The 72,089-nt window shown below is 35.8% G+C and overlaps 2 protein-coding genes across 3 annotated transcripts; one reads left to right on the top strand and one right to left on the bottom strand.

Moving 5' to 3' along the window:
• The first annotated feature begins 24,707 nt into the window (after window positions 1–24,707).
• LOC129874577 (uncharacterized) lies at window positions 24,708–34,924 on the top strand. 2 transcript variants are annotated; one of them, XM_055949881.1, is made up of 10 exons: window positions 24,708–24,891; window positions 26,073–26,123; window positions 26,397–29,352; window positions 29,466–29,546; window positions 30,679–30,831; window positions 31,842–32,005; window positions 32,104–32,251; window positions 32,813–32,935; window positions 33,518–33,605; window positions 34,433–34,924. In XM_055949881.1, the coding sequence occupies exons 3-10, from the start codon at window positions 26,413–26,415 to the stop codon at window positions 34,633–34,635; spliced, it is 3,900 nt and encodes a 1,299-aa protein (XP_055805856.1). In that variant the 5' UTR covers window positions 24,708–24,891; window positions 26,073–26,123; window positions 26,397–26,412; the 3' UTR covers window positions 34,636–34,924. The 2 variants fall into 2 exon arrangements, with proteins under 2 accessions (XP_055805856.1, XP_055805855.1); XM_055949880.1 differs by lacking the exons at window positions 24,708–24,891; window positions 26,073–26,123 and having other exon boundaries at window positions 26,130–29,352.
• Window positions 34,925–35,801: 877 nt separating this feature from the next.
• Window positions 35,802–47,010, bottom strand: LOC129872114 (potassium transporter 11). The gene is made up of 8 exons (XM_055946991.1): window positions 46,358–47,010; window positions 45,485–45,710; window positions 42,311–42,556; window positions 39,384–39,434; window positions 38,997–39,257; window positions 38,695–38,862; window positions 37,506–37,760; window positions 35,802–36,870 (listed from the first exon to the last, which is right to left on the bottom strand). Exons 1-8 carry the CDS (start codon window positions 46,472–46,474, stop codon window positions 35,840–35,842), a joined length of 2,355 nt encoding a protein of 784 aa, XP_055802966.1. The 5' UTR covers window positions 46,475–47,010; the 3' UTR covers window positions 35,802–35,839.
• Window positions 47,011–72,089: the final 25,079 nt, after the last annotated feature.

The following is a 72,089-nucleotide window of genomic DNA, read 5'->3' as shown; positions in this document are numbered from 1 at the left end:
AACAAATATAAAAATCTTGAGGATTGTTATATGTTAGGAAAGACATCTTATTCAAGCATAACTTAGTTTGTTAGTGCAGTAAGAAGATACAATATGAGAGAAGAAGATAGCGAGAAGGATCATATGATGTGTTTTCTAACAGGATATTAGGGGTGGCAAAGTCAATCTCAAATCCGTTTAAGTTTGGGTTAGTTATTGACCCGCTCATTCATTAGCTCAACTCATTTCAACACAAACCATTTCAACCCATTAAAAATTGGGTTGATATGTAACCTGAATTGACTAGTAAGAAATCTTGTTAAAATATTGTTTTTTTTTTCAATTTGATATTTTATATATAGCCATAATAAAGTAAAACTATTTTATTAGATACTAAAATAGTTTAAATAACAAAAACAATAATTAAACTTAATAAAAATTGGGTTGGGTTGGGTCTTGACTCCTTATATAACTCATTACCTAACCCATTTTAACCCAAACAAATTTGGATTGAGTTGGGTCTTGACCCAATTATTGTCTTAACTCATTATGACCCGCCCGAACTTGACCCAACACTCCCAATTGCCACCCTTACAGGATATTGATCAAGCAATGACTTTTCAAGTCTAAGAAATACAAGGTTTGTTTATAAGGACTCAGAGCAAGCTTAAAGTTGTATCATCGCCAACATTCACTTTAGTTGTTAGTGTCAACCAAAATAGTTATGGTCATGACACAACCTTCAAAACAGATGAAAAGATAATACATCACATATCTTCTACAAAAAAAATAGGTGACATGCGCTTCTATACAAACCTCATAAAATTGTAATAAGTAATAATAATATATCTAATTAACCTTGACAAACAAGTTACGATATGATAATGTACATTGTGTGTTATATGATCTTATATGCACGTGCAGCGCACGTGTCTAGAGACTAGTTTCTATGATAAGCTCGAGGAATTTACTCTGGGGCAGTCCGCTAACTAAATTTCGGGTTATGGTTTCACTTGCTGACGAGTTTGGGGTATCCTTTCGGGCAACTCAAGAGTTCTCCGGGCTTTTACTTTTAAAGCATTTCTCCAATTTGCATTGCATTCTCTTGTCCTATTGTGGTTGTAACTCTTGTGTATTTGGATGTTACTTGTTTGTTAGTATGTGGCCTTCTCTATCCTCGGTGTTGTTTACTATTCATTAAACTGCTAGACTGTAGCACTATCATACTCCATTAATTATATATATGATCTTTTTGAGCCCTGTCGCTCTATGATGCATACTGAGTACCTCGTGTTTTGGTACTCATACTTTATTTCTGCATCTTTTTCTAATGCAGCTCCTAGTACGAGCCACCTCAATGAGCGTTGGATCTACTGTAATTTCACTGACTTGGACCGTGGTGAGCTCCTGGTGTCTAGAGACTTGCTTTTCCTCTTTTGTACTAACTTGTATTTTGTATTTTGAATAGTCAGTATAGGTGACACCAAGTTCAAGGTTAAGACTTGTGTAGTTTTCATCTTGGTCACTTTTAGGCCTTCTTTGTATTTTTTTTATCGTACTACAGATCTATGTTATGGCCAATTCCTATATTTTATTCATGTTTCAGTTTATTTCTTATTAATATTATTAAATTGTTATCTTTCACAACTTTTGATTTGGGTTTTGACTTGCCTACTCGGGAGTTATAGTAGGTGTCATCATGACCCAATTCGGATCGTGACATTCAATAACGAGAATCTTCCACCAAAAAGCTAAAGGTTATCTTCAAGGATTTAAGTATTTGTACTCAGATATTCTCATGTTCTTTTAAGTCATTTAAATTGTGTTACTTAAAGAATATTTTATGTTAGAAGTTCACTTGCATTTTTCCTAATGAATTAATTATGATAAGAGATGAAAACATTAAGGTCAACATTATGATTTGAATTGTTATGCTTTCCACGCTTATTTATGATTTTTTGGCTATCTTTTTATTTCATGTACTTTTACTATGTTTCATTCTGCCATACTATTACATACAATACAATTTCATATGTACTTCAATCTCTTTTGTTGGGGACGCTGCAATTTTAATAATGCAGATTCAAATATTCAAGACGATCGAGCAACACCTTAAGTTCCTACATTCAATTATTGGTGAGCCCCACTTGGTTTATGAGTGTTCTTTTATTTTATCTATTCTAGCTACTTATAGGTATGTCAATGGGCCATGTTTCAATAAAAAAGTTAATTCATGTTATGTTAATGGCTTCATAAATTAGATTAGTCTAATATGTTCAAGGATGCAAATTTTATAAATCTTTCTATTTTATTATATATTACAATTTTTATTTAATGAAAGCTTATGAATGAAAATATTTCTTTTTAAAAGGAGTTGTTTATGATATGAATCTATTTTGTTCTTTCACATATGTTATGAGTTAAAGACATTGAGTGTCGGTCTCGCATAGGTCAGGATCGGGATGTGACACTATGATTCTTATGTTCGTTCATGCACGTTGGCATGAGTTTGTGATGAGTGCAACTATGGTTCTTTCTAGGACTGTTGCATGATTTATGGAGGCGTGGCTATTTCTGATGTATGTTGCAAAGAGTGTACTCAATAGGAGAAAGACATGAATAGTTTTCCTAAGATTGTTAATCTTGAAAGGGCAAAGGCTAATCAATTTTATGGACGTAAAAGATAGGTTTCAAAAAAGATATTGTATTACATATAAATTTGCTAGTTTTGTCTATTGGCATAATATTTGCTTTCAATAGACACGCAAGTGTACATGATTGTGTTAGTAATATACTGACTTAAAAAAGCATATATCAAGCCCACATGAACTTGTAATTTAGCCATAATCTAGCTGCTCTAATACCGTAAATTAAGCAATTATTTAAGTAACCAAGAGATGACTATGGTTATTATAATCTACTTTAAATTAAAGACCAAAATCAAGTAAAATTAGTTAAAATCACTATTTGAGAGAAATTGTATGGTTATGATTTTGCTAAGCAATCATGTAAAGTATCTTATTTTATTTACTTAGTTTATTTGTCTAGTTATTAATTGACGGGGTTAATAATATGATTATGATCTCTCGAGCCTCTAATCGTCTATCCACATTGACTTCACAACTACATCATTAAGTGGGAATGTGATAACTTAACATGGACATATATAGTTATCTTCCCATTTTGTAATAGGTAAGGCTTTCTAGGAATAATCATATCCTAGAAGCAAATCAATTTTTTATTTTGCTTAAGTAGAGATTCTACTTTATAGAATCTTCATTCTATCTCAATGATTTGTCTTCTAAGTTCATATTATTTAATTTAGTGATAGTTAAGCATTAAAATAGTAAGCAAATGAATATAAAAACAACTAATATTAATAAATAAACTTTGTCAGGTTAATTGTTTAAACAATCATACTATGACTGTAATCCCAAAACAAGGACGGGCAGCCTGTCTTTCTCTTCTTAAAACTACAAGATAATGTATTGTTCATAAAAAATATTCCTAAGAAAATTAAGTAAAAGAGAAACCTAATAATGGAATCTCCCTTCCACGTTATGCTTGCTAAAAAACTGATCTACCCTTTAAAAAATGTTTAATAGTTCTAGTAGGACAAAATAAACCCCAATCCTTATTGGGATTGGTCTTGAACTTTGCAAAAATTTCATTCGAAATAGTATTGGCGCTACGTGCCAACCAATGCCCTAGTTAGGGTTAGGGCTGTTCAAAATCGTCCGCTATCGACAACCCAACCGCAAAATTGGCTTATTGGCTTATTGGTATTGAGTTATCGGATTAGCGGGTGGAGAATGGATTTAAATTTTATAATTAACGGCTTATCGGTGTGGGGAACGGATTACTCAATTTTGTTATTGGGTAAATCGTTAATCCGTTAAGAATTTATTATATTTCAATATATTTTATCCCTAAACATATAAAATATGTATTATATTGATAATTTTTATTTGTAAACCTAAAATAAGGGTCAAGCCCATTTAATTAAACAGGCCTAACCAATTTAATTAAATAGGCAGACCCATAATCCATTTAAACTTTTAAAGTAGAAGCCCTACTTACTAGTTACTACTTCAACTCTTCTACAAACTTCTTCCGCCTACTTTAGGTTTAGAAACTTCCGCCTACTTTAGGTTTAGGAACTTCTCTTCATTGTGGCTTGTGGGTACTAGCAGCTTTACTCCTTTCTTGGGGTAAAATAATGTTTATCTTAATTGTGATATTTTCATGTATTTCAGGTGGAGGATGCTACTAAAGCTCTTGAAGCAACAAATGGGATAACTTTAGAGAAGAATGGGCAGATTCTTAGAGTTGCGTATGCAAAAAGTATCCTAGGACCAGGATCTAGTGCTTTTCAGGCTAGCAGCCTTGCTGCTGCTGCTATTGAAGCAGCAACTTTTTCTCAACAGGTTTTCTTCCCCTTTAACTTGGCTATAGCTTTGTTCATCAGAGTGTATCTTTCAAATAAATTAAGATATCCCACCATTCTCCAAATTTATAAACATCCTTCATCCATTTCTCAAATGTATTGTATTCATTTTTTTAATACGTTCTCCATATCAGTAGATTTACTGTGCTTTTAATTAATTTCACTTCATTAAGCTGACATTAGGTTGTGCTTCCTCCTTTGTGTGGGTGTGGGGGGGATATTGTTTGGAATGTATGGAAGTAAAAGCTGCCTACTCTTGTTTTATCCATAAATACAACGGTTCTTGTTTTTAGTTTGTTCTTTTCAGCAGCAAGGTGGGGTTGAGACAGGTTGGATGTAGACAGTTGCTCATCTTTCAGTATCCATATCTTAGCTTATTTTTGGGTTGTTGATTTAAATACAGGGACGCAAAGTCTTAAACTATCAATCTTCTTGCATGACTGAACAAAGTGATAAGGTGATAGGTGAAAGTGAGGCTTCAAATGCAGCAAGTCATGCTGAGACAACTCTGTCAGCTAGTGCTAAAAGAAAGAGAAAAAGGTCAGCTGCTTGGGATCATTTTATAGAAGTTGAAACTTCCGAAGGTACGAAAGCAAAATGTAGTCATTTCTATAAGTTGTACTATTTTAAGTCAAGAGATGGTACGTCGACTCTTCTTGGTCATTTGTTGACATGTCCTAAACTTCCTACTCCTCTTGTTGATAAAAAACAATCAACCATAGGCTTTAAATTTATTCTGGGGGTAGTCAAGGTGATGTAGCTGTTGTCTCTTAGAAATTTGACCAAGAAGAGTGTAGGAAGGCTTTATGTTGTATGGTAATAGTTGATGAGCTTCCTTTTAGCTTTGTCGAAAAAGAAGGGTTTAAAGAATTTATGAAAATGGCTCAACCTCATTTTTGGATCCCTTCCCGTAGTACTGTAACTAGGGATTGTTTTAATCTGTTTAATGAAGAAAAATAAAAGTTGAGGAGGTATTTTATAGAAAATAAAACAGAGAATTTGTATTACCACTGACACATGGACTTCTATACAAAGGATCAATTACATGTGTATCACTGCCCATTGGATCGATAGTGATTGAAATATGTGCAAGAAAATACTTAATTTTTGTCCTATTATTAGCCATAAAGGTGAAGATATGGCAAATGGTATTAGTAGGTGCTTACGTGAGTGGGGGATAAATAAGATCTTTACTTTCACAGTTGATGATGCAAGCTCAAATAATGTGACAGTGAAAAAATTGTCTAAGCAATTAACAAAAAAATGAACTAATTTGATGAACAGTAATCACCTTCACATGATGTGTATGGCTCATATCATGAATCTTGTTGTTCAGGATGGTTTAAAAGAATTCTCTTTGTCTATAGAACGTGTTAGACATGCAGTTAGATATGTTAGGCAGTCTCCTGCGAGGTTGAAAAGATTTCAAGAAAGTTGTGATGATGAACAACTCAGTTACAAAAAATCTTTATGCTTAGACGTTCCAACTAGGTGGAATTCCACCTATCTAATATTGAGTAGGGCTGTTGAATTTGAGAATGCATTTTCAAATTATGCTTTCCGTGAAATTGGCCTGAGACATTATCTTGAAAATTCTTATGTTTAAAGTGGAATCACTGCCGGTGAACTTTTAAGTAGTGATTGGGTCCATGTGAAAAGAATTACTAGATTTCTTAAGATATTTTATCTTCTTACTTTGAAAATATTCCGATCATGTTATGTTACGTCAAATATTCATTTTCTTGAAATTTGTGGTGTTGCTGTTTATTTGAATCAATTGATGGCAAGCGAAGACACTGGTTTAAGCGATATGACAAAAAAGATGCAAGAAAAATTTAATAAGTATTGAGGAGATCCAGCAAAAATGAACAAGATAATTTTCATTTTGTGTATTTTGATCCTCGTTACAGTTTCATCACAGAGACAACGGGAGAAGAATCATCGTCATCATTACTTCCATTGCATGAAGGCCCTATCAAATCTCTCTCTTAAGAAGTGGACACTTGTGATGTGAAGTTCACATTCGCTAATGATGATCTTTTGTTGGGTGAAATGTTGCATAGTCGTCCTTTATATATGGTAGGCTTTGTGAGTAGATATATAGTAAATAAAATTATGGTGGATGATGGATCTGGGGTCAATATTCTCCCTATTCGCACTATGAAAGAACTTGGAATCCTAATAACTAAACTATCTGAAAGTCATCTGATGATTCAGGGATTTAACCAAGGGGATAGAGAGCCATTGGCGCTATCAAATTAGATATAATGATGGGAGATATATGTTTGAGTGCATGGATTCATGTTATTGATTCAAAGACCTTGTATTATATTTCGTTAGAATGACCATGGATACATGAGAATAAAGTGGTATCGTCCACCTACCATCAATGTTTTAAATACTTTGAAGATGGGGTTCAAAAGAAGGTAGTTGTTGATGACGAACCTTTCATCGAGACAGATGCGAACTTTGTAGATGCAAATTTCTACTTAAATAATCATGTATCAAAAGAAGTCAAAGTTGATAACGCGATACCAATTAGAAAGATTGATATTGCAAAGAAGGTTGATATAGCATCTGAGAAGGCAGGGGTTATGATTGTAAAGGATAAAGGGATTTCAGATATGAGGAAAGTACCTAAGCCTAACAGAGTGATTCTTCTTCTTCACTATGTTCCAAAGGCAAACAGGGTCGAAATCCCACCTTCTGCATTATAGAGTAGAGGATTGACATTTCCTATCAAACAATTAATGCAATTAAATCACCTTCAAAAATGATTGAAGGATTTGTCAAGCCATCAAACTACGATTCATATGAATTAGTTTCTAAAAAGTGTACAAATGAGGGTTTTGACCCAAATACTTATAAGTTGTTGGTGAAACAGGAATACAATCCCGATGAAGCTTTTAAATTAGGAAAGCTCCCGCATGAAGTTATTAAAAAGGCAAATCATGGCTTAAATCCTACTCAAAGGATGATGATAGAGAAAGGGTATGTTGTCAAGCAATCGCGTGAAGGTTTGGGTTACAAATAACTGTCACCATTCTGAATCTCTATAAAAAGGATGAGCATCAACTACATTATCCCTGTGGAAGAACCTATGACGTGCAACAAGAATCCTTTTGTGTTTAATCGACTTAGTGGCCTGACTATTATTGTTTCTGCATTTGATCGGTTTGTTGATTCGACTCCAAAAACTTTAGTATTTGATCGGTTGGGACCCATGAAGAAGAAAAGAAGCACGCTCCTTAAGGTATGATCATAAACTGCATGTTACTTCTGGCCCGCAAGAGTATAAACTATGCACGATATCCGAAAAAAATAATGTTCGCTAGGTTAAAATTTTCGAAAGAGGTGGCCTAGGCAAAAGTTAGGACCAAAAAAATAATTAAAAAATCACTCTTTCAAAACTATGTTATGACTTGATTCTCTTCACTAAGGTACGTAGGCGCTTGAAATTACATTATGAGTTCAGCCGCATGAGTGTCTAAAAAATACATAGTCTTACTTGACCCTCTTCACCGAGGTCTGTGGTGTTTAGAGTTACGTCCTAAGTTATCTCATAAGCTCAAAGAAAAGGGGCACGCCATTATTTGAGCATCACAATATTTTTATAGAGTATCATACATAATGTGTGAGTTAGAGAGGGCCAATCATGGCAGAATCTGAGTCGTCTTTCAAGGAATATCTGTACAAATCCATAACGCTTTTAGCCATGATTTTTGTACATGCTATAGTTCTAAAGTTACTCTTTCTATTGGAATAAAAAAATCTTGTCATTTCAGCTTTTCTATGCTGATGATATGATTTTTTTTAAGATCGTGCAAATCTGAAACTATCAGTGTTTCAACATGTGAACTTCATTTCTGAAATTTATTTAAAACAATCCTGAGGGATTTGAACCATGAATTTTGAATATATTTTAGATTATGAAGTTTGGTTTTTGACAAATTCTCTCATGACCTTGGTGCTTTCACATAATGATACACCTCTTGCACTATCAAAATACAAAAGGTGACAAACAACGACGTTGAGCGAAAAGTTAAAAAAAATACAACGTCAATACATCAATATGAGTAAATAACTCTTGAAGAATGCAAAAAAAATGAATGTGCAATATAATGCAATCAAAAAGTTTCTAAAAGAATGTCGACTAATCAATCAGAATACTAGAAAAAAAGCAAGAAAGTTTAAAAAAAATTGTCCATAATAAGCTAGTCTAAACATAGCATATAATTAGCTAAGTCTTGAAGAGAAATCTCTAAAACCTTTTTATTCTCTTCCACATCATGCGAGGAAGTTGTGGTCACTAGGAAAACATCAGTGCATTTATTGTACTCTCGTTCAGCTGCTGAGACTTTAGGTTCGACATCTTTGACTTCTTTCTTGGAGGCATCTCGGAAGGCTTTTAACTCCTTCACTTTTTTCCTCGCCTCCTTAAGGAATTGATAGATATCAGACAATTCTTCGAATTTCTCATTCTTTTCATCTAAGATAAGATCAAGGTGTTCCTTGGCTTTTAAAAATGGCTCAGATTTTTTAATTTTCAAGGCTTTATTAGCGAGGGATGATCGTGCTTGGTCATAGGACGTGGCAAAATCAAAGATAGACACTAATAAGTTTTTAAAAGGAGAATTATCCACCCCCATTCTATCTACATCCTCAATAATTACTTTGATATCATCCTTAAGAGAAGAAACACGTTCTGCAGTGAGATCGACTAATTTAGAATAAATCTTATTCCAAGCTCCCTCGACAAATTCATTCAAAGTTCAGAGATGACCTTCTTTCCATCGAAGATAGACATGGACATTGTTGGTTTGTTGTGGGATGAGATTCTACATTTGATGTAATTCTTACATAAGAGATATAAGTAGCCTTTCGCTCGGATTTGGGTATCAAAATTAATTTCCTTGAAGTCGGACCCTCTACAGATTCACTACTATCTTGTGGCTTATTTTGGTAAGAAGCCTCCAATAGGCTAACATTGTTTGCCTAAAAATAATATTAAATAAATATATAAATAGCTGGAAATTACAATCGTTACCTCTTTAATAGTTGTCAAAATCCTTGAATAACTAATATTGTTATAAGAAATCTCCATTGAATGCAAACTAGTATCTTTTGATGTGTCAGAAGGTAATTTCAATTGCTTCCAACAAAGATCACTACGGCTGCTAGTACTTTCATCTTGAGATGGCCGCTTGTGAGAGGTCTGTTGAATTTGAATTGAACATTTTTCTTTTTGAACTTTTTCATATGAAGGTCCTTTGATCTTATCTGAAACAACAACTTTAGACTCAAAAGTAGGAGGTTTGTTCACAATTAATACCTCCTCATCATGCTTTTAAAGAGCATCGTTATTTGAACCAACAACATTCACCAAGGACTGTATATAATTTTAAAGAAAATTCCCATGCACCTTTTCCTACCGGGACTTATAATTGAGCGAAATGAATTTCTTCAAGTTGAACCCACTAGGAGAAAATGTTGCACTTGCCCTAGATTTTGTCAGCACACAAATCCATCGAGCCTTAATTCCTCAGCTAATGAAGCTTTAAGAAAATCTCAATTTAATTGATTCGAAACATCTTGAAAAAGCCAAATTGATGATTGAATCTATAGGGACTATAATGCTCCACAGTAAAAATATTTTCGTTCCTTAAAGTGAGATAGATTGAGCAAAAACTCATAAACAAATTCGAGTGAAATTCCTTTTCAGTGTTGTCGTCGCAGTAGTGGTGAGCATTAGACCTTTTGATCAATGTTGCATCTCAGGCAATGGTTCCCCCTCTATTTATATGCTTCCTTGCATCCTCTTTTTCAAAATACCTGGCATCACCTTCGTTAGAAAAGGAAGCCATAAGAGGATTAGCCGGTCCATCTACTAATGGGTTATGAGTCTTGAAGTAATAAACTAACCAACCATACGCAAAATGAATTGGAAAACAAGTTTGGACGAGATCAAATTGTAAACATCTTGAAATTGTGTTTAGACTTTTATAAATGTTGGCTAAGATTGGAACTGTAAGACTAATCTTCATCCACATGCCAAATGACAGGCGATTATAAAGACGCCTGAACGAATAAAGTCATTCTCCTTCGTAGGAAGCATAAATACACACAACCAGAAAGATAAAAAGGCTGCCAAGTATGTTTCATTTTTCTTGTAACTCTTAACTTCTAACTTGCAAAACAAAGCTTCTTCAGCAGGAGACCAATTAACAGACTCACCAATTATGCTAGTTGGGTTATGTGATGACTTGAGACATGTGGACTTATTTTCTCTTGTTAGCGGGGGTTGTCCATATTTTGTATCTTTCTTACATCAATACTCTACCCATCTTTCCACAGAAATATTCGAGTCATCATTATTCTCTACTCGTATTTGGTGAAAGACATCAAATAAATGCTCACAGAGTGAGGGAGAAATCTTTTTGCCTTATCAAATGTGTCTAAAAGTTCTGCAATGTTTGGCACGACCTCCTCATAAAGACTTCTTGTTATGGGTAGACCACCAATCACATGTAAATCCCAAAGTGATATAAATAGTTTTTCGATTGAGGTAAGTAGTGTATTTGTAATAGAAGATCAAGTTTTCCAGAAGGGTTGCAAGATGTTAGTGTTACAATCATAAGTAAAAAATGAACCATACACAACATCATATATTTTTGCGTCCTTCAAAGCCTGGCGATTCCTACTAAGGATATCTTCAGCCCACTCCCAATAGCCTGAAATGCAGTGAAACTCTCCATCAAATTTGAAAGTGTCATCCCATTGATCCTCTCCATTTATGATTCATTATCCCAAATATGGTAAAAAAGTTGTAATATTTTTGATACGATGATTATATTCAAGAGTCCAATCGTCTAAATCAGGAAGGTCCCCCAAAGATGGCCATGGAGCAGCATATTGGCCGTCTAATGGTGTACCTAGAAGAAATTTGGGCTCCCCCTTACTATCTTTGATCTGATATCACAAGGTATCGCGACTCGGAAGAAGGGGACGTCAAATTTCTAAAGTAAACCATGATTCAATCTGAAAAGAAAAAGATGTGTTTTATTAGCGCTTAAATTAGTAATTCTATAATCATGGTTATGAATCTCAATAATGAACGATTATATTCTTTGAGCGCGAACTATGCCTAATCTAGATGGTGTAAAGTCTTTGTTGATCAGGTAAAGTCTTTGCTTTAGACGGTGTAAAGTCTTTAGCTCAAATGATGTGATGCCTTAAGTTTTTAATCATGCAAGATCTTTATCTTAAATGGTGTAAAGTTTTGGATCGAACGACGTGATACCTTCGACTCAAATCATGTAAGGTCTTTGCCTTAGATGGTGTAAAGTCTTTGGCTCAGACGGCGTGATACCTACAATTCAAATCATATAAAGTCTTTGCCTTAGATGGTGTAAAGTCTTTAGCTTGGACTATGTGATGCCTTTGACTCAAAATGTGTAAAGTCTTTGCCTCAGACGGTGTAAAGTCTTTGGCTTGAACTATGTGATGCCTTTGACTCAAAATGTGTCAAGTCTTTGTCATAAACCATGTAAAGTCTTTGCCTCAGACAGTGTAAAGTCCTTGACTTAGACTATGTGATGCCTTTGATTCAAGTGATGTAAAGTTTTTGTCAAGGATAATGTAAAATTATTTGCTCAAACAAAGCAACATTTGGGTTCAAATAATATAAAATTTCATCATATGTGAAGTAATGTTTTCACCTGCAAGATCCAAAGAAAAGGAAAAGAAATAAAAATCAAGGAAAAAAAGATATTTGTTATAAATTAACTAACTTGACAATTTTATAAAGGAAGAAGAACAAGAGAATATGTATATAGAAAGTATTAATAGAGAGAGTAGTAATATAGAGAGAGTAATAGTAATTCTTTCTTTTATGTGTTTGTGTGTTTTTACATTGAAGTTTAAGGCTATATTTATAGCCATATTTACAAGTGGAGGAAAATATTAATGGGCATTTTACCCACTTAAAAAGTAAATGGACTATCCACCATTTTAAGTGGACAACCATTTTACTTGGTTGATATTACTTGGTTGATAATACTCCCCCTTGGATGTCCACGAGAAATGTGCCTCGTTAAAACCTTATTAGGAAAAACCCAGTGGGAAAAAGCCTAATGAAGGAAAAAGAGTACACATATCTGATAATACGCCTTGAGTGCTGCCTCATTAAAAACCTTATCAGGAAAACCCAGTGGGACAAAACCTTGACTAAGGGAAAAAGAGTACAGCGCGTATTTTGCTCCCCCTGATCAAAATATCACTTAATATCTCGAAGACGACGCATTCCAATTTTGTATCTCATTTTCTCAAAGGTTGATATTGGCAATGCTTTGGTGAACATATCCGCCAAATTGTCACTTGAACGAATTTGTTGGACATCTATTTCACCCTTCTTTTGAAGATCATGAGTGAAAAAGAATTTTGGTGAAATATGTTTTGTTCTGTCTCCTTTGATGTATCCTCCCTTCAGTTGAGCTATACATGCAGCATTGTCTTCATACAATATTGTTGGAGCGTCTTTTGTCAAAGAAAGACCACATGTTTCTTGAATGTGTTCAGTTATTGATCTTAACCAAACACATTCTCGACTTGCTTCATGAATGGCTATTATCTCTGCATGATTTGAGGAAGTGGCAACCATAGTTTGCTTTGTTGAACGCCATGATATAGCTGTACCACCACATGTAAATAAATAGCCTGTTTGCGATCGACCTTTATGGGGATCAGATAAATATCCCGCATCTGCATAACCAATCAATTGTGACATGGAATCATTTGAGTAAAACAATCCCATATCAATGGTACCTCGAAGGTATCTGAATATATGCTTAATTCCATTCCAGTGTCTGCGTGTTGGTGAAGAACTAAATCTTGCTAACAAGTTTACTGAGAAAGCTATATCTGGTCTAGAATTGTTGGCAAGATACATTAATGCACCAATTGCACTAAGGTATGGTATTTCAGCACCAATAAGTTCTTCATCATTTTCATAAGGCCGAAACGGATCTGTATTAATATCAAGAGATCTCACAACCATTGGAGTACTCAATGGGTGTGCTTTATCCATATAAAATCTCTTTAAAATATTTTCAGTATATGTTGACTGATGGACAAATATCCCATTTGTAAAATGTTCAATTTGTAGACCAAGACAAAATTTTGTCTTTCCAAGGTCTTTCATTTCAAACTCCTTTTTCAGGCATTTTACTGCCTTTGAAAGTTCTTCTGGAGTTCCAATAATATTTAAATCATCAACATATACTGCTATTATGACAAATTCAGATCCAGACCTTCTCATAAATACACAAGGGCAAATTGGATCATTTTTATATCCTTCTTTTAGCAAATATTCGCTAAGACGATTGTACCACATTCGCCCTGATTGTTTCAACCCGTACAAGGATTTTTGAAGTTTTATTGAGCAATTTTCTCGAGAATCCTTGTATGCTTCAGGCACTTTGAACCCTTCGGGAATTTTCATAAAAATGTCGTGGTCCAATGAGCCATATAAATAGGCAGTGACCACGTCCATTAACTGCATTTCAAGCTTTTCATGAACTGCCAAATTCATTAGATACCTGAAAGTAATTGCATCCACCACAGGGGAATATGTTTCCATATAGTCAATGCCAGGTCTTTGCGAAAAACCTTGGGCTACAAGTCGTGCTTTATATCTTACGACTTCACCCTTTTCATTTCGTTTACGCACAAAAACCCATTTGTGCCCTACTGGCTTGACACCTTCAGGTGTTCGAACTATTGATCCGAAAACTTCACGTTTTTCAAGTGAAGTTAACTCTACTTGAATTGCATCCTTCCATCTTGGCCAATCATTTCTCTGTCTGCATTCATCGACAAATTTTGGTTCAAGATCCTTATCTTGTTGCATTATTTCAATGACAACATTATAAGCAAAAATATTATCGACCACAATATTATTTCGGCTCCACCGTTTTCCTGTCGAGACATAACTTATTGAGATTTCTTCATTCTCGTTATTTTTAGGTACTTGGACCTCCTCGGTGGTATCACCATTTGTTGTGTCTCTGGGCTCTTCTTGAGCACTCGCCTCCAAATTATGATCTTCTTGATCATTTATTCCTTTCCTTTTCCGAGGATTTTTATCTTTGGAACCAAATGGTCTTCCACGTTTTAAGCGTGGTCTAGACTCATTTGCCTGAACAAGTTGTCCTACCGGGACATCAACTCGAACTTGAGCATTAGCAGCTGGGATATGCGATTTAGTAACCCGTGGAAGGTTAGTAAATGCATCCGGCAGTTGATTTGCAATATTCTGCAAATAAATCATCTTTTGAACTTCTTGCTCACATTGATTTGTTCGAGGATCTAAATGAGATAGTGACAATGAATTCCAATCTATCTCATTTTTCATCTGCTTATGTTCTCCCCCTAATGTTGGGTATACTGATTCATCAAAATGACAATCAGCGAATCTTGTCGTAAATAAATCTCCAGTCATAGGTTCCAGATACTTTATAATAGAAGGAGATTCATACCCAACATATATTCCCAACCTTCTTTGGGGACCCATCTTTGTGCGATGTGGTGGAGCAATTGGGACATATACCGCACACCCAAATATTCTAAGATGGGATATATTTGGCTCCCTTCCAAACGCCAACTGTAATAGGGAAAATTCATGATAATTTGTTGGCCTTACGCGCACAAGTGCTGCTGCATGCAAAATAGCATGCCCCCATACTGAAATAGGAAGTTTTGTCCTCATTAGCAATGGTCTAGCTATCCATTGGAGGCGTTTAATCAATGATTCCGCTAGACCATTTTGTGTATGTACATGAGCGACCGGATGCTCAACTTTTATTCCAATCAACATACAATAATCATTTAAATGATTGAGATGTGAATTCACCAGCATTATCAAGACGAATTGTCTTTATTGCATAATCTGGAAATTGTGCTCTTAACCTTATAATTTGAGCTAACAATCTCGCAAAAGCCATGTTGCGAGTTGATAATAAGCACACATGTGACCATCTTGTAGATGCATCTATCAAGATCATATAATATTTAAATGGTCCACATGAAGGGTGAATTGGCCCACATATATCACCCTGTATACGTTCTAGAAACGCAGGGGATTCAATCCCAACCTTAGTTGCTGATGGTTTGATAATCAGTTTTCCTTGGGAACAAGCAACACAATAGAATTCCTTAGATTGAAGAATTTTCTGATTCTTCAAAGTATGCCCATGTGAATTCTCAATAATTCTGCGCATCATATTATAACCGGGATGGCCCAACCGGTCATGCCAAATGATAAAATCATCAGAATCAGTAAACCTTTTGTTTACAATGGCATGTGATTCAACAGTACCAATATTTGTATGGTACAACCCAGAAGAAAGTGCAAGTAATTTTTCGTGCACAATTTTCTTCTCCATATTTATTGTAGTAATATAAAGGTATTCAACCTTTCCTTCATTTGCAGTCTCAATATGATAGCCATTTTGGCGAATAACCTTGAAACTTAATAAGTTTCTTTGAGACTTACTACAATATAATGCATTATCAATTACCAATATCGTTCCTCCAGGTAGTAATAAGATTGCTTTTCCAGAGCCTTCAATTAATTTTGTACTACCAGATATTGTATTGACATAGTCCTTTTTCATAATCAAATGACAAAAATATTTCTTTTCTTTTAATATCGTATGAGTTGTGGCACTATCCAAAATGCACATATCTCCATTATTCATCTTGAATCCAATTGAAGACTGATAAATTTATTTATCTTCATAAAATAAAAATGCATTGTAAGAAATAAAATAAGTAACAATTTTGCTAGAAAAACATAAGTCCTTTTTTTTTTTAAAAGTTAAATTATGGTAATTTAGAATTTAAAAAATTATATGATTCAATTATGATGAATGTTACAATAATTTAGTTTATGGAATTGTATACTTATTAACCTTAAATAAATATTATACACAAGTATTAAAAACAAATATAAAATATTATAAAACGTTAATATAATATTATTCATCATGTATAGATAATTTGTTTATTGACAAAAATAATACAATCATTATATATTATTAATGTCTAAAACATTAACAAGAATAAACAGTTAGTATAATGACATTAAATAAGGCGAATATTATTTTTAGTAACAATATGATATTAAGATTAAATAATAGCACACTAATAGTAATTAATTACAACATTGTAAAATAGCACAATGTAATAAACAATATACAATTATCATAAAAATGTGACCTTGATTATTATTTTTTTTTCTTCAAATACATAAACATAAAAATACAATAATTCGAAATACATGATAACATATTGAAAAACATGAAATTAAACATCAATTAAGATCCTTAAAAAAATCTTCAACCTCCAAATGAGTAATATCATTGAGGTCATTAAAATCATCATCCCTTAAGGCCAGATTTGTTTCAATATTATCATTATTCAAAGGCCTTGCCTCAACATTATTTTCGAACGCCAAGTGTGACTCTATCCGAGCATTAGAAGAAGAGGCACCACCTCTATTTGCCTTTCTTTTAAAAGAATTTTGATAAAGTCTTACAAAATGCTCAGGCGTCCGACATTCATTTTTCCAGTGGTCTTTCATGCCACAACGATGACAGTTACTTTTTGAAGGGCCATTTTGAGAACTGATATTGTTCTCCCTTTTATGTTGACCACCACCACGACGATTATTATATCGTCCTCTGCCATTGCCACGCCCACGCACATTATTATGACCTTGATATTTATTATGTCTTCTTTCAGACTGGCCATGTGCTTTTACCATATTTGCCTCCGGTAACGGAGCAGTTCCAGTGGGACGGGCTTCATGATTTTTCATTAAAAGGGCATTATGTTGTTCAGCCACCAGAAGACATGATATCAATTCAGAGTATTTTTTAAAACCCTTTTCACGGTATTGCTGCTGTAATATTACATTAGAGGCATGAAAAGTAGTTAGTGTCTTTTCTAACATGTCCTCGTCATTTATATTTTCCCCACATAATTTTAATTGGGAAGTTATTCTAAATACAGCAGAATTATACTCAATTACGGTTTTAAAATCTTGAAACCGTAAGTGCATCCACTCATAACGAGCCCTTGGCAATACCGTTGCCCTGAGGTGGTCATACCTCCCTTTTAAGTCTTTCCACAATTCAAGTGGATCTTTCACTGTCAAGTATTCCATTTTTAGGCTTTCATCTAGATGATGACGAAGGAAAATCATAGCCTTTGCTTTATCCTGACTTGATGCTGTATTTCCTTCAACTATAGCATCACCAAGACCCTTAGCGGTAAGGTGAATTTCAGCATCAAGTACCCATGACAAATAATTTTTACCAGAAATATCAAGTGCCACAAATTCCAATTTTGACAAGTTTGACATGATGAAAATTAATTTGAAAGTAACAAAGATAACTTAAAAATTAAATTTCTTTAGTAGATATACCTGATATAGAAGTTAATTTTCTGAAAAATTAGAGCTTCGTGCTGATAACGTGTTATAAATTAACTAACTTGATAATTTTATAAAGGAAGAAGAACAAGAGAATATGTATATAGAAAGTATTAATAGAGAGAGTAGTAATATAGAGAGAGTAATAGTAATTCTTTCTTTTATGTGTTTGTGTGTTTTTACATTGAAGTTTAAGGCTATATTTATAGCCATATTTACAAGTGGAGGAAAATATTAATGGGCATTTTACCCACTTAAAAAGTAAATGGACTATCCACCATTTTAAGTGGACAACCATTTTACTTGGTTGATATTATTTGGTTGATAATAATATTTACCTTGATATCTTGGTTGTCAAAAATAGATTGAGCTTCTCTCTTAAATTCGTGTGCTAGCTAAACAAATAAGTAATTGAGAAAATTCTCCACAATCAAGAATTTTAATGAACGCTCAATATGATAAGCTGTTATTTATAGAGTGGCAAAAGAAAAATTAGTATCCTAATCCAAAACAAATTCAATATTTGATAAGTTAAATATTTTTGGAATAAGAAAGGGATAAAGTGGCTCATATCTTGCAATTGCTCAAAAAAAAGAAACAATTCAAGGCACATATGAGGTGGTCTTTGAAAAATATCAAGGATAACCAAATATGCAGAGAACAAAGCTAATTCAATATGTAGTGAAAATAATTTTTTCATGTGATCTTATTTTTATAATAATAGAGTTGCACAAAAAGACAAAAGAACAAAAGGACAAAGGATATAAATGCAATCATAAAGCTCTTGTACATGCTCTTAGAATTCATTGTCACATGCTCATCACTCCCCCCCCCCCCCAAAAAAAAATTTGGTTTAAAAAATCAAACTCCCCCAACTTTCAATAATAATCATTTCCCCCCATTTACCCCATGAAATATCTATTTTGCCCTTGATTTTCTATCTTCTATCACCTATTTATACAAATAAAAATAATAGGTAATATAATAGCTTTTAAATATATTTCAAAAATAATACTCTATTTGTATTGTAAGTAATTTTTTATTTTTTAATTTAAAAAATACTTCATTATTGACAAACAAAAATCGTTTATCTATTCAAACATTTAAGAATGAGAATTGAAACATGCATTTATATACATGAACATATTAAATGCATGTAGTATTAAAATAATAATCATAAATAATAACATAAATTTTAATGACAAATTGATAAAAAAAATTATTCTACTTATAATTTTAATGTGCTTAAATAAAAATCTATAAATACTTAGATTAAGAAAGATAAATAGTATACATTAGAGTTTTAATTATTATTAAAATATTCACTTTTTACTCTACTCATTTATTTCATTATAGAACGTCAATAATTTATATGTTCAATTAGGATTTTTTTATTTTAGTTTTTTCGAATAGAAAAAAAATAATTTTTATTTTTAATAGAAAATTTGTTACCTAGAATAAAAAATTAAAAACTCATGATTTTAAAGAAGTAAAAAAAAATACAAAGGTTGATAATACAAAGGGTAAAATAGGCATTTTGAAAAATTAATTAGGATAAATGGGGAAAATAATTATTGTTGAAAGTTTTTTTTTTTTTTTTTTGGGGGGGGGGGAGAGTTTGATTTTTAAACCACACTTCGGAGGGTGGGGGGGGGGGAGTTTGACCCCTTGAAATTTAAAAAATAGTACATCTAAGTATAATCAAGAGGAAGATGACATCACCTTAAATCTTCACTCCATGAAAAACAAAAAACACTTGCTTTGTGGAAAAAGAAATTGAACTCTACTAAATTGAAGGTAGGTTTACATCAAATTATACTCCTTTTAAAGGCATAGAAAATTAGTATCATTATCACATACAAACTCAAAGACTTGATAAGTGAGATATTTTCAATTTTAGTTGGACTAAAAATTTTTTTAGTCCAATTTAAAATTGAATTAATTGGAAGATTCTTCCAGTGGTTGAAGTTTCCTCAATTTAAGGATCATTGTATAATTATTTATTTTTCACGCATGACAAATATGTAAAAATATTTGAAAAAAATAATAATAAATACACCAGACGCAAAATTAACTTGCAAATCAAGTATAATTATGTGATATCTTCAAAACATTCACGTGAAAAAAATGTATTACTTGGAAATTAGAATTAATAATGATAATATTCTAATTTCTTTTGCATTTTATGGGTACTTCGAGCCTAGTCTCGAAACTATAATTCTTTGTGTCTTGATTAGCCTTGAAGTAGAGGATATTTGTAAACATTAAAATTATTGAATTTAAATCCGTAAATTAATTTGAGACTATATTAAATTCAAGAAAATGGTCCAAACAATGTGACAATTCAAGTCAAATAAATGAGCCACTAAAATTATGTCATGTGCCGAAGTTATGTGACAATCTAAGTCAAATTAAATAAGCCACTAAAATCATGTCACGTATCAAAGTTATGTGGCAAAGTCAAATTAAATAAGCCACTTGTCACGACCCAAGCCTAGAGCCTAAATGTGACACGACGAATGAGCCACCCGAAAGTATCTCACCCAAGCCTCTTAGCATTCATTAAATTTTTTATTGGTATTGATATTCAATACCAAGCGGAAATATAAGGGATAACGAGACTAAGGAATTTCACATAGAATAAGAGCCAAAGTCATCTCAAACATTCAAACATTTTGTCCAACAATATCTTCTACTTTAAGGACTTGGTGGGGGCTAAGACATGTCCCTAGCTCACCCTCAAGATATAAGTCAAAAGTACCAAAAATAACTTAATAGTCTATACATGACATAAGCTGGATAGGTAGGAGTGTTGTTCCCGAAACATGGAAACTCACCAAATAGTGGTAGCCTTTAACAATCTAACTTAGCCACGGGGAGGAGAGTGTGGAGCAACGTCGGTCCCTACATGGTGATATCATGTAGGCAAAAATATGCGTTAGTACTTTGAATGTATTAAGTATGTGAGTATGCTATACAATAAAAAACATAAGAGACCTTTATAAGCAATATACATAAGTGAATGCATGCATGAGAAATCATCATAAGTAACCTTAAATCATTCATTTTGTGGGAAGATGATCGTAACCGACATTTAAGACCATACGAGCTATTATATGAAATCCAACATAACCCCCTGCGTTGGCACAGGGAGATTACTTGCGGGTAGAACTCCATTAACTTTAATCATTTTTTAAACTTTAACTTTAATGGCTAATCATGGAATATCCACTAGCCTAAAAGCCTACAAGGGCTCCTATGTTAGCGCATAGTTAATGCAACATGAGACTTTACTTAAGGACCCTTTAGGTCGAGTCACCATCTACATGCTACACTCAATTCTAGGTTAATCCCACGGAATAACGTTTAAACATCATAATAACATAAGCATTTATATAACTTTAGACATCAAATCATCATTCGGTGGATTAGCTCATTAAAACCTTTCATTTGATTCAAAGATGTGAAAATTGTCCTTTCACATTGAATCCTTTCTTTGGCTAAGACGCCTTTTCATCATCATTCAAACATTTAATAAGACTCCTTTAACATACACATTTATCATAAACTTTCATTTGGAGTCAATTTTTCATTTCAACTTTACTTTAACATAATAAAAATTAGGTGGATTCATTTCATGAGATCTTCAAATGCATTTGAAGAATTCTTTCATACGTGAGAGTGATGGAAAATGCATCAAATTACACCTCTTAAAATAACCCACCATATACACTTTAAAGCCACCTTCAAGCCTTCAAATATGCACCCTAGCAAATCATTCATTTCATGAAATTGAAAGTCAATATATATCAATATAAGTAAATAAACTTCAAATATATCAAAATCTATACATTTAGAGTCATCATGTAAAAGTCCATAAGAATTCATCATTTAGAATTTGAAATATTAAGTTCAAAAATTTTTGGGCTCCATGGGTGGAAGGACCCATGGATGAAACTCAATTACCTTGGGGAAATAAAATTCCTATGAAAGTTTTGAGGAGGAAAGGAGACTTGAAGATGCCTCGGAAGAAACCCTAGCTTGCCTTGAAGTTCTTGGGAGAGTTTAAGAAGAGAGGATTTGAGGGTTTTGAGTCTAAGTATGAAGAATGAGGTCTTGGAAGGGTTTAGGGTCTTTAGATGAGAGAATTCAGCCCTCAAAATGACACCATTTAGATTTAAAATGCAGAAAAAGATCAAAATGTCCCTTTTTAAAATCTGGTCGGAGTAGGATTCACGAGAACCCTTCACGGTCAGTGGTGCTCACCACCGTCCGTAATGGGGTCCCGTAGTAAGGAACTTGGAAAATACTTTGGAAAAGCATGTAGGGGAAGTCTCCGAAGTTTCACCACAAAACACCTTCACGGTTTGTGAAGGGAATGTCGGCTCGTGGAATGTCGCTGTGATGCAAGCCCTGTAGGAGGCCTACAGAGTAACCACCATGGAAACACACCACGATCCGTGGAGGGTTCCACGATTCGTGGTGGTCGTCTGTGGCCTTGGCTTGGGAAGTTTCTTGAGGGCCTTGGGGAGGGGTCACCACGGAGGGCTTCACGGCCCGTGGTGCTCACCACAATCTGTGGTACTCATCGTGGTCCCATCCCTGTAGGTCTGAGCCTCTGAATCTTTACCACGGTCCATAGTGCTTACCACGGCCCGTGATGGCTTCCGTGATCAGCTCCTGGTGCCAATTTTCTGTACTTTCTGAGAATTCATCCTTTGATCCTTGGTTTAGGACCTTCCATATTTTTTGGGGTCTTACACCACTAGAATCATGCTATGTGCTAAAATTAGGTGGCAATCCAAGTCAAATTAAAAAAATCACTAAAATCATGTCACATGTCAAAGTTATGTGGCAATTCTAGTCAAATTAAATGAGCCACTAGAATAATGTCACATGTATATGTGACATGTTCTGACGAACCAAATTAAAGTTCTTCACCAAAGAAATCTGATTGGTCAGTTCAAATCGACCAATCAAATCACACAGGCATATCACTCTCTATAACTATAAATATGGGTTCTCATTATTCTCAGAAGGGGGAGTTTTGAAGAATAAGAAGTAAGAAGACAACTCATGGATCAAAGGCCGCAGATTCTCTACAAAGCTACAAAGTTCAAGCAATCAAATTCAAGTTCAAGATCAAGATTAAAAATAAAGGCAAATAACAAGACATTCAAAATCAAGATACTTGTTCATATTTATAATTCGTCATAATCATACAAGTGTTCTTGACGAATAATTCAAATCCAAGTTTGAAGACGAAGATTCAAGATCAAGCTATTCAAACCTTTGAATCTAAATCAAATTCAAGTTCAACATATTCCATATTATTTGAAGAATCAGAGAATTATTATAGAGATTGTAACATCCACTTCATTTTGAAATCAAATATTGTACTTTGTTACTTCAATTTTTCGATCTTGATTAATTATTTTCTTTGGCTCGAAAATTTGTTGTTTATCGTTTGAAAAAATTAACCAACATGCACAGAGTAATAGAGATGGGAAAAAAATAGAAATAAAAAGCCATAGATGTTGAAGTGGAAAGTTGAGGAATATAGTAGTACTAGTGTGTATGTATGTTTTTCATGTTCAATGATCCAATAATTTTGAGGAAAACATGAATCCAAGGGTTGTTGATGCTTCTTTTGTGAAAAAATCATTGGCTCAAGAGAGGGGAACCACCCCTGTAAAGAAAATCTCAAAATTCTCTATTTTGCCTTATTTTTTTAGTGGGCTAACCTTTTCTTTGCCGGAAAAGTAGTTTTCCACCTTTAACATTTGGTCTTTTCTTGTTATAAATATATACACAAATTGTGGTATGAAGAATCTACAGGGATTATGTGGAAGGTTTTTGAGGAAGAAAATATCTTGGTTGTATTTATTAAAATTTGGGATTGTTGCGGGGTGATTTTGAATTGATCGAGATTAAATAGTTAGTATATATTTTATGTATACAACAGCAACAACAACAACAAGTGAAATCCCACAACGTGGGGTCTGGGGAGGGTAAAGTGTACGCAGACCTTACTCCTATCAAGGTAGGACCGCTGTTTCCGAGAAACCCTTGGCTCAAAAGAAGCATAAAAAGAGATCAAATAAGACTAAGAAGTTCAAAGCGTTATGAAAAAGCAAATAACGAATAACGCAAATAACGAAAGCGTTATGTATAGTTAAACTATATTCAACTTTTTGAGTGCATAATAATGTATAGTCAATGTATAACATATATGTAGATAAATTATATTATATATTCAGTGTATATTTTTTATGACTTTTGATAAACTATATTTTATGATTAATTTAAAGAACATTAACCACCACTTCGACTGATGCGGACGCGGTTCTCTCGTCGTGAAAGAAGTAATGAAAAAGCAAATAACGAATAACGCAAATAACGAAAGCGTTATGTATAGTTAAACTATATTCAACTTTTTGAGTGCATAATAATGTCTAGTCAATGTATAACATATATGTAGATAAATTATATTATATATTCAGTGTATATTTTTTATGACTTTTGATAAACTATATTTTATGATTAATGTATATTTTCTATGATTTTTGACTATTTTTTATGTAAATAAAATTTAATTAATTATAAATTAATTACATTATTATATATATTTGAAATAACCCAATAAAAATTGGCTATTTAATTTGTTTTTTTCTCTGAATCCATTTTTACTCAGTAAACACCCCTCCAAAAGAATAGTTTTGTCCAAAACGTACTAGATCTAAGGCAAAAAGTACCATTCATTAAGCGTACTTTAGGAAATTGTTCATCAGTCCCCATACCACTAACAAGTCGACATTTGACTCTTTTTAACTATGGCAGAAGTGTAGAGATGTCCCAATATCTTTCAGTTCCGTACGCCGATTTGCTTCCTCCGCTGCTCACTTCTGCTCCGGCGCCGGCGATTTAATCTAGGGTCCACGGATGTTTGCGGTGACAACTTCCATCTATTACGGTATACTGTTTTGTCGCAATTTCATTTGGTTGAGAATAATTTTCTTTTTGGTTTGAAATTTGAAGTTTGGATTTATTTTTATTTTTGGCTTGATTCAACTGAAAATTTGGGTTTCGGATATCTGTTGTTGATTTTTGAGCATCTTATTGCGGAGCTTGATCATTTAATCAACTACGTCGGTGTCAATGTTGAACTGGTTGAGATCGTTTACATGAAACTTACATTATTGTTCTTCTCTACTCGGACTTACTTATTTTAGTGCATAATAATTGTTTTATTGAGTTTGAGGCGGACCTTGATGTTAAGTCTTACACAGTTGAGTTGAAATGAGCTTGCAAAGGTTTTGATTTGGCTTACCTCATAATAAATAACCTGAAAGTGTTGATGGAAGTAAATCTTGTGCTAAAGATTTTATAGCTCAGCATTATAGAAAGACACTAACGAGACCTCCTTTTTACTTTCTTCAAAGATTATTCTTTCAAACTTTAGTAATCATTAAACAAATGGAATTACTTGTTGTGAAGGTTATAAGAGTGAGGAAAGTAAAAGAAGGGAATGAAAGGCCACATTGGATTGAATGCTCTTTAAAACTTCTTCTCCAGAGAGTTTTCTTGGTCATCAAGTGTATTGTCTCCTGCTAGGAGTTGAAATCCAGCTTGTTAGAACAAAGGGTCCAGAAAAGTGTGGCTGATATGTTATTTTACAATGTCAGCTATATACTCTTCATCTAGTCGATCATGATAGGCAAATGATAACTCCTTTTTGAGAGAGAACTAAAATTCATGATGATTTTTGGGCGGAAATATTTTATCAGCACAAGATGTTTGCACCCACCATAAATGAACATGTGTATCTTGACCCTTTTTTTTTTATCATCAATTAAGAATATAGTTCATTAATTCTTATGTATTCTCTCCTTGGTTTGTATTTGATGCTTCTCTTAGAGTATTTTTAACTTGTCTTGATACAAGCTGGATTATGTGACGTGACTCTTTTTGAAGACATTTATATGGAATGCAATAAAGTTTTGACCTTGAGGTTGAGTTTTAGGAAGGTAGATATATTTTGAACGATATCTTAATGTGCGTTACCTTGCTTAGGACATGTAACATGTCAAGCCTTAACTTTATCTGGTTAATAATATTCTGATGATTGACTAAATGTTTGTGTGCATTGTGCAGGTTGTAGCTCTTTGCAAGGATCAACTTTTACCTAAAAAAGGAAAGATCAAGGTACACCATTAGAAGTTCTCAGTTAGGATAACTAAAAATAAAGATCAGCTAAAGCACATCTGTCCCATTGACAAGGGTCTTCTGCTATCTAACTGCTCGATCAATGTTCACCTACAAAAATCTAAATAAAATCAGTTATTACTCATTTCTTTTTAAAACATCCTACTGAGAATAAAGTGTGCCGGTGCGATTGAAAGTGCTTACTTGGTTTCTGTTTCATGAATATTAAGTCTCCTTATGATGTGAATGTTAAGGATTGTTTACAATGGATAGGGATTTTGGAGTAGGAATGACGGGACAGCAAAATAACTTTGAACAAGCTCGTTATAGTTCTATAGACACTACAACAGAGGTCATTGGTTCTTCAAACCAGAGATTTTTCCAGGATGCATCCAGTTCTATCAATACAGACATAAGACCACCTGATTTCACTATACCAGTCAGAGCTAGACCTGTAATGAACTATTCCATTCAGACTGGTGAGGAGTTTGCTCTGGAATTCATGCGTGAAAGAGTTAACCCAAAGCAGAACCTCATTCCTCATGCTTCTGGGGGGACTGCTGGTGCAACTTCTTGTATGGACATGAAGGACAGACGTGGAATATCGCATACAGGTTCTGAAAGTGGATCAGATATCGCCATGATCACCTCAGTTGGGAACACTCTAGTTCAACATCACGAGAGGTCTACTTCTGTAAATGAAGGGATAAGCAACCACCAATCTGAGCACACTGAAACTAGAGCCGTATCAAGAAATAACAACATCCATGGAATTCAAAGCTATATGTCTTCTAGATCTAGTACATTAACAAAGTTGAAGTTCCTCTGCAGTTTTGGTGGTAGAATTATGCCTCGTCCAAGTGATGGGAAACTTAGATATATTGGAGGTGATACGCATCTCGTCCGTTTAAGAAATGATGTTTCATGGGAGGAATTCAGGCAAAAGATGTTGACTATATTTAACAATTGTCACACAATAAAATATCAGCTTCCTGGCGAGGATCTTGATGGATTAGTGTCAGTTTCTTGTGATGAAGACTTGCAAAATATGATAGAGGAATGTAATGTATTAGAAGGTGATGGATCACAAAAGTTGAGGATATTTCTCTTTTCTTACAGTGACTTGGACGATTCTCTGGTTGGTCTGGAGAATATTGAAGGAGATTCAGAAATGCAGTATGTTATTGCTGTCAATAGCATGGACTTTGGTTCAAGAAAAAACTCCATTGCTCTGGCAAGCACTTCAGACAAAAACCTGGATGAGTTTCTGAGTGCAACAATTGCTGGGGAGAATGGTCAAGTTGCTAGACATGTAGCAGGGGCTGATACTTCTGATCCAGTCATTGGCATGCCTCTAACAAGTCAATCTTCTCATGAAGGGGTATCAATTTCATCACACACTTTTGACTCCAATCAACTAGGATACTTGGGTCAATCTGTACATCATGGTGGTGCTGAATGGCAACCTTTACCCTCTTCCATACCAGTTGACAACTTTCCAGGTGTAGGTGGCAAAAACCTTGTTCTTCCATCTATGCAAGTGCAGTATAACCATGGTTATCATCCACCCAACTCTTCACAACTTACAAATAACGTTCTTGTAAGTTCGGGCCATGGTTATGTGAATTGGAAAGGAGGCGTGGATCCCGAGCAGTCTTACCAGAGCTCACATATGAATGACCAAGAAACACATGCTACAGTAGTGAATCTGAAAAGAGATAACTATCCCCGGGAAATGTTTGAACTTAATAAAGCAAAACCTCGAGAGAAGGAAGTGCCTGAGGAGGGAAATATAAAGATAGAGAGCTCTTTCCAGAAAATAAATGAGCCTGAAAAAATGTGGCCTTTGGAATGCAAAAAAGTTGTTTCCTCAAACCCACTGAATGATTCCGCCTCAAGTCACGTTTCTAGAGTTGAATTACCAAACTTCACTGCTGTGGCAGTTGCTGGAAATGATGTTATACAATCTAAAACTAATGACAAGAGTCAGGAGCAAGTGCTGAGTTCAGCGTCTCCCGAAGCTGTTCAGGAAGAAAAACTTGACAGGTTCACTGAAGATGGCTTCTCTGGATCTGGTAGAACATCAAATTCTGGCTATGGAGACTCGGGGGCAAACCCACATGACATTCGCTACGAACAATCATCATTTCCTCCACGGACTTTTCGCTCTGAATGGATACCCAGGGAACAGCCTGGCCTCAATCGTTTATCCAAATCTGATGATTCTGCTGCCTCGCAGTTCATAATGACCCATGCATATTCTGAAGGCTCACAGAAGATCATAGAATCAGTTAATAAATTGAACGATGGGAATGTGGCTCCCCAGACTGAGCATTTTATACCTTCTGGAAGATCTTTGTCTGCTAATCAGCATGCTACTGCAGATAAAGGGGTAAAACTTCAGGAATCTCAAGAGTTAAGTGTTAGTGCCAGAGAAGTTTATACCAAAGATGGTGGAGAAGTTTCTGAAGCAAACTATAAGCCTGAGCTGAAAGCTGCAACTTATGCAGAGAAAGTGAAATCTGGACTAGGTGAACCTATATTAAGCAATAATATCCAGGCTGCGTCTGCTTCCGGGCAGACAGAGCTTCATTGGGGTGATGCATCTGCAAATAGAGCCGAGGGAAATAAAGAAGCAGCGCAAATACACTCTTTGCCTGAGAAAGAGTGTCAGGTTGGAGCAGCAGTTTCCACAGGGAGACCCCCTGTTGCTGTTGGCACACTTGAGCATGGAAGCATACTTTTTGACATTAATGACCGCTTTCCCCGTGATTTTCTCGCTGATATATTTTCCAAAGCCAAGCTCATGGATGCCTCACCAGCACCTGCCCCACTACACACTGATGGAACTGGTTTGAGCTTGAATATGGAGAACCATGAACCAAAGCACTGGTCCTTTTTTCAAAAGATAGCTCAAGGTGATTTTGTTAGAAGAAATGTCTCTTTGATGGATCAGGATCATCTTAGTCTGTCTTCTACCTGTGCAACTGTTGATGATGGGGTGTCTATGGATTATGGCTATCCTCCTTTCAAGGGTGATGGACCAATGATAGATCATATGGACGCTCAACTCAATATTGAAGCTGAGTTCCAGCAACCATCACCTGAAATTGTTGTCCCAGACACCATTGATTTGCCTTCAGAGTACAACCCTTCTCAAACCACTGATGTTCAAAGTATGCAGTATGATGTTGAATTTAGTTCCAAAGTACCTGAATCGGGTTATCAGGTATTTTTTAGTAGTTCAATTTCTTGCAGCATTATTTTGCTTCAATTTGAAATTGTTGTATTTTCCAGTAACGTGCTAATATGGAGAAGTAAATCCTTTTATGTAACATGAAGGATGAGAACCAAGGAGCTCAGAATGCTGGCTTTCCGCTTTCCATTCTCTCGCTTGGAGACTTTGATCCCAGCTCCTTGCAGGTACTGTGGACTTTAGCTAGTAAATTGTTTATATCTTTGGTTTCACAATGAAATATGTATTTTTATTGCTGGTTGGATATGTTATGAAAGATGCCTGATAATTAGAAAGAGAACTAAGGCTACTTTTGGAAAGAAGTACTTGGAAGGAAGTGAGGAGACGAATGATGCTACTCCATTAATTATTTACTTATAGTAGATCAACCTTTCTTAACGCTGAGTTTCTGAAAAAAAAATTGCTCTCAGGCACTTTTCCCGAGACTGACCTTCTTTAGTCTTTAAACTCAACTGGATCTACTACTCAGGGGGATATTCCGGTAGTTTTGACCAGAATCATTTTAAGGTTCCATTATTTTACATCATGGGTGAAAGGAGGATCTATTACAATGCTGATTTTAAGTCCTATGACATCCAATTAAAAAAAAAGTTCTATTATATTACAAGAAACAACTCGGGGGCAGAAATATGGTTTGACTGGGTCGAACATAGCAGAGGTTTAATGAAGCAGGTAACTATTAGCCTTTGGCAGTGAGTAGTATATGTATTTAAGACGGTTTCCAAATAACAAAGAACGGCAGTAAATTGGTGGAAAGTGAAGGACCACTTTCTTTTGCACTCTTAAATACAACGAACATGGTAGGTACATCAGTTGTATTGCTGTACAAAGGAACAATAAATTAGTAATTATCACATCAGAGGTCTCTTTGAAGGAAGGTTGAGGAAACATAACTCAGAAAATTGCAAACTTCATAAGCATCCCAAGAAAATAAAGGAGCCAGCGATCTTCAGAGGCCATCAAAATGATATCTCATATGAGAAGGCCTTCAGAAGTAGCAGATTGTTTTCTCATTTTGAATATGTGTGCTGTGGGAGGTGGGGAGGTTGGTTGGGGAGGATAGGACTTGTCATTCTTATTGCTTTTTGTTTCTGCATCTGGATTGTATATATAGAGTGTTTCCTACATTTTATTAGTCTTTTTTTCTCATACATTCATTATAGTCACTTTTTTTTTTTTGGATGAAGTACATTCATTATAGTCAATTAAAAATCTCTTCTATTAATTAGGGCTTAAATGGGTATTTGCAGCAATTCTTTCTGTCAATCTTGTTGTTAACTTGCTTTCATTCCATTATAGATTATCAGTGATGAAGATCTTGAAGAGTTAAAGGAATTGGGTTCTGGAACATTTGGGACCGTATATCATGGAAAATGGAAAGGGACTGACGTTGCCATCAAGAGAATTAAAAAAAGCTGTTTCACAGGTCGGTCATCAGAGCAGGAGAGATTGGTGAGTCTCATCTCAAACTGCAATTGTAAAGATTAAACTGAAAAGAAGGTAAAAAGTTATAAAATATCAGTCCAATCATCCCTAGTTGAGGAAATGATGAGGCAATCCCTTTGCCCAAAACCCCCAAAATATTCATGTATAGGTCAGCCAACGCCGGCTATACCCATGACTTTCCACCACTCAAACACTTCAGTAATGATGGTGTAGATCATGCCTCAAAAATCCCCGAAAACAATGTTGCGTTGCTCTCGGGAGAAAAACCATGTAGTTTGCACCAGTGTTGTCAAAGGCTCACTTAAAGCGCGCTTAAGCCCTGAAGCGAGGCTCAAAACGTGTTGAACGCTTCGCCTCGCTTTATGTGCACTTCAGTGTCATCATCAAGGTTCTAAGGCATATTTTTCCTTGCCAATGAGCCTCTTCTGAAGAGGTGACACTAAAGAATTGATATTTCATTTTATCTTAATCTTTTTCCAATTTCTTTCTTCGTAAATTTGTCATCCATGTTTATAATTATTAGTCTTGGACGAAACATATATATATTTATATTTTTCTCCCTTTGCGCCTTTTTCCATTAAAGCCCTCACTTTATTTGCACTTTGCGCTTAAAGCTCCAATGGACGTTGGAGCTTTTTTGTGCTTTTCACCTTTGATAACACTGGTTTGCACTGTCTATATCTTGGTAGAGTCTGTGAAGTATTTTCATTTCAACTCTTGGTTTATGAGATTAAGCATAAATTGTACACCTAATTGATACTTTATATCATTCCAAGTTACTATATACATACTTGAAATGGCTTTTGTCGCAGTTTAGAAAGAGACAGGTAGAGAGCTTCATTGCAATCTAGAATTTTGTAAAAAGAAAAACTTATAGAAGCTTTTGAATACATACATTTTTTTTGGTAAAGAATACATCTGTAACTGGTAACTAAGCTTTTAAGTACATACATTGGTCATGTTTCCGCTTTCTTTGCACTAGCTATTTCGTGACAAAACTTGGGAACTATTTCCAGACTGTGGAGTTTTGGCGTGAAGCTGAAATTCTTTCAAAACTTCATCATCCCAATGTGGTGGCATTTTATGGTGTAGTGCAAGATGGGCCAGGAGGGACTCTTGCCACAGTAGCAGAATTCATGGTGAATGGTTCTCTTAGACATGTTTTACTTTGCAAGGACAGGTGTGATAATACTGGATAGTACACTTCTTAAACTATTATTTTTGTTTTCTCTTTTTCTCATGAAAACGTATTACGTTCTCCCTACTTGAACTGTCCAGACACCTTGATCGTCGGAAGAGGCTCATAATTGCAATGGATGCTGCATTTGGAATGGAATATTTGCACTCGAAGAATATTGTGCATTTTGATCTAAAATGTGACAATTTGCTTGTTAACTTAAAGGATCCTTCTCGACCTATTTGTAAGGTGACCTTCAAGAATGTGCTGCTTTTGAGTTTTTTCAATGGATTCTTCATTTGCAAGAATGTGCTGGTTTTGATTTGAAATTCTATAGCATACAAGTCTGATGATCATAATCAGCGTATTAACCAATATATTAGTAATACCCTTCGAAAGTAGTACATCCAAAACATATAAAATGCGGTTAATCCTGCCATGGTTTGAGCTATTATTGCCAGAATTCATGATATAACAATCCATCATTAAGAATTTCATCTGTAGACCAAAATCAAGCAACAAGTGGAATACCACAAAAAGACTCATACCTAATAGTGTGTGATTTTTGTAATTGGTGCATGCTTTCTATATCTAAGGTTGGCTTTTTACTCCTTTCTGGATTACTAACTTAATAATGCATAAACGGAGTTCCTTATCCCAAACTGTAAATAGCTTCTTCAGTCACTTTGATAACCACTCATCATACTTGGTAGACGTTTATTATGACAGTTAAATCTTCATCAAGTAAAGGACAACAAAGATACCATGTAGGGATCAGTCGAAAGCTAATGGAAATTGTGTTCTGTGTAGGTGGCTGATTTTGGACTGTCAAAAATTAAGAGAAATACCTTGGTTACTGGTGGTGTCAGGGGAACGCTTCCATGGATGGCTCCAGAGCTATTGAATGGTGGTAGTAATAAGGTTTCTGAGAAGGTAAGCTTTCAATTCCTATTTTTATGTTAAACTCTTCTAATGTGAACGCGGAACTTATAGTCTATTTTAGATGTCATTTTTTTCACTTCATGTGGGGGATATCGGTACTTAATGCTTATCAACTCAACATGCTGTTATAAAATTCTTGCCAACTTCAAAAATCCGATGAATTATGTGGTCTCTCTTTTTGTTTTTGGAAATGGACATATGATATTTATCAGCGCCCTAAAAAGGCCTGGCTTTAAATATCTACAAGTACAAAACCCATGTAATTCTTGCATTATGTGGTTTCTCTTGTTCATTAGTTTTGCGCCTAAACTTTTGTGTTCAATAGCTTCTGCATTTTCTTGCAACACTTCTAGTTTCCCTTTGAAATATAGCTTCTGCATTTTCTTGCAACACTTCTAGTTTCCCTTTGAAATATAGCTTCTGCATTTTCTTGCAACACTTCTAGTTTCCCTTTGAAATGTTGTTTCACCATATCATCAGCAGGAGTTTCACTTTAAGATAGAATGAATCATGAAATAATTTTAATCCTTGCTGCCTAGTTGCCTTTCATAGTAACAATTTTGAATTTTGCAGGTCGATGTCTTTTCCTTTGGGATTGTGCTCTGGGAAATCCTCACTGGCGAAGAACCTTATGCAAATATGCATTATGGAGCAATTATAGGTTTATTTTACTCTATCCCTTCCAACGTTTTTCTCTTGATATTGCCCATTGCAGTGTGTGCTGCCATTGCTGTCTGCATCTGACAAGAAGTTACTTGTTATATCCTATGTTTCCTGCTAAGTGCTGGCTTAATGAAGGATTGAGGCCGGAGTGTTAGAGTCCATCCTAGAAGTAAGGAACAGAAGGTTGCTTTTTCACTGGAAAGTGAAAACACAGACATATTAAGTCAATATATGCGCTTCAGTTTTATCCTCTGATTTCTGAAGCAGCTACATTCTTACAAAAAATAATAATAATCAATATCTAGAAATTAATGATCAATGGGTCTTCTAAAGCCACTAAGATGTTAATTGATGTTATACTATATCTGCAAGGGCATTCCATAAGTGCCAATATTAATAAAAGACATTGAAGCTCGATATGGTTCAACTATTTTCAGTGCTAGTTCCTATTCCTGCTTATCTTTTATTTAGTAAACTACTTAAAGAGTGTCAGGTGCAGCTTGAACATACAAGAAAAATACTTGGTATGTGGAATTGAGAATTGAAATGGGCCGGAAAGACAAATTATATGGTATTGGTGTGAATGGGCTCGAATAGAGCAAATATATATAGAGGATTTTGATAGCTGAGCTCAACTATGTTGGGAATTGAAGTGTAGTTGATTGATTGATGGAATCTAGAATAGAACACGACTCCCCTCCACCCCACTTCTTTATTCCGTTTAATTCTCTCTTTGCTTTTTTTCATTGTGTTCCACTCTTCATTCTCATGCAATATCCCACTTTGGAAATTAATGCAGTCTTGAATCCTTTGTATTATATGCAGGTGGTATTGTCAACAACACCTTGAGACCGCCTGTGCCAAGCTTCTGTGACACTGAGTGGAGAATGCTCATGGAACAGTGTTGGGCTCCAGATCCTCCCATCCGCCCATCTTTCACTGAAATTGCCAGACGCTTACGTTCCATGGCTGCTGCCTGTCCAACAAGACCACACGCTCATCCAGCACAAAATCAGCAATCCAAGTGATGGCATGGTATCCCTTCTTTCTCGATATCCACACGAGAGTTTCTTTTAGGAGTATAGGATACTCTGTTCATTCTGGATTATTCCGAGAGGGGACAGTGATCTCTTTTAGACTGTGAAACAACATTGTCCAATATTAATGAGTGGCATTATATATATTCCGGGAAAACATGAAAATCTTTATGTATATTACAATTTGTAAAGCATCGTTTGTATCTATGATAAATGAATGTAGCTTTGACCTCAGAAATTCTTGGTGATATTATAAGTTCTAAGTGATCATTTCCGTCTTTATTTGGAGTTTGCTGAGGAAATGGGGTAAGAAAAAAATTGTTCATTTTTTTTTGTTAAACAAAATGCAAAAGAAACTCAGAAACGGAAAGGAGCAAATAGATCTCCTCACTTTTTCTTCATTATCTTAAGAGGGGAATAAAGTGAAAAATTACAGGGAGAACTATGTAAATTCTTTTCAGAATAAAGTATATTTATTTTATCATCTTTCTCGTATATAAGCAAGATATTATATAAATAGACACTCAAACTTGTTCTCAGTTGGCAAATAAGCACTCTAAATTTGAGTATGCATATTTAGACGCCTCCACATGTCTCCACTGTGTCACTTGTATTCTTTGTATTGTATGAAGGTGGTATTGTCAACAACACATTGAGACTGTCTGTGCCAAGTTGAAGTGTCTAAATGTGCACTCTCACAATTGAAGTGCTTACTTGTTAGCTGGAGCTAAATTTAAGTGTTTCTTTATGTATTATGCCTATAAGCAAATTAGGAGAAGGCTATGGTCACTACTTCAAAATGCAAATGGACGTCTACAGGAGATTATTTGAACGAGGAAACTGGCTGTCTTTTATGTCCCCGTAGAGGCAATTATATTTTAGTATTTTCAAAGTCAAGCAAGTTGATAATCTACTATAGAAGTTTTTGAAGGCGTATTGACCAAAACAGAATGGTTCCACCTACTCAAAACTAAGAGGGATGCCGCTACCACTAAAATCCCCATTTTTGCAACAGTTGTGTCCTTCTATGCAAGAAGACGTTTAATGCAACCAGTTGTACAAATAATTCTGTGCATTCATCTTGTCAATAAAGTGCACTGCTATTATCCAAAAGAAAAGTTACATACGTATTCGATCATCGTTTGATGCATGAGATGAGACACAGAAGAAAATCCATAATATTCGATTTGTTAATTTACACATAGAAGATCTGTCCAACATTCAAGAGGCTCTCATGTGGTACGTTGAAGATAACACTATTTTCCCTGCATATTTTCCTAAGGAATGCATATATATAGTCTATAGCAAGTTTCTTATAAAACCTGGATTCCCTTCTTGCTCTAATTACAGTGTTCCCAAGTATGTGTACAACCCCAGCATCTCTACAACTGTTTAAGAATTCCAATTCATCAACTTCGGTCTGGCTGCTCTCGTGGCCTGATGATGTGATTGTGTTGTTTCCCTGAGGATGACATTTGACGGGGGCTATCGAGTCCATTGATGAATAACTGAGTTCAATATTTGCTGTAGATGAGTTCCCATTATAATCTCTTGAATGTTGTGTTTGCTGTCCATATAAGCTGTATTCATCAGAGTCGGAGCAGCCATCCATCATCGAATCCAGACGGACAAACATAAAGAGATTATCGAAAAGCTTTTTCTCAAAGTCATCATCCTTCTTATGGAGGTCTTTGTAACCATACCTTGCAACACAGCGGAACATGTGATAATTCTTCGGCCCTATCCGTTTCACAAGGAATCGTTCATCTTCTGGAACTGTGTAAACAGGAAGGTACTTTACACACACAAATACCACAACTGAGTGTATAGCAGGTAGGTTGGTAATGAAGTGAGAGAAGATGTGAGGCACTCCACTAGCTAGCTCGGTGTACACGAGTCCTATTCCTGGCACACGTACCAGTCCTAAACTGGGGCCAAGCCCTAGAATCCATGCCATAGATACCTTGCTGTGCATCTCAAATTCATAGCGTTTCACTGTTCCATAATGCCATACATACATGATGAGAAGAAAAGCTGCAGCAATCACGAGAGGAACCCAACCACCCTGGTCAAGCTTAAATAGAACTGCTGAGAAGTAGGTACATTCAACCACCAGAGATAAGACAGTGAAGATAAGGACAACAATCCAATGGCAGTGCCAAACTAGTAACATTATCAAAGTCATGAGCAATGTCGTCACCAGCATGACTATCACGACTGCTGTTCCTGTTCAAGAAATGCCATGTCAAAAAGTGAGTTTCAAGGTGAGGCTGTCAACAGTAATGAAGAAACCAATTACGAGACTTCAGAACAGGGATTATTAATATGAAAAGATGGATACATCTTCTGGATTGATTTTGTTGGGATAACTTTAAACTGATGTGCCACTTCCATTTTATTGTTGTACCATTAGACACACCTCATCTTTCTCCCGTCCAAATGAAAAGGAAAGAAGCCTAAACCATAGACGGCTGATTAACTCGTGCTAATATTAAAGTACATTGTATGGGTTAAATTGTTGAACTCCAGGACTTCATTTCATTAACAAACTTGTAACTTTAGCATACATGTCAGCGAAAGCACCAAGGAGAACTACAGTAACCTACAATGACATGATTAAGTACACCATAGAGATAGGAAAATGAACATGCATCAGCTCGAGTGCATGTAAATCTATCACCAAAAATATATATGAACCCCTAATGAGGACCATACATAAAGGAAGACAACAAACCGAAATATATTATTCAGTCGACCAGTGTTCCCTCATAAATTTAATCTTATCAAGACTGAAATCTGTCTTTGCAAGTTTGAAATGCCACAAGGAATCAAGAAATATTAGATGTAAGGCACAAACTCACCGTAAGCATTGCCTATTTGGCTTTGATTTTTAAATCCAGCAGTAACGGCAATGCAAAGAACCATAAGAATCCAATTAATATCAGGAATATATATCTGCCCCAAGAACTTCTTTGATGTATGCACTACCTTTACTCTTGGGAAACAGCCAAGTGCTAGAGCTTGCTTGATTATCGAAAAAGTTGCAGATATGGTAGCCTGACTTGCAACAATAGCAGCTAAAGTTGCAATGACAAAAACTGGCCAGTATATGCTTTCTGCATCAAGAAAAAAGATTATTTCTGGCCAGATACATTATAACTAATATATTTAATAACCTTTTACTATTACCATATCTTCCTTAATAATTCTACTTTGTTTCCCTCTTTTTCTTCAAAGGAGGGCTGAAATGGTAATCCACAGAGACTGTACAATCTGATTAGTCCTTTTTACAATTACGTGAAAATAGAAGAGGCTCAGTTCGTATTACTAACATAGTAAATGTGCAAACAATATCAATGTTACATGATCAGAGTATTTAGGAATTTATGAACATGTTTCCAAGACAAAACCTCCCACCCCATATTCAAAGATTCTGTCCTATCCAATACATGAAAAATGAATCCTTATAGCTTGTTAAATATTAGTAACAATGAATAGGATACAGTGGACCAGACTAAGTCATACCATTCAAGTCTTGTTACATGGAAAAGAAAGCATATGTGTCTGATAATCACTAGAAAGAAAAAAAGGGATGTTTCCATTATAAGAGATAAAGTTCACTCTTTAGCTTCAATAGGTAAGTGGTGCTTGATTTAAGACTTTTGGATTTGTGAAAAATTATTTAAGAAGAAATTGGATAAGTCCCTATAGGAAAAAGAAAGTCTCAGATTCTCCTCTATATCACCACTCTTCGGCCACAACCTAGGTCGCGACAAGTCCTTCTTGACATCTCATTTGTTACCCCATAGTTTCTCTTATATATCTTCTCCAATGAGTATGATCTCTAACTCAATGATTAGATAAAGTGATAATGGGCTATTTTGCTGCGTACTGACTGTGCACTGTGTCAAAGATACTCCAATCTGCACTCAGAGGCCAGAGCTCTATCGATATTATTGTCTTTTAGTCCACACAATGTTAATCTGGTTTATCACCATTGAGAAGAAAACATCACTTTTGACATTATCAAAGTTCAAGAGTGAGAAATACCTGGAATAGATCGATAGAATGCATCAACAACGTGATCCGTATTTTGCATGAGGTAAGCTGCTTGTCCAGAATAAGCTAAAAGAAGGCAAGGGAAAACAATGACTGTGAAAGCAAGCTGTATTGCTGACACTGGAAAATGAGCAAGATCAGCAAAAAGTGCCTCTGTTCCTGAAATAGCCAGCAAAGCAATTATAAGTAGGAGCACACACTCATCTCCTTGTGCTCTAATAACTATTGACAAATAACCCCCCAAAAAAAGAAGAGATGTTTAAAAAGAGGGAAAAGGGCAAAGAGGAAAAAACCTGTAATGCTGAGCATGATCCCTCCCAGTGATGTCCAACCATCTCTTTTTCCCCTTTTAAAATACCGATATATGTAGACAGGAGAAAAAGCCCGCAAAACAGAGCTATCATATTTCCAGATGTTAAAGATACCAATACCTCCTACTAAAAGAAACCAAAGCAGCACAATTGGGGCAAACAGCCAACCCACTCTGTCTGTGCCATAATGCTGTAAGCTAAACAAACCAACTAATATAATGACCGCAACAACCACGACTACATCTGCATCAACGAGCACAAAAATGAATTTATTTGTGAGTGTGTCATAAATAACTGAAAGAGATGCAAGTAAACAAGCTGTAATTAACAAATCCATCAAAGAAAGGTATTTGGAAGGTAGATTAGTACCATTACTCATCTTCGGATGGTCCACCTTGATCCCACCAGAAGCCGAAAGAACTGAGAAAAATATTCTACATAAGTACTTTCTTGCAAAATAGAAGTATACTTTTCTTTGAGAAATAGCAAATCTTTTAGTTGATTATTACACCAAAACAAGTGTCATCCCATACAAAATCATGACATGAAGTTCCAAAATTCCATCTAACTAATTCGACATCGACAACTATGCCTGTCCCAAACAAGTTGGTCACTATATGAATCCCCATTTCTTTATAAGCTCATATCATATCATCATCATACTAAATAAAATAAAAAGGAAGAATAAGTTATGTATATAAGTTCTCTAACAAGTCTAAAACCTAACGTCAACTAATTCGACAAAAAGGAATTCTTTTCATTAAACCAAAATACAAATGAAGTAAAAAAATATCAGAATAACACCACAAAGGTTGCTTTTGTTTCTCAATGCACGAACTTGCCACAGCATTTAGCTACTGTTTTAGAGGAAACCTAAGCTATATAAAATAAAAGTATACCAAGGTCCATAAACTGAAATAAAATTACAATGCAGTACTAGGTGGTCCATGTCTTCCCATTGTGACTAACATATGCAATACCAACTCAACATACATCATCTCCTCTTACTAATCTGCTTTTAAGAAAATCACCTAATAAAATTTTAAAAACTGTCCTTAATAAAGCATTCCATGTAGATACCATGAGAAACTCATCACTTTCTTAGATGCTTTCCTCTACCAAACTGACTTCCACCCAAGCGTCATTCCCTCCATTGCGTAACCATCTGTAGTATACCCTTTTCAACATCATTTTGTCATCTTCTATGAACTCTGATGGCCATAGATCTTTGTCAGGAAACCCTTGAACTCGTCTCATTCCTAATCCTAGATAGGTCTTCTCAAAGATACTTCCTAGACGCAATGGTCTTTTGTTATTTCTGAGTGTTTTGGCTACCGTGACATGCTTATTGACAATGAAGAGAATAAGCTGGGAATGCTTTCTTCAAAGTTTGGCCTCCATAAATACACTGAGCCAGAGTCAGATGTGCTAATCATTACCAACTGTGAACCTTATGATTTGAAAAATACTTCAATCCATATTATGGTAGGTTACAACATGCCTTAAAACCTATCATGCCCTCGGCATCCATGCTATCAAGAATCACTCTCCACAAGAAGTCCTCCTTTTAACTTTGGATTCTCTACTATAACAACTCCAAATTAAGCTTTTATGGAGAAGCAACAACAAACATATATAGCCTCTTTGTCCCACTTCATATGACACTATTACTATTTGGAAAATCACACAATTGCTTCCTCTGTTCCATTTTATTGGCACTAATTCAAATCAATCTGTTCCAAAAACAATATACCATTTATATATTTGGAAACAATTTAACTTTAAACTTCACAATTTACCCTTAATGGCATGCTTTAACCGCCACGGAAATCTGGCGATTTCATGGATATTTAAGACAACAAGTTTCAAGAATCTATCTTCTCAAGTACACTCCCTATCCAGTCAAACATCGTCATGAAGGTCCTTCCATATTTACACGAAAAATTAAATGCTTTGACCCTCTGAACTTGTTATTCTTTCTGGGCAGGAGGAGTAAGTTTATTTGGCAATCTTTTTTACTAGAACAAGAGTGAGACGTGTTGAACAACTAAAATAAATAAATAAGAATATCATCTCTAAAGCTAAGCTTGAAGTCAATCACACAAGTCAGTATCATATCAGAGTAGGAAGAGATCTTCAATTCAAGTCATGCTTGACCCTAGAAAAAGCATCAGGTCAACATTGATGGGGCAAGCTGAAAAACTAAATAGATGATGAAAAGTCAGAACTCAAAAAACACCAAAAAGAAGCATGGGAACTAAGTGACACGTAGGACTAAATGCTACTCCATGCACCAGGATCCCCTCAAGAATTCATAGGGGTCACCTTTAGGATTCACGTTACAATGATGTAGAATTGGCCTGTCATATAGGTCTCAGTAGTCAACTTGCCTTTGAGCTGGAAACTATTGGTGAAATGCCCACTTTGTTCATGAAACAAACTAAGGGAGGTTAGCTTTAAAGGAGGTTGACTTGACAGGGAATATCCTCATGTATCAGTAGAAACAAGCTATCACATTAGGTCGATACTCCAATCAGGTTAGAGCACCTCCTCTTTTATGGTACACTGTCGGTCGCTTACTAAGTCACCCTCTTGTAGTCAAGAAAATTCTAATCAACATCATCATGTTAGAAAATATTTAATGCTTACCTCTCATGACTTTCACCAAGAGGGGTGGAGTAGTATATAATATTAGGTATTGGTCAAGCATGGTGTTTTATTGGTTTAGAGTAGCTTTCGCCAAAGCAGAATCTTAGTAATATCAAGTAACTTGTTACAAAAGTGGAAGCCCCACCAAGAGAAGTAAAGATAATCGCCAATCAATCTCATATATTATTGACAACAATTTGTGTGGTTTAGGTTAATAGGGAATGAATATAGGGAAGCATACAATGTAGATTCTTGGCAACTTAAATGGCATTTCCATCATCAAATGGTGAGTTTGGATGTACAAGGAGTAGCTACAGGATACGTACAACACTAGCAATAGTGGATTCTATCACGTGCAAGTACTTTTTTGTGATGGATGCATGGTGTCTTTCTTTCCCTCTGTAATCACTAAATTACAAGTTCAATAAGTAGTCATCAATATAATCATAAAACTATCAGCAGGTACACTATACTAGAAATGTATTCTAGTGTCATTTCTAATCATCGAGTTTTATCTACACCAGCTGATAAAATTGGTTTTCTAGAAAAATATTATCAGGTAGAGTTCTTCCCTTAATAATAAGTGATGAACTTCAATCTAGTCAGTAACAGAAGATAAGTACAAGATGAACTTCAAGCTAGTGTACCTGATATGGCAGGAGTGAGAATTCCATCACCAATTACCATGCAGGTGCCAACAACTACAAGAATAAGAAGTGCGTTCTTCCTATATGGATATGCCTCCAACCATCTTTTTGTTTTCGCAGCAAATGAATGCTCATGGAATGTGCTACGGCTATAAGTTGTCAGCTCCTCATCAGTTCGGTGTTGGTTTGGAATTGTCTTTATCCTAGCTTGTCGACAGAGTAATGAATAAAGAGCAAAAGTCCCACCTGAAAATGGTAAATTCAGTTCTTCCCCCCAGTGTATCATGGAATACTTATATTGGTGCTTCTTTAATTTATCTAATTCTTGCATTAGGAACGTGTAGCTGAAGATTCTAACAGAGAGAAGTTACAATTATATCATACTGATAAGGTAATTATCAGAAGATGTATCTCGTGATTCACTATAGTTGCACAATAATGAGGAATTCAGAAAAACATAACAAAACAAACGGCAACTACCTTAACCAAATGTGACAAAATCTGATGAATGATCCATACAAAGTCCTATCATTTGATTTTAAAATGAAGTTCAATTTTACTTAGTGAAGGTTCCATAATATCATCAAAATTAGAGAATTGGTTTGCTGCAGGAAACAACTAGCCTCAATTTCTAAAAAAAACAGTGCATGCAAAAAAGCATTAATATTCACCAAAGCATTACTATCTATGAGACAATCACATAAGAAGGTTGTTTTGGCATATAATAATATTAACAATGAAAATTTGATATCGCTTGTCAAGCTAGAAAATATTAAGCAAAGGCATTAAAGTTGATTAGACGATCTCTCTTTTGTCCTATTTCATATTTTCCCACTCTGTCCTTATTGCAATATGAGCTACTTAAGTTCAATACTTATCAATGGGCCATTCAGTATCAGTACGGGTTCTCTTGACTAATGGAGGATCGGAGACAGCCTAATGGATAATGATAGGCAGACCAAAGATTACATATTGCAATGTAGGAGGTATGGTTGCTTAGTACTCTTTGTTGTTTTAAGGTATCATTTGATGGTAATAGAGGGCACATATTTGGTTCACATTTAACATTTTAATTTGAGAGGACTTCAAGAGACAAATCCTTGTGATAAAACATATCCAATTAGACTAAGCTGCGGGAAAAAGAATTGGATAGACTGTGCACATCTCTAATTAGAATAAGCTTGGTGTAGTAGTAAAAGCGCAGAACATGATGTGTGGGTTAGGCACGCGTACGAGGTACGAATCTATCAGAAACTAAAGCCTGCTATTTAAGTGGAGAAAGGTAGAGAGCCCATTATCCCCAGTGTTCCAAATTGTTGCAGCTTGGCCTCTGGGATTGCTTGGTTAGTAATACAAAAGAATTGGGCAGACTGCTTTCAGGATGCTAGACTGTCTTTTCCTTCTCAACAAAGCGGGATTAGTCGACTGCAATAGTTTGAGTGCTTCAATCGATGCAACGACTGAACAAGTGGGCTGTGGTGTACCAGCTGAAGAAGAGCTAACCCCTTTATTAATTACAGTTCTATAACAGAAAATCTTGTGTCATAATTCTTGTCTAGAATCTTATCATACCTTGTTAGCATTCAGCAATGGAGCCTGATTTTGAGAGGTGTAAGATGAAATTTTAGGCTTTCACGTAAGTAGGATTGAGTGGCTAAGAGTCTAAGACTCATTCTAAGTTGTCTTTATATTGTTCATCGCATTGAGACAGATGGCAAGAAACAGTTTGAGTTGCTTGAGGAACACTGTGTTGCCACATCTTTGTTTAATGAGTTTTTAGCTATTAAATATTGAGATTATAGCAATAAGAAGAATGGACAGATACTGTACTGTTGCTGGCGGTGGTATGGTGCATCAGGTTAGAACGCATGCCTGGAATGTAGTGTGTTTCTGCAGGGTATAATCTCTAACAAGATCAGAAGTCTTCTTTTGGTTGATGGTTAACTTTCTATTTACGCGAAATAGTATACAATGTATCCTCTTTTGTATACATTTATTCTAGATTTGGCAAATTTAGGCGATGGGAATGAGAATATCAGTCATTCTCTAGTATTCTAGAAGTTCTTCCCATTTATTATTATCTATGTGAAGCAAAAAGGAGTTTTTCTGAAGGTAAGTAGTAAGTACAGATGGATTGTTTTCATATATGAACTTAGGTGACATGAAAATGAATGGGGGAGAGGAAGAGTATGAAAACTTTAATTACAATGTATACCAAAAAGAAAGGGAGTAGGAACTGAGAAGCATCACCAAAATTGCTTAGGAAGCAATGACCATTTTGCTTGTCGAAACAAATTTTAAAACCATATTTGAATTGCTTTGTTAAATAAATCACATAAAATAATTCGCAGGAAAGAGAGTGTCATAGACCAAGTCAAATCTGAAACAGATGTCCTACCATTGGCTGCAATCATGCAAAATCCTAGAGAAAATCAAGGAATCTTCTGTGTCAAACTATGAGAAATCAGCAGCATTATGCATTTCAGTGAGAATATTTTTTCTTCGCCATACCTACAGCCGCATCATGACTTCTTCACTACTATATTCCCTTTTCATACCTACTTTAAAATGTTTTGCTTGAGCCGAGGGTCTATCGGAAACAACCTCTCTACTTTGACAAGGTAGGGATAAGGTCTGCGTATCCACTACCCTCCCTAGACTCCACTTATTGTTACCATATCTACAGTCCAACCTTTGGTTTCATTTTCTCCAAGAAGAAAGCAAGTCCAGAATACAGCTATATTAGGTGTATCAGTTTCTTGATGTATCTGCTCTATAGTTTCTCAGTCTCTCACCCCAACTTACACAAACAGACACTCTTTCACACATCCTATTGATTTTTAGCCCTGATTATCAATGCTAGGTTCCCAGTTGTAACCTAGAAATTGCAGTTCTCTCCTGATCGGTCTTCAAACTGAGAGAAAGGACAACTAGCTTAAGCCAGCCAATGAAAGGTGGATAATCAAGCTAAATCATCATATATACCATTTCCAAAATGTGTTAGTAGTACAGAGTTAGAATTTTCAGCTACACAGAGAATAATTTAATTTAGACATCCTGCTCAGACTTTTGAAGCAGTCATGGAACACTTACAAATCATAGGACATGCATACATAGATATGAGGTATCAATATATTAATCAGATGTGTAACTTTTACTGCAAAATCACTTTACCTTGGCCATTGTCATTTGCTCTACATACTATGAAAACATACTTGAGGAGAGGGATAAGCGTAAGGGAGTATATAATTAATGAGAGTGCTCCAATAACATCTTCTGGATCTTCAATTCCACGGGGAAATGTATTATTGTAGACATACAAAGGAGATGTTCCAAGGTCTCCATACACCACTCCAAGACTCTGATAAGCAAGCCGCAATAACAACAATGTCGAGAATTTCTGAATTAAGACAAGTGAAACAGGCAACTCGCTTAACAATGAACATAACTAAAATGGTTCATAAGTTGCTCACTTTGTGATCAACGAAATTAGAAACAAGCACCGTGTCATAACCACAGTCGAAGAAATGCTAGTATGAAGTTTGCAGATGATGTATAATTTCAGTTATCGGCTTTTGATTGTTCATTACTGTCGCGTTCATAAAGATGAAGTAAACAAGTCCATACATGACTAACTACATAACCATACGTTATATATATGTACACTTCCATATATACACACACATGATATTTGATATCAACCTAAAATCATCCTCTAGATCAAATAGAATAGCTATCCAATAATCTATAGTGGCAGATGAACTAATTAAAGTCTTACAAGATCCATGTAATTCTTGACATACATATTTTATGAGACTGCAAATTACTCATCTATTAAGATCAAGTAGGTAACAAACCATCCAAGCATCTTCAAGCTGATGGATTGCTTTGGCCCCATTAGAAGGGAAAAACAAGAAAAGGAAAGAGAAAACAATAAAGAAGTAAAGCCAGCAAAAGCAAAAGGTTCCCCCCAAAAAAAGGTATCTTTGACAATAACCCATTCCTGAGGAATCAATTTCATGCACATAAAAGAAAGGTACATGTTACCTTTTCTCTGTACATATTTCTTAGCCTTCCAGCCTCCTCATCCATAGGCTGATCAAGTTTTTGCTCTAAATCCCACATCCCTCCTTTATTTTCATTATTCTCTTCATCAATTTCCATCTCTCAGATCAAATCGAAGAACTACTGCTTAACTAGAACCCTCCAAGAGTTTCAGGTCAAAAGGAACCCCCAAAAGCCAAAATTGGAAATGGAACAGTGCAAGAACAGAGTGTATGTATATATGCAAAAAAAAAATTGATTTTTTTCAAGTAACTTATATTCTCAAGTGGGGTCAACTCAATCAATATCAGCCACATAAGAATGAGAAACCAAACCAACTTGGTAACTCCAACCCTTTCCTTTCATTAGTAACTGAATTCTCCCAAAAACAAAAAGTGTACTGAATTTAAAGAAAGGTTCTTTTTTGCTTCAAAAGAGCTTAGAAAATTGAATGTTTGAAGAAAGTGACCAAAACCCAATTCTTGAAAGGGAAAAGGGGAGAGAGATAGAAAGAGAGAAGTTGTGGGTGGTAAGAGTGTGTTTTGTCTTTTTGCAGTCATTGCTGCTGCTTCACTAAACTCACTTTTGCTATATACTGCTCTCTGTGTGTGAGAGGGAGAGATTTGATAAGAGCTATCTCATGCAAAGCTGGCAGTTTTGGAAATTAGTAAGAATGGTTAATTTCTTACTATATTAATATGAAGAATCAATATTCTACTAACCAAATATACTACTAGTATTGTTTAGCGCTCCGGAGATTTAGGGCAGTTTGCCCATGCGATATATATTATATTTTATTTGAACAATTTATATTATATATTTTTTCATAAATATAAAAATTTCATAAATTCTAAAACTATTAAAATTGTCCCAATTCTTTCTACAATCTTACCAAATAAGCAAAAATTATAAAATTTCACAATACACTATCATAAAGCTATTCTAAAAGAATACAATAGTTATATATTGATCAAATTATAATTCAATAAAAAATTAAAACATAAGTTGTAGTCTATTAGTCTTTAATATAATCCCCCACATAGTACAAACAAACTCCCCGTATTGAACTTGCATTTCTCGATCATATGGTCGAGAAGATCAACCAACATTGTTACTTTGAGCCATTTGTTGTTTCTAAAAATTATTCTTTTAATTAATGTTGATTTGCATCGATTAGTAATATATTTGGTTGGTAAAATAAGAATTGATTTGAATTAATAATAAATTTTATGTTGGTGAGAATAATATATCCTTATATGAAATATAATTGGCTTTAAAAATAATTATATGAATTATAAATTTTATTGACGTATGAAATAAATGGTTAGTAGATATAAATGTGAGTGTTTTTTACGAAATATAAACTTGTGAGTCTATTTTTGTATTTGAAAAATCTTAAATCATGATTTGAAATTTCCAAATCATTCATTTTGGAGAATTTGGAATTTTATTTCATGATATGAAATCATGAGACGAAATCAGCCTGAAATAGAATGTCCAAATGCTGATTTATCTCATGATTTCATATCGCAATATGAAATCACATGTCCAAACGCCTGTCCAAATTTCATATTTCGTTTGGTCATACGATATAAAATCATGATATGAAATTATGAGATGAAGTTAAAGTTTTGTTTGGACATGCAATTTGAACTTTTTATGCTGTATGTTTTCTCATAAACATAAAAACCCCAATAAGTTGTAAAACTATTCAAATTGTCCTAATTTCTTATACAATCTTACTAAATAACTAAAAGTTTATAAAATATCATAATACACTATCACATAATTATTCTAATAAAATACAATATTTATTGATCAAACTTTAATTCAATAAAAAAAATTAAACGTAAGTTGTAGTGTACCAATCTTTAATATAATCCTTCTACATATTTCAGACAATCTCATCACGTTGAACTTGTATGTCTCAATCATATGACCAAGAAGATGAACCATATGAATCATAATCTCCTCACGTTGAGATTGATTTGAATGAAGTAGCAATAAATTTGGTTGGTAAATAAATTTGATAAAAAAATAATGAATTTGGTGAATCAAAATGGTTAAGTATGAATTGATTTGAAGTAATAATAAATTTTATGTTGGTGAAAACAAATGTCATTTGAGATATAAATAGTTTAAAAGGTAATGATATGAATTATAAATTTTATTTACTTATGAAATAAATGGCTAGTAGATATAAATGAGTTTTTTTTTTTTACAAAATATAAACTTTTGGGTCAATTTCTGTATTTGAAAAATCTCAAATCATGATTTGAAAATCCCAAATCATGCTTTTGGAGAATTTGAAATTTCATCTCATGATATGAAATCAGCGTGATATCGCATGTCCAAAAGCTGATTTCATCTTATGATTTCATATCGCGATATGAAATCGCATGTCCAAATGCATACATAATTACGAAAATGGGTCAAAATATCTTGAATGATGTCAAATTGAACAAAAATGTACTCAGTTAATAGGTTGGTCTAAATATGTTCTCGCCATCAATAATTTGGCTCAAAAATGTCATTTTTTCAAAATAAATTTATTATTTAATTTCTTTTTAAACATATTCTTTTCCTAATAATAATTTTATTATTAACAATTGTTATCCTACTTCAGTTTGGAAAAAAATAAGAAATACAAATAATTTTATTATCATTGTCGAAATGAAATTAATGATGGGATTAATAATCTTATATATATGACCTATATTATCAATTAAAAAAAGCACATGTAAGTATTTTTTAATTGATAAAATGAGATTAAGAAGAAAAAAAATTATTTCCTACCTTTTTTATTATTTAAAGTGATTTTAAACGAAGAAAAAAATGAGGATAGGGTTCTTTAAAAAGTAATATTTTTATTTTAAAAAAAGATATTTTTAAAAAGAAAAAAGATATTAGAGAAATGACTTTCTAATCCATTAAGTAACAACAATGGCATTTTTGGACTAAAATATTAGCGGTAGGGCAGTTTTTGGACCAAATTATTGAGGTAGAAAATTTTGAGACCAAACTATTAACTAAGGATATTTTTGTTCAATTCGAAGCATTTTTGATCCTTTTTCGTTTAATTTATAGTAATCTTAGTGTAAGATCTCGAAAGTTGGAAAGTCGAAAAATGGGGTTCAAAAAAAGATCTAAGAAAACTGCAGCCTTTTGACTTCCCACGAGGCCTTTGACGGGCCGTACAAAGCATCACAACCCGTGGAAAGTGGTCGTGGAAGTTGTCTGAAAATGGTGACTGTGGGAAGGGGTTATACTGATCCTTCAAAGGAACGTGAAAGAAACCACGACCCGTGAAGGGGTCCCGCAGTAATGACCAGGAAAAGGGGAAAGGTAAGGATAAATCTACGACCCATAGACTTGCTCACTGATCGTAAGGTGGTCCATGGAACTCAACCCTCAGAACCTTGAAATGAGCCAAGTTCATGAAGCCTTCTAAGACCAGTAGACCCTATCATAGAAAGGAGTGTTTCAGTAGATTGTTTGGGTTTTTTTCACTCACAACCCGTCATGGTCTCTATGGTCCATAACCCCATCCGTCAAAATTTCTCCTTTGCCTAGACTTGACCCCCTACTTTTTACGGTTCGTGGTGTGTTTCACGGACCGTATAAAGTGGTCATCCAATGTCTTTGTTCAGTTATTTTCAGGGGTGTTTTGATCTTTTCTCTATTATTTTAGTTATGTATTGGGACGTTTTTGGGGTATAATTCCTAGTCTATTAACTATCCCAAACCCTCCTAAATCCCTCATTCCCTCTCTTATTCACTCAACACTAAATCATCTCTCTAGAATTTCTCTCTCAAGTTCGTCTTCTTCCTCAAGCAAGGGTTCCAAAGGTTTTCAAGTCCAAGTCTCCAAGTTTCAATTGATCAAGGTATGTGGGTATTCATCCATGGATTCTTCCATCCATGGAGTCCCAAAGGTTTTCTTAGTCTCCTTTTCATGAATTTCTCCCAAAATTCTAAGATTTTGATTAAATTGCATTGGGTCACTTCAATTATGATTTTGTTGAACTTCAATGATCAATTCATGCATGGTTTCAATTCAATTACATGTTTTCAATGTATTTTACAAGGACCCATGCATTATGCTATGAATTTCAAGTTTTAAATTATGAATTTATGTATGATTTATGAAATTTATGTATTATGATTCAAGTATAAAACCATGAATTGTGAAAGGTTTTCTCGCAATATTCAAGATATGATGATTTGGATGCTTAGAAAGATAAGTATCCATAAGTTCAAGTTATGATCGTGATTTTCAAGGAGCTATTCTGATGATGTATTTTCATGATGATTGGATTGGTTTCTAATGACTATGTTTTATGTATTCCATTGGATTAACTTAGCACCAGACGAACTTTGTAGTGGGGATCCATAAGGGAACCCTAGTACCAACCCTTAGTTCCAAAACTACATGCCACCATAGGTTGCCTTCATGGCTTAGCTAGTGGATCCACATATAGCTCATGTTCATGTTTATGATACGGAGTCTACCTTGACAAGTAGCCTCTCTCTTCTCGGTGTGGGAGTTACATCGAACTCCATGTTATAGCTCACATGGTCTTACATGTTGGTTAAGATTAATATCTCATATATGTATATGCTATGTTATAAGTTCTTATGACAATTTTATGATGTATTGACCTTATGATATGATTTCAAATGTTTTCAAGTTTTACTCATGTTTTCAAGATATTAGTCATGCATCACATATCCATATTGACTATGTCCGACTATCATTGTTCATGAATACTTCTCATATACTTAGTGTATTTCATGTACTAATGCATATATTTTGCCTACATTATATTATAATGTAGGGTCCGACTATCATCACGCACACCCACTCGTGGCTAGAATTTGAGTTACTATTTTATTTATATTATCAGTGAATCCTCATGATTCAAAGATGTGACATTTATGTTTCTCTATATTTCCCATGAATTTATTTCTTATGTTGGTGAGCTAGGAGCTTGTCTTACGCCCTTTCTAGACTAGTAGAGGCATGCTAAATTTGTCATGGAGTCTATGTTATCCCCCTCCCCCCCTTTTTTTTTTGAGATTTTAGCATTATTTTCCCTTCTTATGAGGTTTTCTTATTTGAGACTTTTATTCAACATTTATGATGTCTCTTGTTATGTTCTTATTTACCTTATGTATGCTCATATATGATATGCTAAGAGGCTTGGTTGGAGTCATTCGGAATTCTAATCACCATGTCATGTCTAGGGCCTAGCTTGGGTTGTGACACGTAGGGGTTGTTTGTTAGCATGTTAGAGTTATGTAGAAATTAGTTAAGAGAAATTTTTTTGAATTATTTTATCTAATATATATTAATTATATGGGTTTAGTTATTTATTTATTAGTTATTCCACCTTCTAAACTGTATAAAATAATACATATATTTTCTCATAATTTATACATGTATTAATTATGCGAGTTTTTTAAAGTTCAAATTAAGCATCATATTAATTTAATTAATTTAATATATGAATAACTTACCTCATAATCAACTATCAAGGATGATATTACTTATACAGAATTTAATACATGTATAACTCACCTCCAAATCTGCTACCAAACAACCCATAAAGGTACCAACTATGCTCGTATACTCAAATTAGTGAGTATTAATTTTAAAATATTAAGTATGTTATAAATACTCCATTACAAATATTTTTGGAAGCAAAACAACTTGCAAGTAGTTCAAACAGGGATCTTACAAGTAGGGTTTCTTGAAAAACCTTGATGTAGCAGCATCTTCATGCTTGCAATTTAGAAAACAACTTGCAAGTAGCTCACGTATGCAGCTTGATAGTAGCTTCTGAAAAGCCTCAATTTAATTCTTTTATTCAATAAATAGGAATACAATTTAGTTCATTTGTATATTAGTTCAAAGTAGAATCATATATCAATCTCTTTTATACTCTCTTGTATATCTACTTTATATTTCCTCCATTTCAATTTGTTTGACTTATTTTAATTTTGAACAAAGTTTAAGAAAATAAAGAAAACTTTTTAGTTTTGTGATCTAAAACTAAAGATATGTCAAATGACCCAAAATTTCCTTTAATCTTGTGGTCTTAAATATGTCATATGGAAAGTCAAAATTAAAGAGTTGCTAAAAAAAGAAAGGGTCATTCGTTTCGAAACGAACTAAAAAGAAAAGTAGATTAAACAAATTAAAATGGAAGAAGTAATATTTATTTCATAATGTGTTATCAGCACATTGAACATCCAATGGGGAGTGTCATAAATACACCATATTGTAGATTATCATTACATAATTTTTCTGGATAAGCTTTTAATCAAGCAGGCAACTTGCAAGTAGGTCAAGTAAGAAGCTTACAACTAACTTCCTGGAAAGTCTTGCAACAACTTCCTCAAGCTTGCAATCCAGCAGACAACTTGCAAGTAGTTCAAACGAGTAGCTCACAAGTAGTTCAAAAGGCAACTGGCAACAACTTTCTGAAAAACCTCATAACAACTTCTTTTCTTCTATAAATAGGAATCAATTTCAATTCATTTGTATATCAATACAAAATTGAATAACCTCTTATATATATATATATAGGACCCCCTTTGGGAGGATGACACATATGAAACAAAAGGTAGTTTTTTTTAAAATCATAAATAGTCAACATCATTGCGGGTCCTTAAAATACACAAAATTTGAACCAGCTGTTATTACAAAACTATTATCTTCCTTTGTACAAAATGACAAGCCAACATATAAACACAGTACAGGCATGACTTGAGTTAAATGCATACCCCAAAATAGCAAAACTAGTCACCCTGTTCAAGCTACAAGCATACATTTTTGTTTTCACAAGCCTTCAAAATTTCATACATAAGTGCCACATGTATCATGTACAAGTCCCCCAAAATATTTACAAAAACTAGATGCATATGCAGATGTGATCTTCACAAGGGCTCCAAAAAGTCTACTCCAAATGGTCATCTTCATACCTCGTTCCGCACATTACCTACGATAGAAAACAACTATCGCTAAGCATAAAGCTTAGTGGTGTAAAAACTTTGGACTTGGAGCCATTAAATTCTTCAATTTTCTTGTTCGTCGCAGGTGGCTCAATAAGGTAAAAATAAGCCCAAGTGAACAATTATATCAAAGTATCGAATACAAACCTTGAAGAGTTTCAAAATCAATATCAATATTTGAAGGCTCAAGTATCAAGAAACTTATAATTCAATTCGAAAGAGTTGTCAAATAATCAATTTCGCCCAATAGGTACGTCATGCCTTCACACTAAGAAAAATCAATATCAAGACGGACTGAAGACCCAAAATCAAGAAGGACCGAAGCCCATATCAAGAAGGGTCATCACCCAATATCAAGAGAATCAAGAACCATGTTGAAAGTGGCTTTCCACTTGTACTAAAAAATGGACGAAAATCCCATCGTCAAGACAAAATGTAAATTCAAAGTCAAGATGGGAAAGATCTGAATCGAGAGGCATGCCAATATCGATGACAAGTCACCGTAATAAGAAGGACAAAGTCCCATCAAGAATGCAAAATGATCAAGCAATTCGTACAAGTGAGCGGTTTAGCGAAAGTTTTGCAATACTTGAGATAATAGTCATACCAAAATACAAAACAAGGAGCAAGGAAACAACCCATCAAAATACTTCAAATTTCATAAAATAAAATATTTTAAGTTCAAGTTTATACACAAATCTTGGCGTTTTAGCATACAACAAGTTCTACCACAACTTAAGGAGCTTAATTCCTCTCCGCCATAGACCAACCAAAATCACTTCGTCAAATAGTTCCTCTTAATTTGTATAAGCACATATACACCTTAAATACACAATCAAATATCTACTTAAGTTTAAGAGTCTCATCATATCAAACTAAACATGAAATTAATAAAAATCAGCCCAAACTATTCAAACTGGAATTCTGGACAGCCTACTGTCTTGTATTGTTGCTTAGTTTCGAAGGGGTAAATAGGGGAAATAGGCTTTTTGGCCTCAATGAAAGTTATATACATGTATCTTAGGGTCGCATACAATTTTGAATCACCCCTACAATAATTCTGTACAAAAGGATATGCCCAAAATACCAACAGCTGTCCATGTAGGATTTTCAAAACAAAATCTGGGCAGCACCTCCCCTATACTTCATCACCCTTTTTCGAGTGGGTAAAAGAAAAATTGGGTTTCTGAGACTAAATGAAAGTTATATACCTATGAAATATATTTCCAAAACATCTTAAATCACTCAAAATAAAGCTTTGCACAAGGAGTTATACTAATATTACTAATGGCAGTCATATTCAAAAATGGGTTTGCTACCAAGAACAAGAACCTCCTCGCTACCCCAACTATAAATTTTACGTTTTTAAACACCGTTAATTAACCGAAGAATACCTTAGACAATTAATTGATGAAACAAAATCGGAGGGCTTACCTTAATTGGCCAAACCCGTAGCTCTCTTTCTCCTTTCTCTTGATTTTTCTCTCAAGTCTTTCTAAGTTTCTCCAAGGAAAGATGACTTAATGACTTCTTAGTCATCTTAACATGTATATATATGCTCCCTTAGAGTGTGACACATAGTATCCCCTAGGTGTGACACATGTCCAGCCTCTAAGGCGCCACCTCATTCATGGGCCCAATCCAAAGCTACCATATGGCAGCATGGGGTCCACCCCAAGTAGGTGTGTCACCTACTTGGTCCAAGTAGGTGCATCACCTACTTAGTTCAAGTAGGTGGTACGCCTCTTTTTTCCTCTTCTGTGGGTTCAAAATTTCATCTCACTTTAAGAACCTATGTAATCCTTGCTACCTAAGCTCGACATGTACTCAAATAGCTTTGTGATGTAAGACATCTCAATCAATAGCTTACGTAGAACTTCATAGATAATGTGGATCACCTGGCAATCCTTTAGAAAAACCATACAAAGAAAATTGGGGTGTTAAAATATATATCACTATCCGAGTCTATATATTTCATGATCTTGAGTGCTAGTCACACCTAGGGAGTCTATACCCAAGGTGTGATGGGCACTCAAAATCACGAAATAACCCCAAGCGGACTCTTGATACTGGCATGCTACTAGTGAACTGATCTGACATTTTATGAACTACGAGCGGAAGCTGAAACTCAGTTAACAAAAACATATACTTAATACAAGTCTGAGTAAAATAATCAAGAGATCTATGAAACTGAACATGTGATGTCTGAATAAAATATATACTATCTATAATGAGACAAACAAGTCTAGCAGGACATGACCCCTAACTACCTTAAAACAAATAACAGAACTAGCGATAAGCCTAACTACTAACTAATCCATGAAGTTCCCGAATGAGAAGAACTCACCAACTGCTGACTAGAAAGCTGCAACTTATCTAGTAACGAGCCTGAGAACGAACGCCTGAATTTACATTATAAAAGAATGCAGCATAGAGAAAAGTATGCAGTCAGTACATAAAATGTACTGAGTCAGTTAGATGACACTAACTAAAATCATAAAGTAAAACAAAATAAATGAAAGATTTTTCGAAACCAGTGTATAAAAGTCATATCTTATAAAATCTTAATGATGACACAAGTATATAAAATTAGTAGTAGCTTTACTGGGGATTTTCTTACAATCGACATAAGCTATTTAAATAACATAAAGTCCAACAACTAACCCAATTGGGGGGTTGTCCTATACCTTTTTAGGGTATGTAATCTATCTATCTAATGTGGATCCACTAACTAAGCCTAAAAGAGCTAAAGGAGGTGATCGTTAAAGTGCCTTATTCAAATTCTATGGTGACACTGTAACACCCCAAAAATCATAACTCAAATCATATCAGAAAAGCCCCCCAAAAAAGAAGTTAAGTTTGTAGAAGTAAGTTTTACAAGCACCAATTATGACCCGTAAATAGAACTATGGCTCGTAAAAGTTTCTCATGAAATCTCTTTTAGAATCTATATAAATGGTCTGAAATATACGGACCATGTTTACGGATCGTAAAATTTTCTATGAGCCGTAGATTTGATCTGTAGATCAAGTTCAGAAACTTAACAATTTCATGCATACATGATAAGCATATTTACGAGTCATAGACCATTATACGGACCATATTATGGTCCGTAGATCAAGGTCTTGAAATCCATTAACATTTTTGATGTCACGAGTCACTTCTATGACCGGTAGATATAACTACGGACCATAGACTTGTCTCATAGGAAGAAGTCCTAAAACTCTCCCTCAGTATAATTTCCATGGACGTGTAGGACGATCTGTACAAGGGTTTATGATCCATAAACTGATCTGCAAACCAAAAAGTTTAGAAATCGTAGAACTTCAGCCTTCTTTCTAGAAGAGGGCTTTTAAGAATCGTAGATGGTCCATAGATGGCTCTGACAGTTTTTAGTGAAGGGTATTTTAGTCTTTCTCCATATTTTAAAGCCTAAATCTTGATGTTATGAGATATAATTAAGGTCCTTATCAGTATAGTTTAGCTTAATTACTCTCATAATCATTGCCAAGACTTAGAGGAAGAATCAAGAGATGAAAACTAGGGTATCAAGCATTTTGTTCAGGCTACTTCAAGAACTTCATTATTCTAGGTATGTAAGGCTACTCATATTGATGGATTAACTTTGTCTTCATGCCCTACATTTAAATACAATCTGTTTGATTTAAACCTAGGATTTTCACTCAAGTTTCTTGAGTTTTGAATGTGTCTTGGTTCCCTAATAATCAAATTTTGAATATCATCATTGGGAATGTATTTATTCATGTATTTCTAGTCTTGATTGTTGTTCATGCCTATTTTATCTCATGGAATCTATTTAGAAAAGTATTATTTGAGGACTCTTGCATCTTTATCTTCACGCATTATTTTTTCAGACTCAAAGTAGTTTAAATATTTTAAGTTATCATTGATAAGAGTTTTTAAGGAAATACTAAGCGTTTCAAATGCATTATTTTTACCGTAAAAGCATGACTAGTTTTAAAGAAAGCCTTACCAGTTGAAAAAACAGTTTCAGTTAGATAAAGTAAAGTTTATTATTCTTGCAAAGTGAGTATTTTAGGTATTAACTCAACATATCTATTATTATTTATATGAGCATTAATGCAACTTTTGGGAGTAGTATCAAGCATAATTTTGGTAAGATTTAAGATAACTCAAACCTCATATACTGCAACACCAACATAGATAAAATTGTACCATTGGTTCAGGCAATTCCTCACCTAACCCCTAATAAGGGTTTAGTAGATGAATCCATAAGTTCAGTTATTTATTGTCCCTTACTCTAGCAAGGCATTGAATAACTCTAGCAACTTGGGCTAGATATTGTATCATCACGAGTCTCATAATGGTGGCTGTCGATTTGAGAATTTCCCTTGGAATTGTAAAGTTACTATTTTAAAAATTGATATATTGCATTATCTCAGTTGCAAAGATTTACTTGTTTTTTTTATACTAGCGTGCTTTGCTTTCAATCAAGTACTTTCAGCTTCTCTTCAACATGAGATTTAGTCAAGTTATTTATCTATTTAGATTTATTACATATCGTACATTTCATGTACTGACATTTTTTGATGCTGCATTATTTTATAATACAGTTGCAAATATTCAAGATCATCAACATGCACTTCATTAAAATCACTATTTCATAGATTTTGGTGAGACCTCCTTGATTTAGAAGGATTCCATTTATTATGCTTTTTCAGTATGAGGATATTTTAGTCTTTTATTTAGATAGTCGTGACTCTTCTCTCGACACCTATCTTCAATTAGTAAGGGCTTTATGGACAAGTTCATGAGTCAATTCAGTCTTGTCATGACCCAAGATGAACTCTAGATGTGACACGATAATTAGAATACTTAAAGACCCTAATAAAACCTCTTAGCATACATAACATCACATAAGATAACATAAAATCAAGAGACAATCGTAAATGCGGAAGATAAGCCTCAAAGTAGAAATCTTGATGAAAGAGAATCCCAAACATAACATATGAATGAACAAAATCATAGTGGTCTAGTCTGAAAATGCCTCTACTAACATAGAAGGGGCCATAGGACAGGCCCTAGTTGACCCTAAACATATGAGAATGAAATGAGTCTAAAAATAAAGTGACAAGATAGTGGTTGCACCCTCAAATCATGAGGACTCATCAAAACTAGCAATGCCAAAGGGAACTTGTACTAGCCACGAGAATGGAAAGGAGCATCGTAACCTATATTATAAAACCATATATGTAATAGAGCATGCGTTAGAACATGGAATGTACTAAGTATGGAGAATATGCAATACATGATGTAAATCATAATAATTCAATGATCAAGCTAAACATAGTTAAAACCTTTCAAAGCATCATTTGAATCATAAGACATGGCCAATGCAAAACTCGTAATCATGTAAACATAGCATAGAAGAGTCATAAAACTTTATGAGAGATGAAATTAATTGACATAAACCATAAGAGCTATATCATGAAGTCCAGTGTCTTCCCCATACCGAAAAGAGACTGTTCTACTTGCCAAGGTAAGGAACATTTACATGAATTATATATGGATCTACTAGCTGAAGCTTAGACTTATCCATTTAGGACATACTACAGAATCACGTAGTTATGTGATCTAGGTGATTTCTCTTAGTCCACTCGATGCTAAGTAAACTCTCAACAAAAATATCAAATAAAATCATAACATAGTCATGGAAAATGGTAATAAGCTTATAAGACCAAATTCATCATAGAAACTTTGAAAATCATAAGAATAGCTCCTTAAATCATACCATAAACCTAGAACCAATCAAGCCATAAGAGACACTTAATTAAAATCATCTATATCATGATAACATTTTCATATAAAATCACACTTAACTTGACAATGACTAAATTATGAAAAACCTTCATGATGAGATTGCTTTCCTTCTGAAGCAAACCTTAGTTTCATAAAATCATATTGATACTTTATCTAAAATTATTCTTGAAATCATAATTTATAAATTCATGATGCAAGCGAATTCTCAAATCATGGTTCATAGTCATAAAATAGGCATAATTCATGAATTCATGTAAAACTTTTTGAAAACATGTAATTAACATCAATTCATGCATACTAAGATCATTGAAGATGAGTAAAGATACAATTGAATGAACCCAATGCTAAATCATCAAAACTCTAGGGTAATTGGATTGAAATTTATAGAAAAAGGAGAGAAATCCATGGGACTCTATAGATAGAAAAGATCAATGGATGAAATTCTCACATAACTCAATGAATTGTACCATTGAAACTTGAAACTCTATCTTGATTGGAAAAGAAGTCCCTTGAGAGGAATCTTTGAGTGCCTCGGGTGATTTTGAGAGAATTAGAGGGAATGAGGAAGGTTTGAAGGGTTTGGATAGATATATGTCACTCAAATTTCCCCAAAATGACGTACTTTAGGAGTTAAAAATGATAATTTTCCAAAATAACCCTAAATTAAGTCTGTTGAAGAAACCCTATGAAATAGGACCCACAGATCATCAACATCATTTGTAGAACCTGTGTCCACAATTCTAGAGCTACTGGAATTATACCTCAAACCTATGACCCTTGTCCTACGGGTTGTAGATATTCATGCGAGTCGTAGAGCACTTTCATAGACATCGTGTCCAAAAACAAATGATACTAGAATCGCTCCCTAACCATATAACCCTGGTTTACGGGGACCCCAGTTGTCCTGTATAACTTCCAAATTCCTAAAAATCATAGTCAATGATCCTCATTCTATGGGTCATCCTAAGATCAGTAGAACTCCTTACGGTTCATAGAACACCTCGTGGAACCTATCTTGAGCTACTGGAAATTGACACTTTTCAAGAGACTTCATACGACCCTATCTACGGATTGTAGGACCTTATATAATCCGTAGATTCCCCTCATCCAATTGATCTGACACTTAGCTAATTTAAATCTCAGAACCTTTCCTATGAGACCATCCTACGGTCTGTAGGTCGATTCGTAAAAGCTGCACCAAAAGAAATTTTTTGCAACATTTTTTCTTGTTCCAACTTTTCAACTGTTGGAGTCTTACACAAACATCGTACGGTCAATAATAACTTGTCCATTATATCATTGGCCTAAACCACAACTAACCTATATTCAATCATCCAGACTTCGTGTCTGAAGACCTAGGCATAAAACCTTCAATAAATCTATAAAATATCATGCAATTGAAAATAAGTCTACAATACCCAGTTAAGAAAACCTAGCCTATCTGGACACCAAGCAACTGCTGAAGCATCTGATTTATGAGTTTTTCGCACCATGGAGGCGAATCGACTGAAATATGCCTAAAATTCATAGGTTGTAACCCTCTTTCTGATAGAATCCCTCCTTGTCATGATTCGAATCCGGATGTGATGACACTTATTCATTCACACCGAATAAGTAAGCCTAAAATCTAATATTTATGGAAAATAATGCGGAAGCAGTTTAAATAGATAGATAAATATATGAAAGCGAAAGCCTTAGTCAACTACAATTTCTCAAAGGACTGGTCGTCACATATACAAGACTTTAATATAATAGAAATAAAATTAAGTACAAGTCTCAATATCTTTGTCACTCTAATAGAACATAGTATAATAATAGAGAACAAGGAGATTGGCGGTATCGAACAACTACCTCTATGTATGCTCGCACTAGCCTTGACTGAAGGAATGAAAATCGAATCACTGTCCGGGATCGAGACCTACACAAGTGTTGATAGCAAGGAGTGAGTATAAAATGACACGGTATTCAGCAAGGCAAATAACAAAACTAAATAAATCTAATAGACACTAGAACTCCTTTTATCCCAATCGAACCTCCACAACTACAACCTGCACAAAAATCAGCCCAATCTACTCTACACAATCCATATAGCACATAGATCAATAATAGCTCATCAGCATCACCAAATAAGTCATATCAGTATAAAGTATATGAACCATAGAGGCACAAGAGGCATATATACAGCTTCAATATGACAGATAAGATGCAATGCAATGCAATGTGATGTCACATAAAGTGGTTCATGTCTGTCCTAATGATAATATAGCAGACAAGAACCCTTAGGGGCCGCACAATAACCGTGTATCCGCTGGAACCATTTTCTATCGGCATCATCATTAATCGCTGGAACCATTTTCCATCGGCATAAGTATCAATCCACCGTAACTAGTTTCCATCGATATAGGTATTAATCCACAACAACTATTTTCCATCGGTATAGTCACCAATCGAGTCTCATCACAGTGTTCCAGAACTAATGCAAATAAGTATGTTCACACAAATAATGAGAGAATGATAGTGTCCACAGCCACAACACAATTTATATCAATGCAATTCACGTCACACTATCAATAATATATCAACATCAACAAGTAAATTATTTATATCATTATAAGATATCAAGTCTACATTTCATTACCCCTTTATCGCATTTCGGATCAATTGGTGAGAAAGTATGTCTAAGTCAATTTTCATAATCAACAATGATCAAATGACAATTTCATCAATTTTATAATTATATTTAGGCTATCATAGCATTTCATCAAGTTCATACCAAGTACAAGTCAAGGAGTTCATATTTCTGATCAATATTATAGTACACATAGTCCGATTCTTTTAATTACCCCAATCTTTCATTTGGCACATTCACTTGATTAACATCCCAAACCTTATTCCAATTAACTCAACATCTATACGAAAGAAAGTTCAAGTAATCTATGAGATTTATGAGGTTTTAGAAACTCACTTGCTTTAAACAATATCCGATCAATCAAGCATTTTAGCCTTTCCTTTCCGAATACCCTCCAACTCACCACAATCTAGCCAAATTATAATTCATAATAAAAAAGTGAGTCTAACAACCAAAACACAAAATTCGAGAAAAAAGTCAAAACAACTCAAAAATTGAACTCTGGAAATGGGGTCTAAATCTGAAAATTTTTATACAATAATTTTCTTTAAAGTATTTGAAACTCATTCGCGAAAACCATTTTGAAATTGGTGTAACAATCAACTCAAAATTATCATTTTATCAAAATCTAAGTTCTCGAACAAGTCCCCAATTTCTTTAGTTTCAAAACCATAAATTCGAAGTCAAAATCCATAAATAAACAACGAATAATGAAGATTTCGGTTCAAAATAACTTACCCAATCACTCTATCTTGAAATTGCACTTGAAATAGAACCTTCCCAAGCTCCTAATGTCCAACAATGGTGAAAATGACTTATTTCCATCTTTTGGGGATGTTTACTATTGAGGGTTTTTATCCCTTCGCGATCGCGGTTCACTTGGCTTGCGATCGTGATGACCAAGTTACCATCCCACTGCAATCGCGGCCTTAACCCTGCAAACACAAGGGCCAAGCTATCCAATCCTTTGTGATCACGATCAAGGCTTTGCAAATGCGGAGGCCTACAAGGTTTGTCTTCGCGAATGCGGCATATTGCCTCGTAAACACGACGATGAAGCACTGACACCAGATAACAACATAGTTAGCGCACACACAAGTCACGGAATGAACCCTCGTTATTCGTTCTTAATCCTGTGCACACAACCCATAGGTGCTACCATATTAATTTAGACGTTCAGGACTCAATAAAACCATCAGAATTTGAATTCAAGATCTCCTTGACCCAGAACTATATAAAGCACCAAGAAACTAACTTTAGGTTCAAAAAGACCAAAACACCCTCGGAGCTTTCAAAAAATATATAGGAACTCTTCCTAGGCCTAAAATCATCACCCGAATCAACTCTAAACTCAATAATTTCCAACTTAGGACCTTAAATCCTTGATATAACTCTGAATCTGATTTCGTCAACTCTCTTAGATCAAATTCCACATTCTAGAGCTAATGAAATCGACAGAATTCCATTATGAGACTAAAAATTCCAAATGACACCGAATAATACTATTTGACAACTTAAGCCTTCAAAAAGTCAAATCTTTCCAAAAATGTTAACTTTTTAAAGAATTTTGCAAAATCAGCTTCAATACTGATCAAACATGACTCAGAGCAACTAACGAGAGGGATAAAATAATCATTTTACAAAAATTACCAAAAATGACCTTCAGGATCATTACATCATCTACCACTAAAAACCATGTTCGTCCTTGAACATAAAATAAAAGAAAGTACCTGGAATCTCAAAAAGGTGGGGATATCGGGCACATATGTCATCCTCCGACTCTCAAGTCGCCTCTCCCACTGAACGGTTCCTCCACTATACTTTCACTAAAGCAATCTCTTTGGTCCTAAGCTTACGTATCTACCTATCCAGAATGGCTATGGGCTCCTCCTCAAATGTCAAATCTTGACCCAACTCTACTGAATCAAGGTAGATCACATGAGACTCATCCGGAACATACTTTCGGAGCATGGAAACATGGAAAATAGGATATACTGCTAACAAGCTAGGTGGCAAGGCTAATCTATTAGTCACGCCTCCCACTCACCCCAAAATCTCAAATGGGACAATGAACTAAGGGCTAAGCTCACCCTTCATCCTGAACTGCACCACGCCCTTCTTGGGTGGCACAAAGCCAAATATGATTGCCCTCCATGAACTCCAATGATCGAACTTTCTAGTTTGTATAGCTCTTTTGCCCACTTTGGGTTGTCAAGAGTACTACTTGTCTGGTTCTCTTCTGTCCCGTTCCTTCAATCAAAGAAGAATCCATGCCCAGGGCTAGTGCCAGCGCATAGTCAGAGTCTTCCCTGCGTGCCTAACATCCACTCCTTCTAGTCGAGTGCCTTGCGGCGCCTTTAACGATGAGAGAAGGCGATACCGAAGAGAATAACTCAAGGGCACTGGCTACTCCATCAACTCAATTTCGTTGCGTAAGTGAGGATGCCAATCATCATAGTCTGAACTTGAAATCTTTCGTAGGCTCATCTCGTCGATTGGCATTCCGATCCTGGTCATTCATAGATAGTCGGCGCTTTTAGTCATAGGCTATCGCCCATTCCTGATAGCCGCAGCTCTGCCCGTTCCCTATTCCATTAAAGAATGAATGGGAATTGATCTGACAACAGCTGGGAAAAATCCATCTCTTTCCATCTCTATGTTCGCTAAACTTGCTTCCTTTCTTGCTTTCATGAAGCCGACCTTAACAGACATCTCTTCCATTTTCGTAGATGGAAGATCCGGTGAATCAATTCAATTAGATGCCGCTTACCTAGATGCGGTGCTTGTCCCTCGAAGCGAAGGTAAAGACCAAGACATTGGGGATTCTGAATCTGACCGCACTTTCCTCAGGTCGAACGGCTATCGATCCTGGCCCGATGAGAAAAGGGTTGAACTCATACTTGCCTTAACCTAATCTACTTGGATCCCGGATTCCATTCCATTAAGGCATTCATTCCCTTCATGTAAAGGAAGAGTTCAACAGAAGTCATCTCTCTGACACTGGCTGTTCTTTCTACCTAAACTTGCGGCTTCTTTCATCAAAGATAGGTGTGAGCGAATTTTCTCGCTAAACCCCTTTCCTTACAGTCAAGTGGCTGAACGCCCCTCTCCAACCAGTCAAGTGGCTGAACGCCCCTCTCCAACCAGTCAAGTGGCTGAACGCCCCTCTCCAACCAGTCAAGTGGCTGAACGCCCCTCTCCAACCAGTCAAGTGGCTGAACGCCCCTCTCTTTACCCTCTGTAGCTGAACTTTCTTACTTATGCGATGAGGAGCTTACTTAGTATTGAAATCGAGTTGGCAGAAAGTACCGAAAGTCGGCCGCCCGCCCTATCATCCCGTGTCTCAACCAACTTTTTTCTTGTCTCCAAATCTCTCTTTTGGCTTTTGAAACTTCGATTCGTGACAGCTACTCATACGTGCCAAAGAGGCTTCCTTCCCGCCTTGACCCAGCTAAAGGTAAAGGTACGGATTAGGTGGCGAAGAAGAGACGGAGGAGCTTCCTCCCCCATTGACGGCTCACGAATATGAGTCCCACGTTTAGGAGAAGAACTGAGATAGGCTGCTTTAGCTCTGTCTCTATCCGAGGAAAGAGTGTACCGAATCCGCCTCCTGGCATTATTGGGTTCGCTTGCAAACAACACTTCTCCTCTCGCCCACCGAAAGGAAAGGGTAATGGTTATACACCTCTTACCACATTCACTACAGGGCGCCAACCCTCACTAGAAGTCAGTTTTCCCACGTCTGTTAGACTTTCTTTCTACAACCTTGACTTTCACTAATTGAATAGTGAAATTAGAATAGGCTGAGAAAAGGGCTAAGAGAGAAGCTTAGGATCTTACTTAAGTAAAGGGGCGTAGCAGTTCTTCTTTCAAGCTCAAAATAGGCCGTCTATTGCTATATCTCCTTCCTGATCCCCCCCTGGAATCACGAAGGGAGTGAGAAGATATTCCAATGGGCACCCTTTCGAGAAAAAGGAAAGTCAACTGGCACCTTCTTAAAGCGCCTGCCCGGCTTTCAGGTCACTTGCGAAGGGAACAAAGCTTAGGGCTCAAAGAAGTCCTCTCATCCTGAGGTGAGGGTGGGATGCCTATCGAAATCAGAAAAGATGGAAAAGGCTATCTACGTCCAATTCAAAGTTTCTTGCATTTTCCGATGTAGTTGGCGACAAGAGCTTCTTATGAGCCTGAATGTCATCTTTACCTTAAAGCTGCTTAAGATTGTTAAACTTCACTATTCGACTTGATGCGCTGAGAGCGATGAAAAAGGATTTTCGGGGTAATGGAGACCAGGAAAGAGGGAAGCTTCAGTCAGCCTTAAGGCATGGAATCGTAATTCTCCTTAGCTTTTTTCGTTGAGGTAAGGTATAAGGTAAGGCCTGCAAGTTCGTTCCTTGAAGTATTTTCCTCTTAGTTTAAGCTCTTGGATGATATAATCCATCTAATCAAAAGGAAGGAAGGATAGACAGTCCAGCAGGTGTATAAGGATGAAGTGAAGATGAAGTAAGGATGGCTTGGGCGCCTCTGGAATTATGAAATCCTCTTCTAGGCATGTTCCCGATACTATACTAGTGAAAGAAGTTCCTTACCTTTTGTTTTGCTAGTGGGCTGGTGCAGACTTCCTTCTTTATGCTCATAGGCTTAACCAACCTAGAGCACGGTGTGCTTGTATACCAGTAGGCTATTACGACGCACCGGAGACCTTCGGCCATAAGACTTTAGGCGCAACGACGCAACTATTATATGACCACTTACGCATTGATACGTGAATACGATGGGATACGACCGCCCGTAATGGCTTTCCGTTGGTATGTAGTTGGATCGATGCTTCGCCTCATCCGTGCTCCTTGGAAACCTTGACTCTTCAATAGATTAGATTCATCTTCACTTAAGAAAAGTGGTACTTTCTCTTTGCCTTACCGTCTTTTCTCAGCGGATCCGCCACATAGTCCGAAGTAAGGTTAGTGACGGGAACTTAGCTATCTTTTGGTCAGGTTTTCCGGGGTTGGTTCCTCTACTAGAATAGGTCCCGAACGCCTCACTTCTCTTACTTTCGGTGCTTATCTTCAATTAGAAGATGGTCACCCGCCCTAAGCAAGATCGGTTCAGCAGGCCAATTCACGCATCTTCCGCAGAGTACCAGCGCCAGCCCTATGAGCTAACTTTCCATTTGACGGCAAAGAGCAATCGGCCCTGTGAAAGTCACATCTTTTACTAATATACACGGGCTTCTGAGAGGATTTTTTAATCAAGCCAAGAGGAATCGATTTAGCAGTCCATACCAGGTAGATTTAGGAGTGACTGGCAGTGAATGCCCGGTAGCAAAGGTGCGAAGCAGACTCGGCTTAACTTCACTTGAGTTCGGTTTCCCCTGGAAATGATGGAATAAGCTTTTCTTCCTCTTAGCGACTATGAGCTCATAGGGAGCTGGAATGAACTTGGTTAGCTGGGACTAAGAAGGGATAGGATTTGATTAGCGCGCTTTCTGCCTGTCCTTTCCTTACTCTGTCGATGGTATGCCTGAGATGGCAGTCTTTCTCCTTGGCTTGTACTCGAGATCCGATGTTCGAAAGACAACCAATCCTTGTCCAGTAACCATTCTGAGTGGGAGTTCGGATCTATGTTCAAAGGAGGGGGTCTATTAGCAGAGCGTCGATAATCGGGTTCTTGCCTTGCATTGGTTTTCATTTCGCACTATCTGGTCACTGGTTTGAAGTTAGTGCTCCGTGAGTGTATAGCGAACCTAATGTTCTTATTTACTTGTTGGACAGGTTTGAGTGTGGATGGCAAGTGAGTGCCGGCTTTTCAAAGAGATATTTGGATCCATCCTTGTCAACAGGAGAAGGGAATAGGCCTTGAGGGTAATGTCGGAGCCTCTGCCTAGCCCACACCAAGGCGAGGCACGTCTTTTCCAAGGTCGAATATGACGACTCGTAGTCCGTCAGCTTATTTCTCAGGTAGTAATCTTTCCTTTCTTCCCCTTTCATCATGCTGGCCTAAGACGCATCTCATGGAGTTTTCCGTGACCGAGAGGTATAGCAAGAGGGTTCTTCCCTTAATAAAAAAAGTACCAAGACCGGAGAATCAAAAAGATAGGTCTTAATCTTCTCGAAAGCACTCTGCATAGTCAGTCTAGGGCATCGTTCTACTCCTTTTCTTCTTCCTCAAGAGCTTGAAAATGGGCTCGCAAAAGGGAGTGAGCTGTGCGATGAACCTGCTGATATACTACCCAAGAATCCTCTTCTTTCTTTCCTTTCTATCCCTTTCCTTTCTCGGGGAATGAGCACACCTTCAACTAGTCACCAGTGCCCAGATTTTCTGTCTCTGCCAGCTCGTAACCTCGCTCCTGACTATTCATATTCACGGCTTATTCATAATCAAGGCTCTAACCTCCTAATCAAGGAGTGGAATTCTCTGCTCCCCTCGGAAAACTCCATTGCTTTGACCATCCTCAATGACCTGAGGATGCTTCTAGCCTTCAAAGAAGACCAATTGACCACTACTACTATAATGGAGAAAGGACAATCTGCCTTCTAACCCGAGGTCCAGGTATTCCGGCCCCAGAGAGAGAGCGTGCCAAAGCCCGATGAATAGACAGGGGATGGACAGTCCTTGGAGCCGTACCACCAAGAAGAAGATCAAGGGAATCTCTACCATCAGGCTTCGAATCTGAGGTTGAGGTCTAGCCTCTCTTTTCAGTGGAAGTTGAGCTCGTCGGATCTGCTGCCCGTGACGTGAGTGATCCTTAACCCTGCCCCTTCTTATTGCTATTTGTGACATCGAGTGCTTAAGTGAGATCAGCGGTCTGGCAGGTCCTTGGACGCTGGCCCTTATAGTCTAGTCTATTCGGACCTCTACTAGGGCTAGAGCTAGCCGGAAAAAAAAAAAAAGACTTAGCCAAAAAGAAGTACATAATAAGAAAATGCTCCACGCTCTACCTTCCGTCCTCCTTAATCAAACCACCCAATAAGAGATCGACATCGCCTACCATACGATGCCTCGAATTGGTCCATCTAAATACTAGAGTGATAACTATTGTTATAGGCAAACTCTGCTAAGGGAAAATGTTGATCCCACCTAGCACCAAAATAATAACACATGTTCGAGGCATATCCTCCAACACCTGAATTGTCATCTTGAACAGCCCATCGGTCTGTGGGTGAAGAGTTATACTCATATCAAGCCTACCACCCAAACTATGATGTAATTATCTCTAGAAGTACGAAGTAAACAACGAACCTGAGTGAGAAATAATAGATATCGTTATCCCATGAAGCTTAACAATCTGAATGATGTACAACTAGGCTAGCTTCTCTGCCGTATACTTCACCTGAAATGGAATGAGATGGGCAGACTTGGTCAGTCTGTCAATAACTACCCAAATGGAATCGTAACCACCTATAGTGGTAGGCAAACTCGCAACAAAGTCCATGGTGACCCGCTCCCACTTCTAAGTATAAATGGGCATCCTCTGAGTCACACCTCTAGGTTGCTGGTGCTCAACTTGACTTATTGACAGGTCAAACACTTGGACACAAACTCTGTGATGTCCCTTTTCATCCCACACCACCATTAAATCTGGCTAAGGTCATGATACATCTTCGCCGCACCTAGGTGGATAGAATATCTAGATCAATGAGTCTTCTCTAGAATCAATCTGATCAGGTCACCCATTTTGGGCACACAAATCCTGTACTCGATCCTCAAAACACCATCTGAATCAAGCCTAGCCTCCTTGGATGACCCCTCAATAACTTGTCTCAAATAAGACATAACTTCTTATCATCAAACTATCGCTCCCGAATCTGCTCAACTAATAAAAAGCAAGCCTCAATAAAACCAATAAAACCTCTACTCTTCTCAGATACCCGCAATCGGAAGACATTATTGGCTAGCCTCTAAACATCCCTAGCCAAGGGCCTTATATTAACACTAATCGGGTCCTTATAATAAAAGTCTTCCTACTCAAAGCATCGGTCACAACATTGTCCTTCCCCATATGATACAAGATAGTCATGTTATAGTCCTTCACTAACTAAATTCATCTACGTTGTCTCAATTTCAGATCTCTCTAACTGAAGATGTACTGAAGACTCTAGTGGTCAGTGAATACATCACAATGCACATCGTACAAGTAATGACATCATAGCTTCAACATAAACACCACCACCGTTAACTCCAAATTATTAGTAAGGTAGTTCTTCTCATGAGCCTTCAACTATCTAGAGGCATAGGTAACCACCTTTTCTTTTTGCATCAACATTCCACCAAACCCAACTCCAGAAGCATCATAATACGTGATAAAGTCCACACCCACTTCGGGTAAAGTCAAAATAAGAGCTTAAGTCAATAAAGTCTTGAGCTTTTTAAAGCTCACCTCAGACTCATCAGAACAATGAAAGTCTACTACTAAAGGAGCTGTAATATTAGAAAATCTCTACATGAAGCATTTGTAATATTTAGCCAATCTCATAAAACTCTGAATCTCGATAGGGGAAGTAGGTCTAGTCCAGCCTCTAACTGCCTCAATCTTGGTCAGATCCACCTTAATAACCTCATTGGACATCAGTGTCCTAGAAATGCCATAGAATCAAGCCAAAACTCATATTTGGAGAACTTTATATATAACTTTTGCTCTCTCAATTTCTGAAACACCGATCTCAAATAACGAGCATGATCCTTTTTTGTCTTCGAATACACCAAGATATCATCAATGGAAACAATTACAAAGGAGTCTAAATACGGATGAAACAGCTCATTCATCAACTCCACGAACTCTGCTGAGGCATTAAACAACCCAAAAGACATAACCAGAAACTCATAATGGCCATAATTAATGGGTATGGAAAGCTTTCTTACCCATATCTCAAGTAAATCTTAGAGAACAATGACGCTCCCTAAAACTGATCAAACAAATCATTAATATGAGAAAGATGATACTTTTTCTTAATAGTCACCTTGTTTAACTGTCTATAATCAATGCACATCCTCATCAACCCATTCTCCTTTTTCACAAATAGAATTGGTGCACTCCAAGGTGACACACTAAGGCGAATAAACCCTTTACTATGAAAGTCCTATAATTGATCCTTCAACTCAATCGGAGCCATGTGATATCGAGGAATAGAAATGGGCTTAGTTCCCCGCTCCAAGTTAATAGCAAAGTCAATATACCTATCTACAGGAACTCTATGAAATATCAGTAGGGAACACATTAGAAAAATCATTAACCACGGAGATAGAATCCATAGAAGGTGACTCTACGCTAGTATCTCGAATAAAAGTCAAATAATACATACACCCCCTATCAATCAACCTGTGAGCATGCATATAAGAGATGACCTTACTAGGATAAGAACCACTAGTACCCTTTCACTCAATCCTTGAGACACTAGGTATCGCTAAGGTAAAAGTCTTAGCATACCAATCAAGAACAACACGATAAGGAGAAAGCCAATCCATACCTAATATTACATCAAAGTCTACCATCCCCAAAATAATCATGTTTATCCAAGTATCATACCCAGCCAAAGAAACAAGACATGATCGATAAACTCGATCCACCACTAAGGGCTCACCCACAATTATGGAAACATGAACATGAATGGGAATAGGATCACAAGTCAAATCAATCCAGATGCAAAATAAGTAGAAGCATAGGAGAATATAGATCAAGAATCAAATAATTCAGCTGCAGGTCAATGGCAAATTGGGACAATACCTGTAATAATTGTATTAGAAGCCTTAGCCTCGAGGCTCTCTGAAAAAGCATAGCACTGAGCTCTCCTACCACCACCATCTAGTACTGCGCCTCTGCCTCGCAAAACCGCAACACCACTAACAGAGGCTCTACCACCTCTACCTAGTTGAACCCTACTTCGACCTCTAGCCAAAGGTGTCGAATCTCTCTCTAGAGCCATTGAATAAGTGCACTAGGGCCCTGAATGAGACTATAGAGGGAACTACTGCATCAAGTGACTCGGATCTCCACAACTATAACAAGATCTCGAGTAGGAGAACTGTTGCGAAGAACCAGATGGAATATTGTAGCCACCTCAGCCCTGAACTATGGGACCCTGAGCTACCTATCCACCCTTGGCCGTTGGCATAAAAGCATGAATAAGCCTCTAATGCTGGAATAAACTTCCACCCCCGTGCGAACCTCTACCTCTAGAAGAGGTTCTGGAAAACTGACCATTAGAACAGACCTTCTTAGGGTCCCTAAACTCCTCTCTGACCAACAACTCCGCCTCCTTGCCATTGCTCACTATGGATTGAAAGGAAAACCCC

Source organism: Solanum dulcamara, chromosome 11 (assembly GCF_947179165.1).
Source record: "Solanum dulcamara chromosome 11, daSolDulc1.2, whole genome shotgun sequence".
NCBI classification, from domain to species: Eukaryota; Viridiplantae; Streptophyta; class Magnoliopsida; order Solanales; family Solanaceae; genus Solanum; species Solanum dulcamara.
This window is presented reverse-complemented; position numbering and strand designations above follow the sequence as displayed.

Coding starts and splice junctions, on each gene's coding strand:
- LOC129872114 (XM_055946991.1), bottom strand. CDS start 46,474: ATGGAAATTGATGAAGAGAATAATGAAAATAAAGGAGGGATGTGGGAT. Junction 39,435..42,310: donor TCTCACTCCTGCCATATCAG/GTACACTAGCTT, acceptor TATTTTTCTCAG/TTCTTTCGGCTTCTGGTGGG. Junction 37,761..38,694: donor ATTCTATCGATCTATTCCAG/GTATTTCTCACT, acceptor TTCTTGATGCAG/AAAGCATATACTGGCCAGTT.
- LOC129874577 (XM_055949880.1), top strand. CDS start 26,389: ATGGATAGGGATTTTGGAGTAGGAATGACGGGACAGCAAAATAACTTT. Junction 29,353..29,465: donor TACCTGAATCGGGTTATCAG/GTATTTTTTAGT, acceptor TGTAACATGAAG/GATGAGAACCAAGGAGCTCA. Junction 32,936..33,517: donor GTAATAAGGTTTCTGAGAAG/GTAAGCTTTCAA, acceptor TGAATTTTGCAG/GTCGATGTCTTTTCCTTTGG.